The sequence below is a fragment of the Bufo bufo genome, chromosome 3 (genome assembly GCF_905171765.1).
Source record: "Bufo bufo chromosome 3, aBufBuf1.1, whole genome shotgun sequence".
Classification (NCBI taxonomy): domain Eukaryota; kingdom Metazoa; phylum Chordata; class Amphibia; order Anura; family Bufonidae; genus Bufo; species Bufo bufo.
In genome coordinates, this window is record NC_053391.1 from 604,737,837 (window position 1) to 604,809,925 (window position 72,089).

Consider the following 72,089-nt stretch of genomic DNA (forward strand, 5'->3'; position numbering starts at 1 on the left):
GGGTCTGAAGGTCTAATGGGGGGTCTGGAGGTCTGACTGGGGGTCTAGAGGTCTAATGGGGGTCTGGAGGTCTGACTGGGGGGTCTAGAGGTCTAATGGGGGTCTGATTGTGGGTCTGGAGGTCTGACTGGGGGGTCTGGAGGTCTAATGGGGGTTTGGAGGTCTGATATGGGTGTTTGGTATAAAGGTCTGATATGTGGGTCTGGAGGTCTTATATGGGGGTCTTTTCTGAGCTCTGATATTGGGTAGGTGTCTTACATGGAGGTCTAATGGGGGTCTGATCTGAGGTTTAAACCTGGGGTCTTATATGGGGTATGACATAGAGGTCTAAAGGGGGTTTAGTTTGAGATCGGGGGATCTCATTTAGGTTTTTATATGGGGGTCTGATCTGAAAGGAAGGTGTTTTTTTTATTACTTGCACACAATATAAAGGGGTGTTGTATCTGTGTGGTATCAGTATTTTCAGGGGGACTGTTTCTGCAGGAAAGTATTGGGGAGCACAGTGGACACAGTATTGGGGGTGGCAGGATGGGGTGTTGAGAAGGTGGGAGGATGATGGAAAAGTAGGAAAGTAAGATGTCTATTTGTTAAAATCTGCAGAGACGAGGCGCAGCTGAAAGAAGTCACCATGGTGGTCTCGTCTAACAGGAGAAGAAGATGAAAGAGAATATCTACATCAGAGAAGAGACATCACTGGATGTAAGAGGTACATATGTGGCGCTGTATGACCCTGTATGTTCTATAGCACTGTATGTGATATTTTCCAAGTATGTCTTTAAAGGGGTTGTCAGTTTCTTTTTGTATGAGCACTGCCTTCTCTGCTCTGTTTACCTGTTCATCACTGCAAATGCTACGGCGAGCAAGTGAACAGAACAGAAAAAGCAGCTCTCATATGAATGTTGCCCTCTCTTCAAACAGCTGGGGGCACAGAGGGCATTACTACTATGGAGGGGGCACAGAGGGCATTACTAATGTGAAGTGGGCACAATGGGCATTTGTACTATGGAGGGGCTCAGAACCAGAGGGCATTGCTACAATGAAGGGGGCACAGTGGGCATTATTACTGTGAAGGGGCCACAATGGGCATTATTACTGTGAAGGGTACACAATGGGGATTTCTACTATGGAGGGGGCACAAAGGGCATTACTAGCACAGTGGACATTACTATCATTAAGGGGGCACAATGGGCATTATTACTGTGAAGGGAGTAAAATGGGCATTTTTACTATGAAGGGGGCACAGTGGGCATTATTACTATAAAGGGGGCACAATGGGGATTATTACTATGAATGGGAAACAATGGGGATTATTACTGTGAAGGGGGCACAATGGGGATTATTACTGTGAAGGGGACACAAAGAGGGCATTACATCTGTGAAAGGGGCACAGAGAGGGCATAACTACTGTGAGAGGGCACAATGTGGGCATAACTACTGTGAGGGGGCACACATCTATACAAAACTACTGTGAAGGTTGTACAATGAGAGCAATACTACTGTGAGGGGGTACAATTTTTTTAAAGTATTGGGAGGGGGGGCAGAGAAAAGACCCTCCCCGGGTGCCAAGCACCCTAGGCTCGCCACTGGGTTAGACCAGGCAGAATTATCATTTAACAGTTGTCCTAGAAAACCTATGGTCCCCAGGACCCAGAGAAGAAGAAAGAGCAGAAGGGGTAACGTAACTCCATAACCCTACCCTTGTATATACCTCTGCTTGTGTAATGACCCGGAGTGCCATTACCACTTCTTTTGGCACCTTGCTACCATGTCCATGTGCTAATTTATATCACCTAATGTATTTTCTATAATGTGCATATTTATTCCTAAAACTGTTACGTTCAAGTGTAATAGCCTGGTTCACCAGCAGATGGCGGCAGCAACATTGGCAGTATTAGTTTCTCTGGAGAAGAAACCTTCTACTTCCTTCCAGCCCTCTGTAGCTAGAGGGAGGAGTTCTATGTTAGGGTACTTTCACACTAGCGTTTTTTCTTTTCCAGTATTGAGTTCCATCCTAGGGGTTCAATACCGGAAAAAACAAATCAGTTTTATCCTAATGCATTCTGAATGGAGATCATTCCGTTCAGTATGCATCAGGATGCATCAGTTCAGTCCCTCTTACATTTTTTGGCCAGAGAAAATACCGCAACATGCTGCATTTTTCTCTAAGCCCAAAAATCCTGAACACTTGACAGATTGCCGGATCCGGCATTAATTTCCATTGAAATGTATTAGTGCCAGATCCGGCATTAAAATTGCCGTATTGATGGATCCGTTCTTCCGGTCCACGCATGCTCAGACCTTTAAATCTGTGAAAAAAATATCAATGCATTTGTCAGACGGATCCACATCCGTCTGACAAATGCCATCCATTTGCGTCTGGATTTACAGATCCGGCAGTGCCGGAATCCTCTGCCGCAAGTGTGAAAGTACCCTTAGGGAGAAGTTAGTGGCAGTTCAGCCTTCTTCTCCTTGGGGACAGGTCAAGTCTAGTGCACCCTCCTTAGGGAGAGGTTGTGTGCTGGCTAGCAGAGCACTGCCTTCTCTGCTAGGCCCAGAGGCACTGCCTCTGAAGTCTACATGGTTGCTTGTCCCCGCCTGGGCTTGCATTGCCTCCTTCCAAGCTGAGCCGAGGCTTGAGGTACTCTAAAGCCAGGACAAGAAGTTCCTAGGATTATAAGTAAGAGACATACTACAGACTACAGCTAACTTAAGTTCCAGCAGAAGAGGAAGAGTTTCCTATTTATCTAGCCAAGCATAGCAGAGCTGAGAGAGCTACCGCATAGCAATGCTGATATTGTTGCAGAAAAGTATTTGCCTGCCAAAGTTAAGCCAATACCTGCTGATGACAAAGATACTGTTTGGAAGCTGTTTGGATTACCAATTTATGCCAAGTAAAAGCAACTGTTTAATGTTACTACAAAGTCTGGACTCCAAGTTCAACTACCCCCTTTGCGCTGCTTCGTACCACACCACGTCTGGGATCCACGGATATCCAGGTAGGAACACCCTGACACATGTACATAACATCTTAAGATACTGTAGGCCACCCTGCACCACTCTGGCAATCCTACCTCCGGGTACCAACATTCCAATCTACAAAGGGAGCCTTGAGCTTCCGCTGTTTAATCGCAGCTGGCATCACGTTTACTTGCTCTATAAGAGGGACATCTTTCGTAGAAACCTCCTAAGGGGTAAGGGATACCCCAGACGCGGCCCTGTGGGTGCGTTGCACTTGGTGCATATATGACAACATAATACAAGTAAAATATTCTTCTTACATTCCTGCATATTATATTGTACCATCATTTCCCAGGTAATGATTTCTGTATTTTCTCTATATCAGTATAGAGAATGGAGAGTCTTTCTTTATGAAATGCCTATCTTAGAGGCTTACTCACGCTGTGTTTTGATTAAATTTCAGATCAGCGCATTGACAATTCTAGATAATGCCAGACATGATAAACTACTGTATAACAGATGGGCCCAGGCACCTCAGTACAAATGATATCATAATCTTATGTTATTAACTTCTAACTCCATGGAGGCAATACAGTTATACACAGCCTTTGTTCTAGCAGATCTGTGTACTTATACAGCAAAGAATAGACTACCACCTGATAAAAATATACCGCAATGAACCACTGGGCCACTAGATGTCAGTCTACTATATGCAGTGTGAACATCCATTATATTAACAATGTAAGCCATTAAAAATCAGCCATTTAACAACAGGATAAACTCTTAGAACACTGCAGGGGGTGAAATATCACACAACATTCTGTATTTTATTTATCCTGCAATTTTTTCATATTACAGTAAGAATAGATGTATTTTACACAGTGAAAGCATTTTTGAATAGCATAAAATCTTGTTTTTGTGTTGCCATGTTCTGAGAGACATTTATTTTTTATTTTTCTGGCGATTGTCTTAGGTAGGATCTTATTTTCTGCAGGATGAGATGACTGGTAACATTTTGGAGTTCATACAACTATATATATATATACAGTATATATATAAAGACGAAAAGCGGACAACACTCCAGATAAAAAGCAATTGATGTTTATTCACCCATGTGGAAGGCAACGTTTCAGCTCATACAAGAGCCTTTCTCAAGCTTGAGAAAGGCTCTTGTATGAGCTGAAACGTTGCCTTCCACATGGGTGAATAAACATCAATTGCTTTTTATCTGGAGTGCTGTCCGCTTTTCGTCTTTATCTTCACGGGGTAAGCAGCTATATCCCTGGACCTAGCACCCGCTAGCATCTGTTTTTTCCAGTGCCACCAGCATTTCCCCTTTTCAGTATATATATATATATATATATATATATATATATATATATATATATATAAAATGGAAAAGATGGGCAGCACTCCAAAAAGTAAAAAATACAAAATCTTTATTTACCCCAGTGGGAAATGCGACGTTTCGGCTCTAGACAGGAGCCTTCCTCAAGCCTGGCTTGAGGAAGGCTCCTGTCTAGAGCCTAAACGTCGCATTTCCCACTGGGGTAAATAAAGATTTTGTATTTTTTACTTTTTGGAGTGATGCCCATCTTTTCCATTTTGTATTTGTGGATTGGCTTTACAGGGAGTGCAGAATTATTAGGCAAGTTGTATTTTTGAGGATTAATTTTATTATTGAACAACAACCATGTTCTCAATGAACCCAAAAAACTCATTAATATCAAAGCTGAATATTTTTGGAAGTAGTTTTTAGTTTGTTTTTAGTTTTAGCTATTTTAGGGGGATATCTGTGTGTGCAGGTGACTATTACTGTGCATAATTATTAGGCAACTTAACAAAAAACAAATATATACCCATTTCAATTATTTATTTTTACCAGTGAAACCATTATAACATCTCAACATTCACAAATATACATTTCTGACATTCAAAAACAAAACAAAAACAAATCAGTTCCCAATATAGCCACCTTTCTTTGCAAGGACACTCAAAAGCCTGCCATCCATGGATTCTGTCAGTGTTTTGATCTGTTCACCATCAACATTGCGTGCAGCAGCAACCACAGCCTCCCAGACACTGTTCAGAGAGGTGTACTGTTTTCCCTCCTTGTAAATCTCACATTTGATGATGGACCACAGGTTCTCAATGGGGTTCAGATCAGGTGAACAAGGAGGCCATGTCATTAGATTTTCTTCTTTTATACCCTTTCTTGCCAGCCACGATGTGGAGTACTTGGACGCGTGTGATGGAGCATTGTCCTGCATGAAAATCATGTTTTTCTTGAAGGATGCAGACTTCTTCCTGTACCACTGCTTGAAGAAGGTGTCTTCCAGAAACTGGCAGTAGGACTGGGAGTTGAGCTTGACTCCATCCTCAACCCGAAAAGGCCCCACAAGCTCATCTTTGATGATACCAGCCCAAACCAGTACTCCACCTCCACTTTGCTGGCGTCTGAGTCGGACTGGAGCTCTCTGCCCTTTACCAATCCAACCACGGGCCCATCCATCTGACCCATCAAGACTCACTCTCATTTTATCAGTCCATAAAACCTTAGAAAAATCAGTCTTGAGATATTTCTTGGCCCAGTCTTGACGTTTCAGCTTGTGTGTCTTGTTCAGTGGTGGTCGTCTTTCAGCCTTTCTTACCTTGGCCATGTCTCTGAGTATTTGTGCTTTTGGGCACTCCAGTGATGTTGCAGCTCTGAAATATGGCCAAACTGGTGGCAAGTGGCATCTTGGCAGCTGCACGCTTGACTTTTCTCAGTTCATGGGCAGTTATTTTGCGCCTTGGTTTTTCCACACGCTTCTTGCGACCCTGTTGACTATTTTGAATGAAACGCTTGATTGTTCGATGATCACGCTTCAGAAGCTTTGCAATTTTAAGAGTGCTGCATCCCTCTGCAAGATATCTCACTATTTTTGACTTTTCTGAGCCTGTCAAGTCCTTCTTTTGACCCATTTTGCCAAAGGAAAGGAAGTTGCCTAATAATTATGCACACCTAATATAGGGTGTTGATGTCATTAGACCACACCCCTTCTCATTACAGAGATGCACATCACCTAATATGCTTAATTGGTAGTAGGCTTTCGAGCCTATACAGCTTGGAGTAAGACAACATGCATAAAGAGGATGATGTGGTCAAAATACTCATTTGCCTAATAATTCTGCACTCCCTGTAATCCGTATTGGGCTGTTGCACCCACCAGCTTGCATCAGGGACGGTGCTGCCACTGTTTTTTCTTTTTATATATATATATATATATATATATATATATATATATATACACACATTTATGAAGAAATTCTCAATTGGCTTAGTAGAATACAAGGTACATAAAGGGTTGGGCACATGACTCTGATACATGGATTTTTTGGGAAAAAAATGAAATCTTTTTTTTTTAGAAAAAAAATTGTACTTGGACTGAGTCCAATGCAATAATCGCACCATAATACTACATTCTGGATACAAATGACCACATGGGACCACTCCCACCACATGAGCTTGCAGTAGGTCTGACACGGCTTTTCAGCTTGCACCAACAAAGTCCACTATTACAATATACGGCAACTGTTACACAGACAAATACATCAAGTTAGGTACCCTAGTCTGTGCTAATTCGAATTTTTTAAATAACATTTTTGGTATAATAATGCACAATTAGACACAGTCAGTGACCAAAATGCAGCTTTTTTCTGCTTTACAAGATGCCCTATTTATTTCCCAAAAAGTGGTGGAAAAATGGCTGTGTGTCAATAAAGTGAATACTAATGAGTGCTTTCATTATGGAAGCACTCATTAGTATGCATTAGTTGCAGGTAGCAGTGAGTGTAGTGCTGCTAGTTCTGGTTGTACTCACCACTCCCTGGTCTTTTTCTGGACACCATACTGCACTGCATCCTGTGTATAGTGTCAGGTCGCAGTGCAGTGCAGTGCAGTGCAGTGCAGGGGCGGCAGAAGACCAGGAAGTGTTGAGTGCCGGAAGAGCCCACTAGATCTGCAGAGTAGCTTCCCCGTTTAGAACAGAAGATGTAAATTAATTTACATTATGTGTGGTTTGAGATCTGATGAGGATTGGGGCTCTGATTGTGGGGTTCTGATCTGAGGTCTAATACAGATTGGAGGTCTGATTGGGGATTGTGATTTGAAGTCAAATAAATTGGGTCTGATAAAGTTTGGGAGTCTGATACAGATTGGGGGGACAGATTGGGCATCTAATCGGAAGTCTGGTAATGTTTGAGGGTCTGATTGGGGAGTCTGATGAAGATTTGGGGTCTGTTCTGAGGTCTGAAGAAGATTGGGGTCTGATCTGAGTTCTGATGAAAAATATATTTTTCTGATTTTCCTCTTCTAAAACCTAGATGGTCTCATAAATGGAAAAATATGTTATATGCCAGTAATACTGAAACTATGCTTATTTGTACATTTTTAAACTGTAGAAGTTTTGCAACAGGTTTTTAGAGAAAAAATCATAGGCTCAGTAGGACGTCCCCTGGTTGCAACAAAAATATACAATGCTATTGATGCACAAAAAGGGTCCTTAAAGTGGTTGTTCAGGATTTTGATATCTATGGCTTATCCTTAGGGTATAAATATCTGATTAGTGGGGGTCTGAAACCCTGCTGATCACATATTTAGTTATAGCTTCGGGCACTGGGACTACACAGCTCTGCCTATTGTGTAGTTGACTACAATGCGAGAAGCACTGCAGTTACCAAATCCATTCCCTACACAATAGAGAGTTATGTAGTTCTGGCTCCAACTTCCTGAACAAGAGTTACCCCGAGTAGATTGGCAGAATGGCAGGATGTTAGACCCCCACCAATCAGCTATTGATGGCCTATCCTGATAAAGGGTCTGTGAAAGAATGAAAGGGGGTGGTTGGCAAACCTACCCTTCAAATTGGCCAGAACCAGTAAAGGGAAGCTTGTTTAAAACTCAATGGAATAACAATTATATCAAAACTGGGTAGGTATATGGAGGAGTGTCACTGAACAAACTATTTACCCTTAAAACGTCACTTTTATTAATGATGACTAAAAATATTCCCACATCTAAAACAATAAATATATATGTAATAGAAATGTTGCAAAGGAGAAAATTATCACAATATAGGAGTATACTATTGTAGGCATCAGTTATTACCACAGGTGTAGTTACTCACAGTACTTTGGACCTCAATAGTTGCAGGATTTTGTTCACGAGATCACTCTGTGGAGGTATTTGAATGCCAGATGCTGCAGCGCTATTCAATGGATCTTTGAACCATCCAGGGGGATATGGGAAACGACTGGAGCAAATCCGCTTGTAGGCAAGGGGATGCTATCCCTGTTGATCTATACTGTCCCTGCCTAAAAGTGGAGTAATCGCCCCAAAAGGGGCGGTCCCACTTATCGTTGGCTGTTCCCTCTACTGAAAATCCCTACCCAAAACTCCCATATATGATGCTACCTATGTATAATAAGACAATTTCCCCATATAGCGTGATGTCTCCAAATTACAGTGCGTCTCAACGCATTTCCCCTATATACAATAAATCGGTTCATCAGGGGACCATTTCTGTAGGGTGCATGGTGAAAACCAGTGGATGTACTGACCTGCAGCAAGGAAATGATTATCTTCTGCAGGTTTAAATATCCTTCACTGTCCAATGCTGTGATCGGCGTGTATCCTAGTCAGTTGCGCATGCGCCTGCAATGTGCACGCATCTGTGCCTATTACGCATAGGGGCTAGGAATACGTACTCCTGGCAGGTGGCGTCAAATCACAGTACTGTGCATGCGCTGACCTAAGGAGTCTCCTTCTCTTCGGTAAAGCTCAGCGCCCCTTCGGGCTGCAAAGGCACTGGAAAAATTAAACACATATGAAGTGCGCACACATCAGCCAAAACAGCAGAAGGCACCTAAGAAGCATCGTGTCCACCTCAATGGGCCTCAGGATAGCTCCGATAATTACCTATATAGTGTCAATCACCCTCAGTGTCACACTAAATTGCAAAGTTAATTAGATATACTTCTTTTATATTAATATGACCTAATGTATAATGACATTAGTGCTCAATTTAGAGCCAAAAAAAAGATACCCCAATAGAATAGAGAGAAAAGAAGGGTGTGAAAGGGATAATACATATGAATAAAAGCCAGGATGACATTTACATATTGTCCATATGCCTAGCCAACTAAAAACACTGGCTCAGATATGGATCAAAAATTAGAGATGGGTTACAGGAGATTACTGCTACAAAAGTCAGGGGTCTCCAAACAGATAAAGCCCATGCTCATTATTTTAAAATTGTGGTGTTAGACCAATCTTGATCAAATACACCGCTTTCTACTGGCCTATTTTTTATTCTGGTGGCTATATAGTGAAATCTGCTCAAGGTATGAGACTTAGAATTACTTATCAAAGAAAACTAATAAATTACAGTCTTTCATTTAAGCCCTGTGGATTAACAGATGTCAATCTGAAAATCCACTCGGTCTCTTTCTGAAGGACCATTTTCTCTAGATCTCCACCCCTTAGAGATGGACAGACCATTTCTATTGCACAGAACTTCAGAGATCTCCGGTTACCAGCATGTATTTCATGTACGTGTCCAGAGATGGGGGTATCTCTTTTATGTTTGATATCACCTAGGTGACATCCTATTCATCTCCGCAGTTCTTTCACGGTTTAACCCACGTACTGGAGAGGGCATGAGCATGTGCACAGATACACCTCCCATACTTTTGCATGGATCTCATATACCTTTTAGGTAATGACTAGAGTTGAGCGGACACCTGGATGTTCTGGTTCGGCAGGTTCGGCCGAACTTGAAAAAAAAGTTCGGGTTCGGGACCCGAACTTGACCTGAACTTGAACCCGAACCCCATTGAAGTCAATGGGGACCCGAACTTTTGGCCACTAAAATGGCTCTAAAATAGCCCTGGAAAGAGCTAGAGGGCTGCAAAAGGCAGCAAAATGTGCTTGAGAGCATGGCAAATGCTCTGCAAACAAATGTGGATAGGGAAATGAATTAAAAAAACATAAAAGACCTTAAAAAAATAAAAATTAGGAATGATGTAGGAGGAAGAGGTTGAGGAGGCGGTGAATGGGTGGATGTGGCCGTGTAGGCACACGTGGTGGTCTAGGTGGAAGCGGCGGCGAAGGAGGAATAGGTAGCCAACACAGATGTGTGTTATTTTGCATTTTTACATAGGGGTATCCCCCAAAATATTGGGACATATAAAAAAAAAAATAAGGAATAAGTGCACTTGAGTACAAGGATGGATGGTTGAGGCTGTTAGAACTGTCTATTCTGCCCAAGGTACAGACAAGTGTTTTTAATGAACGCGAGCTTGTCCAAGTTAGCTGTCTGTAATGACGCCTCCTGCCATGCTAAATACACGTTCAGAGAGTACACTGGCTGCAGGGCAGGCCAGCACCTCCAAGGCATACAGGGCAAGCTCTGGCCATGTGGACAATTTGGAGACCCAGAAGTTGAATAGGGCAGAACCATCAGTCAGTACGTGTAGGCGTGTGCACAGGTTCTGTTCCACCATGTTGTACAAATACTGCCTCCTGCTAACACGCTCCATATCAGCAGTTGGGGCGGGTTGTTGCGGCGAGGTGACAAAGCTTTTCCACATGTCGGCCATGCTAACCCTGCCTTCTGAGGTGCTGGCGCTGACACAGCTGCATTGGCGACCTCTTCCTCCTCCCCTGCCTTCGCCTTGTGCTTCCACTTGTCCCCCGGCGTCAGTCGGGAATGCTCTCAGGAGCGCTTCTACCAGCGTGCGCCTGTAGTCGCGCATCTTCCGATCACGCTCCAGTGAGGGAATTAGGGACGTCACATTGTCTTTGTAACGGGGATCCATCAAGGTGGCCACCCAGTAGTCAGCACACGTTAAAATGTGGGCAATTCTGCTGTCGTTGCGCAGGCACTGCAGCATGTAGTCGCTCATGTGTGCCAGGCTACCCAGAGGTAAGGACAAGCTGTCCTCTGTGGGAGGCGTATCGTCTGCGTCCTCCGTATCCCCCCAGCCACGCACCAGTGATGGGCCGGAGCTGCGTTGGGTGCCACCCCACTTTGAACATGCTTCATCCTCATCCTCCTCCTCCTCATCATCATCCTCCTCCTCATCATCCTCCAGTAGTGGGCCCTGGATGGCCAAATTTGTACCTGGCCTCTGCTGTTGCAAAAAAACTCCCTCTGAGCCACTTCTAAAAGACTGGCCTGAAAGTGCTAAAAATGACCCCTCTTCCTCCTCGTCCTGGGCCACATCCTCCTCCATCATCGCCCTAAGTGTTTTCTCAAGGAGACATAGAGGTGGTATTGTAACGCTGATAACGGCGTCATCGCCACTGGCCATATTGGTGGAGTACTCGAAACAGCACAAAGGGGCACACAGGTCTCGCATGGAGGCCCAGTCATTGGTGGTGAAGTGGTGCTGTGCCGCAATGCGACTCACCGATGCGTGCTGCAGCTGAAACTCCACTATGGCCTGCTGCTGCTCGCACAGTCTCTCCAGCATGTGCAAGGTGGAGTTCCACCTGGTGAGCATGTCGCATATGAGGCGGTGAGCGGGAAGGCCGAAGTTATGCTGTAGAGCAGACAGCTGAGCGGCAAGGGACAAGGGATGTGCGTCAAACCGGCTAGTCCCAGAGCTGCAACGAGATTTCGCCCATTATCGCACACCACCAGGCCGGGCTTGAGGCTCACTGGCAGCAACCACTCGTCGGTCTGTTGTTCTTTACCCCGCCACAACTCCTGCGCGGTGTGGGCCTTTCCCCCAAACACATCAGTTTCAGAACGGCCTGCTGACGTTTACCCTTGGCTGTGCTGAAGTTGGTGGTGAAGGTCTGTGACTGACTGGATGAGGAGGTGGTAGAAGAGGAGGAGGAAGCCGAGTAGGAAGAGGAGGCAACAGGAGGCAAACAGCTCTCTGCCTGGGGCCCAGCCGCCACTACACTTACCCAGTGTGCAGTTTGGGAGATATAGCGTCCCTGGCCGTGCTTACTGGTCCACGTATCTGTGGTTAGGTGGTCCTTGCCACAGATGGCGTTGCGCAGTGCACACTTGATTTTATCCGATACTTGGTTGTGCAGGGAGGGCACGGCTCTCCTGGAGAAGTAGTGGCGGCTGGGAACGACGTACTGTGGGACAGCAAGTGACATGAGCTGTTTGAATCTGTCAGTCTCCACCAGCCTGAATGAAAACATTTCAAAGGCCAGCAGTTTAGAAATGCTGGCATTCAGGGCCAGGGATCAAGGGTGGCTAGGTGGGAATTTACGCTTTCTCTCCAAGGTTTGTGAGATGGAGAGCTGAACGCTTCCGTGTGACATGGTGGAAATGCTTGGTGACGGACGTGGTGGTGTTGGTGGCATATCCTCTGTTTGCTGGGCAGCAGGTACCAATGTTCCTCCAGAGGCGGAGAAAGAGGCCAAGGCAGCATCAGAAGAGGGAGCAGGAGGGTCCTGAGCCCTTTCTTGGTTTTGAAGGTGCTTACTCCACTGCAGCCCGTGTCTCGCATGTAGATGCCTGGTCATGCAGGTTGTGCTAAGGTTCAGAACGTTAATGTTTTGCTTCAGGCTCTGATGGCACAGCGTGCAAACCACTCGGGTGTGAAGAAGTGCCATGCCAGGGTACTCCTTGAAGCTGCCTTTGGTGTGCTCGGTCTCTTGTGGCGGCGGCCAGTAGCAGGCGAACTGTTTTGGCGACGGCTGCTCTGCTTTTGCACCCAGCTCCCTCTTTTGCTACGCTGTTGGCTCGATCTCACCACTGCCTCTTCCTCCGAACTCTGAAAGTCAGTGGCACAACCTTCATTCCATGTGGAGTCTAGGACCTCATCGTCCCCTGCATCATCTTTCACCCAGTCTTCCTCCCTGACCTCCTTTTCGGTCTGCACACTGCAGAAAGACGCAGCAGTTGGCACCTGTGTTTCGTCATCATCAGAGATATGCTGAGGTGGTATTCCCATGTCCTGATCAGGAAACATAAGTGGTTGTGCATCAGTGCATTCTATGTCTTCCACCCCTGGGGAAGGGCTAGGTGGATGCCCTTGGGAAACCCTGCCAGCAGAGTCTTCAAACAGCATAAGAGACTTCTGCATGACTTGAGGCTCAGACAGGTTCCCCGATATGCACGGGGGTGATGTGACAGACTGATGGGCATGGGTTTCAGGCGCCACTTGTGCGCTTTCTGCAGACTGGGTGGGAGATAATGTGAACATGCTGGATCCACTGTCGGCCACCCAATCGACTAGCGCCTGTACTTGCTCAGGCCTTACCATCCTTAGAACGGCATTAGGCCCGACCAAATATTGCTGTAGATTCTGGCGGCTACTGGGACCTGAGGTAGTAGGTTCAGTAGGACGTGTAGCTGTGGCAGAACGACCACGTCCTCTCCCTGCACCAGAGGCTCCACCAACAAAACCACCACGATGTGCACTATATGAAACAGAGTTTTTTTTTCACCCAGTATGCCAAAACTGTATTTCTGGCCTAAATGTGACACTCACTTATGCACCTATAATCACAGATGTGCACTATATGAAACAGAGTTTTTTTTTTCACCCAGTATGCCCCAGTATGCCAAAGCTGTATTTCTGGCCTAAATGTGACACTCACTTAGGCACCTATAATCACAGATGTGCACTATAAGAAACAGAGTTTTTTATTCCCCCAGTATGCCCCAGTATGAGAAAGCTGTATTTCTGGCCTAAATTGAACAGTCACTTACGCAGCGATAATCCTAGATGTGCACTATATGAAACAGAGTTATTTTTTTCATCCAGTATGCCCCAGTATGCCAAAGCCGTATTTCCGGCCTAAATGTAACACTTACTTATGCACCTATAATCACAGATGTGCACTATATGAAACAGAGTTGTTTTTTTCACCCAGTATGCCCCAGTATGCCAAAGCTGTATTTCTGGCCTAAATGTGACACTCACTTATGCAACTATAATCACAGATGTGCACTATATGAAACAGTGTTTTTTTTTTCACCCAGTATGCCCGTGACCACCACGACCATGACCGCTTTCCTTATTAGATGTTTGCCTCATGGTTAGCGTTCACCAAGCAAAGTAAAAAGTGGTTGAGTCTGTTAAAAATAACTATCCGCCAATAAAAACCCTGAAGTAGGGTATTTCACTCAATGTTCTTTTTTTAAAACTCTATATGACAGCGGTATTTGTAGCCTAAATTTCACAGTAACTTATGCACCTCTAATCCCAGATGTGCAGTATATAAGTTTTTTTTTTACCCCAGTAAGCAAAAGACGTATTTGTGGCCTAAATTTCACAGTAACTTATGCACCTATAATCCCAGATGTGCAGTATATAAAACACATGTATAGCAAAGAAAAGCAGGCGACACCACCTTCTGGAATAAGCGTGGAACAATGGAAATACTCTTTAGAATATTTATTCTGAGATATCACACATAAAAAATGGCCAATATTATAAAATAAAATACAATAAAACATTCAATTACAATAATACACTGGATAAAAATACAATTAAATCAATAAGGATGTGGTCTCCTGAAATAATGTCTCATGAGATAAGTTGCGGCAGAGAGCTGTAAAAATCCACCTGTAGGTGTTTGCCAAATGGGACTGTCTCTGTGAGACTCTTACCGCTCAGTAGTCCCGATGTTATTAGTATATGGTTAACTTCCACGGAGCGGTGGAGAAGTGTCGTCACCAGAACCCTGGATTCTCAACGCTGAATGATGAACAAGCGCGCAGCTTGCAGTAAGTAGTCACACAACGGTGCAGGATACAAACACCGGAGCGCAGGACGCTGAATGCTGAATGTTCAGCTCGGAGGGCGTGCTCTCGATCAGATGATCCCCACTAAGATGACGGATATCTGGAATGTTCAGTTGAAATGCTTTATTCCGCTGCTGTGCCGGTACTTTGAGTTCAGGGATATCACATATGAGTTTCGTTCCCCTCTCTGTCTCGTAGGCGCCGCTCTATCAGTAGAAGAGCCGGCGCTCGATGGTTAATGCAGGCTCCTTTTTTTTTTTTTTTTTTTTTTTTTCTGCGCTGGACTTGATTTGTAGATGAGGGTGTGATACTCCTCAGAGAAATCCTTTTGGAGTGCGCCTAAGGTCTGCAGTGAGACACAGTAGATCCGGGTATCTATGATACTTTAGCACGGAAAGTCAATGTCCATCAGGGGGGATCCTAGCACCAAACGCGTTTCGGGGTCTGTTATCACCCCTTCCTCAGGAGCCTGCATTAACCATCGAGCGCCGGCTCTTCTACTGATAGAGCGGCGCCTACGAGACAGAGAGGGGAACGAAACTCATATGTGATATCCCTGAACTCAAAGTACCGGCAGTTTGCCAAATGGGACTGTCTCTGTGAGACTCTTACCGCTCAGTAGTCCCGATGTTATTAGTATATGGTTAACTTCCACGGAGCGGTGGAGAAGTGTCGTCACCAGAACCCTGGATTCTCAACGCTGAATGATGAACAAGCGCGCAGCTTGCAGTAAGTAGTCACACAACGGTGCAGGATACAAACACCGGAGCGCAGGACGCTGAATGTTGAATGTTCAGCTCGGAGGGCGTGCTCTCGATCAGATGATCCCCACTAAGATGACGGATATCTGGAATGTTCAGTTGAAATGCTTTATTCCGCTGCTGTGCCGGTACTTTGAGTTCAGGGATATCACATATGAGTTTCGTTCCCCTCTCTGTCTCGTCGGCGCCGCTCTATCAGTAGAAGAGCCGGCGCTCGATGGTTAATGCAGGCTCCTGAGGAAGGGGTGATAACAGACCCCGAAACGCGTTTGGTGCTAGGATCCCCCCTGATGGACATTGACTTTCCGTGCTAAAGTATCATAGACACCCCGATCTACTGTGTCTCACTGCAGACCTTAGGCGCACTCCAAAAGGATTTCTCTGAGGAGTATCACACCCTCATCTACAAATCAAGTCCAGCGCAGAAAAAAAAAAAAAAAAAAAAAAAAAAAAGGAGCCTGCATTAACCATCGAGCGCCGGCTCTTCTACTGATAGAGCGGCGCCTACGAGACAGAGAGGGGAACGAAACTCATATGTGATATCCCTGAACTCAAAGTACCGGCACAGCAGCGGAATAAAGCATTTCAACTGAACATTCCAGATATCCGTCATCTTAGTGGGGATCATCTGATCGAGAGCACGCCCTCCGAGCTGAACATTCAGCATTCAGCGTCCTGCGCTCCGGTGTTTGTATCCTGCACCGTTGTGTGACTACTTACTGCAAGCTGCGCGCTTGTTCATCATTCAGCGTTGAGAATCCAGGGTTCTGGTGACGACACTTCTCCACCGCTCCGTGGAAGTTAACCATATACTAATAACATCGGGACTACTGAGCGGTAAGAGTCTCACAGAGACAGTCCCATTTGGCAAACACCTACAGGTCGATTTTTACAGCTCTCTGCCGCAACTTATCTCATGAGACATTATTTCAGGAGACCACATCCTTATTGATTTAATTGTATTTTTATCCAGTGTATTATTGTAATTGAATGTTTTATTGTATTTTATTTTATAATATTGGCCATTTTTTATGTGTGATATCTCAGAATAAATATTCTAAAGAGTATTTCCATTGTTCCACGCTTATTCCAGAAGGTGGTGTCGCCTGCTTTTCTTTGCTATACATTTCACTTTCTTAATTGGGTGAGTGACCCAATCAGCAGTGAACCCACCGCTATCCGTTCATCTTTAGTGTTGAGCCTCCCTACTTTGCCTTTTTTCTCCTATATAAAACACAGTCGGCCAGATTTATCATTAGCTCAGGTCAGAATAATGGAGTGAAAAAGTCCCAAAAAAGTCTCAAACGCTAAAACTGCGCACAAATTTGCGACTTTTTTCTGCTCTGCACTATGCTCGCCAGTTTTCTGAAAGTGGGCGTGTTTTCTTATGTAAATGAATCTCTAGACAGATTTACTATTGGGACTATTTAAAAAGTCGCAAAAAAGTCGCAAAAAAGTCGCAATTTCACTCCAGTGAGGACCATGCTTATCTTATGAGACTTTTTAATAGAACATGCGACTTTTTCATAAAAACGTGCGACTTTTTCGTAAAGACGTGCGACTTTTGTAAAGCTGCTTACTGACGGATAAACTGCTACCGTCAAACCACATTTATTACAGTCTTAAAGGGCCGATCATAAATCTGACTTGGCTAAAACTGACTTTAGCCATATGTTAAAGTGGAGTGAGCTGTCAGAGTAATGATAAATCTGGCCCAGTGTTTTTTCCACCCCGGTATGAGAAAGCCGTATTTCTGGCCTAAAATGAACAGTCCCTTATGCACCTATAATCCTAGATGTGCACTATATGAAACAGAGTTGTTGGTTTTTTTTTTTTCACCCAGTATGCCCCAGTATGCCAAAGCCGTATTTCTGGCCTAAATGTAACACTCACTTATGCACCTATAATCACAGATGTGCACTATATGAAACAGAGTTGTTGTTTTTTCACCCCAGTATGCCCCAGTATGAGAATGCCGTATTATTGGCCTAAATGTAACACTCACTTATGCATCTATAATCCTAGATGTGCACTATATGAAACAGTTAATTTTTCACCCCAGTATGGCCCAGTATGAGAAAGCCGTATTTCTGACCTAAATTGAACAGTCACTTATGCAGCGATAATCCTAGATGTGCACTATATGAAACAGAGTTTTTTTTTTCACCCAGTATGCCCCAGTATGCCAAAGCTGTATTTCTGCCCTAAATGTAACACTCACTTATGCACCTATAATCACAGATGTGCACTATATGAAACCGAGTTTTTTTTTTTCACCCCAGTATGCCCCAGTATGAGAATGCCGTATTTCTGGCCTAAATGTGACACTCACTTATGCACCTATAATTACAGATGTGCACTATATGAAACAGAGGTTTTTTTCCACCCCAGTATGCCCCAGTATATTAAAGCCGTATTTCTGGCCTAAATGTAACAATCACTTATGCAGCGATAATCCTAGATGTGCACTATATGAAACAGTTTATTTTTTCACCCCAGTATGCCCTAGTATGAGAAAGCCGTATTTCTGGCCTAAATTGAACAGTCACTTATGCAGCGATAATCCTAGATGTGCACTATATGAAACAGAGGTTTTTTTTTAACCCCAGTGTCTCAAAGCAGTATTTCTGGACTTGCAGACATGCAGATATCCTGTGCTGGTCCACTATCATTGCATAAAATGGCTGCCGATTATGTATTGACTATCTGAAGGAAAAAAAGTTCGTTTTCAGTAGTAGTTGGCTCAGGGCAGGCTTAAAACAATTGTGCACTGCACCAACAAAGCACATTTGCTGTAGATCGCTGAGTAAAGAAGCAGTTCTTCATAAGATTCCTCCCTGATCTCCCCCTCACAGCAGCTGCAGCCTATCCCTACACTAATCCGAGCAGAGTGACGGGCGGCGCTACGTGACTCCAGCTTATATAGAGGCTGGGTCACATGCTGCAGTTGGCCAATCACATCCATGCCAATAGTAGGCATGGCTGTGATGGCTCTTTGGGCAAGTAGCATGACGCTTGTTGATTGGCTGCTTTGCAGCCTTTCAAAAAGTGCCATAGAAATCGCCGAACACCGAACCCGAACTTTTACATAAATGTTCGGGTTCGGGTCCGGGTGCCGAAAAACCTAAAGTTCGGTATGAACCGCTCAACTCTAGTAATGACACTTGAGAAACTCTTTGTGGCATGCACAAATGGGCATGCTATACCTCCTTTGCACCTATACATACCACAAGGTCTTCTTTCAAGCCAAGTACCCTGCCCTACCCCCTAAGAAACAGGGCACTTGGACCGAGGGGATTTTCAGATTGAAATCTGTTAATCCACAGGGCTTAAAGGGAAGCTGTCATCAACATTATGCTGCCCATACTAATGGCAGCATAAAGTAGAGACAGGTGAGTTTATTTCAGCGGCCTGTCATTTATAAGTTAAAAGTAAGAGGTTTCCGAGAACCAACATCACAATCCTTGCAGACTAGGCCTGGAAAAGAGTCACGGCCACCTGAGAAGAGTCATGGTTATGTCACGGCTGTGTCATGGTCTGGTGGTAGTGGACCATGACACTTTAGCCGTGCTTGCTTGTTGCCGGTGGCAACGTGTAGTTTTTAGCATGTTTAAGGTCTGGGATGGCAGCATAACTCCATCTCCATAAGAATCTGAAGTCCCACTAACCTCAGGCTCCAAGCCCAAATACTATAAGAGCCCACACCCAGCTCCACCTTGCTCACACTTTAACCCCATACCCACCAGAATGGGAAGGGATAACAACCTTAAAGGGGAAGTGTGTAAACATGCTAAAAACTACACGTTGCCAACAGCAACAAGCTTGCACGGCTAAAGTGTCACGGTCCACTACCACCAGACCATGACACAGCCGTGACAGGTTATTAATGAATTCCTGATATCCCTGCCCACCTGCTGATGAGTGAAAGTCTTTTACCTAGATTTCTCCCTTTCTCTCTAGGAGAGAACTGCCAATCAGCAAATCGGTTAGAGAGCAGGAGATTATGAATAACCAGGACTCTTCTCAGGTAGATTTGACTCTTCTCAAGGCCTGTGCTGTAATGATTATGATGCTGGTTCTCGACAACCACTTACATTTAGCTCATGAGTGACACACCGCTGACATCAGCATTTCTGTCACCATTTTATGCTGCCCTCAGTGAGGTCAGCATAAAGTGGATGACAGGTTCCCTTTAAATGAAACACTGTCATTTATTAGTTTTCTTTGATAAGTAATTCTAAATCTCCTCAATCATACCTTGAGCAGGTTTCACTATATAGCCACCAGAACAAAAAATTGGCCAGTAGAAAGCGGTGTATTTGATCAAGATTGGTATAACACCACAGTTTTGAAATAATGAGCATGGGCTTTATCTGTTTGGAGACCCCTGACTTTTGTAGCAGTAATCTCCTGTAACCCATCTCTAATTTTTGATCCACATCTGAGACAGTGTTTTTAGTTGGCTAGGCATATGAACAATATGTAAATGTCATCCTGCCCTTTATTCATATGTATTATCCCTTTCACACCCTTCTTTTCTCTCTATTCTATCGGGGTATAATTTATTTATGTTTGCTCTAAATTGAACACTAATGTCATTATACATTAGATATGAGAAAAATAAAATAAAGAAAGAGTGTTAGTCAGAAGAATCTTTTGGAGATATATCCAAAATTAATCTTGGAATAACAGGCAGAGCGCCAGAGGGGGGTATAGGGGGGGAGGAGGAAAAGGTGATATGGGTAGTGGGTAGAGTGGAAGGCTGCCGGTGATTGCTCAATGAGTAGACCAACTACTCAATAAAATGTATAGACTAAAAACAAAGAGAAACAAGCCACCATGGGAGTGCCAATAAACTCAAATAATCACTGAAGGCACACAAAAAATACCAATAGGAATACTGTAGTTGCTATAAACACTATTTCAACGTTAAAAGTAATTTCAATGATAAAAAATAAAATATTTGAGTTTGTTGGCGCCCCCATCGTTTCTCTTTGTTTTTGGTCTATACATTAAACATTAGGTCACATTTATATAAAATAAGTATTTCTGATTAACTTTGCAATTTAGTGTGACACTGAGGGTGATTGGCACTATATAGGTAATTATCTGAGCTATCCTGAGGCTCATTTGAAGTGGGCACAATGCTTCTTAGGTGCCTTCTGCTGTTTTGGCTGATGCGTGCGCACTCCATATGTGTTTAATTGCTCCAGTGCCGTTGCAGCCCGAAGGGGACCTGAGCTTTACCCAAGAGAAGGAGACTCCTTAGGTCACCGCATGCACAGTACTGTGATTTGACGCCACCTGCCAGGAGTACGTATCCCTAACCCCTGTGCGGCCGCATACGTAATAGGCACAGATGCGCGCACATTGCGGGCACATGTGCAACTGCCCAGGATACACGCCGATCGCGGCTTTGAACAGTGAAGGATATTTAAACCTGCAGCAGATAATCATTTCCTTGCTGCAGGTCAGTACATCCACTGGCTTCTTCCATCTAAGTGGCACCCTACAGAAATGGTCCCCTGATGAACCGATTTATTGTATATAGGGGAAACACGTCGGGACACACTGTAATTTGGAGCTAAGCAAGAGAAATGTGTCTTTGGTGTACAGGAGATTCTGTTTCTAGGGCATGTTCTGACTGTTCTGACTCCTCACGCCTTCAAGATGGATTCTGGTAAGGTACTAGCAATTAAGGAATGGGTAAGACCTTCATCCTTAAATGCCTTACAACGGTTCTTAGGATTCGCCAATTACTATCGTAAATTTATTATGAATTTTTCCGTATTGCTAAACCTTTGACCGACCTTACTAAGAAAGGGGTGGATTTGGAGAATTGGTCTACTGAGGCCATTTCTTCATTTGAAAAATTAAAAAAGGCATTCAGTAGCGCTCCCATTCTGATCCAGCCTGATCAAGAGAGACCTTTTATTGTGGAGGTGGATGCGTCTGAGGACGGCGCAGGAGCAGTCCTTTCACAAGGTCCTGCTAGCCTCACTAACCTGAGACCATGTGCCTTCTTCTCCAGGAAATTCTCTCCCACGGAGAGAAACTACGACATAGGGAATAGGGAGCTGCTGGCCATTAAATGGGCATTTGAGGAGTGGAGGCATTTTCTGGAGGGGGCAAGACATTGTGTAACTGTTGTCACTGACCATGAAAACCTTATGTTTCTCGAGTCAGCTAAGAGGTTGAATCCCCGTCAAGCCAGATGGGCTCTGTTTTTTACTCGTTATGATTTTTCCATTACGTTCAGGCCGGGAAGTAAAAATGTGAAGGCGGACGCATTATCTCGGAGCTTCCATGCTTTTCAACCTACTGAGGTACCACCTGAATCCATCCTACCAGCAAAAATCTTTATAGCAGCTCTAACCCAGGATATCTTGGCTCGCATTAGGTCTGAACAACATCTGGCACCGGTATCCACCCCAACAGATAAGTTGTTTTTTCCCGTACAATTTCGTCTCCAGCTGTAGGGTGAGTGTTGAGGGCACTAAGGATCTGGTTTCTAGATCTTATTGGTGGCCCACTCTAACTAGGGATGTCAAGTCCTACGTGTCAGCCTGTGAGGTTTGTGCCGGGTCCAAGACACCTAGGACTCGCCCTGCTGGTAACCTACGACCCCTACACATTCCCAGTAGAGCCTGGTCCCATATCTCGATGGACTTTATAACTGACCTACCGCCGGCGGAGGGTAAGAATGTAGTTTGGGTAGTGGTCGATAGGTTTAGCAAGATGGTTCATTTCATTCCCCTGTCTAAACTCCCGAATGCCAAAACCCTGGCGTCTATTTTTGTGAAAGAAATTGTTCGATTGCATGGTATCCCGGAAAATATTGTTTCTGACAGGGGTGTGCAGTTTTTGTCCAAATTCTGGAGGGCCTTCTGTCAAAAATGTCAAATTTCATTGTCTTTTTCCTCTGCCTACCACCCTGAGAGTAATGGGCAGACTGAACGCCTTAATCAGTCTGTGGAACAATTCTTGAGGTTGTATGTTGCTGATCAAAAAGCAATTATGGGTGAAATTTCTTCCATTGGCTGAATTTGCTTTGAATAACCGTGTCAATTCTTCTGCTGGGGTTTCACCTTTCTTTTGTAACCATGGTTTTCATCCCCATTTTCATTCTGGGTCATCCGTCTCCTCCTCTAACCCTGAGGCGGATAGGCTCTCCTCTGAAGAGGACCATATAAGATCACGGAGGTGATTAACCCGGTATCATTTAGGTTGGAGCTGCCCGAGTCATTCCACATTCATAAAGTGTTCCATAAATCTCTACTTAAAAAATATTTTGAACCGGTAGTACCATCGAAAGCCTCGCCTCTGCCGGTTCTTGTTAATGATGCTGTCGAGTATGTGGTGTCTAAAATAGTGGATGTCAGGAAGGTGCGTAATTCCTTGCAGTACCTGATTCACTGGAAGGGGTATGGACCTGAAGAGAGATCTTGGGTACCTGCCAGGGAGGTTCATGCTCCTAGACTTGTTCGAAAATTTCATTTAGAACACCCTGAAGGTCCATCGCCTGAAGTCTTGGGTCCGGTGGCCCCTCGTAAAAGGGGGGGTACCGAAGCCACACTCGGTCTCCCATCAGCCGCAGACCTGCTGCTTAGCTTCGGGGGCGAGGATCTGTGTTTGACCTCAGTCCCAGGGCGGCTTTGCTAGCTGGGAGGCTCCCTGCTCCTAGGTCTGCCTTGAGCGCTGAGCTGATCACTCGGTGCTCGACTGGTCGGTTTGTCGGTCATGTGACGCTGGCCACGTCACATGACCCTCACTCCCCACTATAAATGCAGGCAGCCTGCTGGCCACAGGTTGCCTGTTAATTTAGGTTCCTGGCAGTTGTTGGATACCTGTGTACTTACCTGATCCTGTTCCCTGTTTCCTTTGCCTGCTCCTCCTGTACTGCGCATCCTTCCTGGTATATTGACCTTTGCTTCCACCTGACTATTCTTAGCGGACTCCTTTGGTACTTCTCGACTCTCCTGGTATTTATGACCCCAGCTTCTCCTGACCTTTCTTTGCTTATCCCTCTGTACTGCGTTGTCCTCTTGGTTTTGACCCTGTCCGTTCACTATCCGTTATTTGTCTTGTCTGTCCTTCCCGCACGTATACTAAGTTAGGGACTGCTGTCCAGTTGTCCCCTGTCATCAGGACTCGTGAGGCAAGTAGGCAGGGCCAGGGGTTAGGGTGGAGCGCAGTGGTCACTATCCTCCCCCCTGTGTGTGTACGTGACCGTTACACACTCCTGCCCGAAATCCCATGCTGGCGGGTACACACTCCCTTCCTCAGTGGCACTGCCAACAGTCAGTATTGTATAATGCATGCTGGCCCAGCCATAATGTATGCAGGACAGTCTGGGGGCCCTGGCACTTGCATCAATAGACATTGCTCCTGGGCACTTGCAAGCTCATTTGCATTTGGCTTCAACGTTTGTTGTTGGACCATCAATGCATCTAGGTGACCTGTTCAGGTTTCCCATGGGCCTGAGATCTGAGCCTTAAAAGTAGCACTAGCCATACTAAATTGTGGTCGCAAGTCAGGGCCAGATCCATTGGAAATAGTATTGACTAACAAAAAATGTCTAAAAAACAAATGGTTTGTATTGTAGATTATTTTGATAAAGTACAGAGGGAGGGCTTCCACTGTGTCTTACCTTGCTGTACACCTCTTTCATGTTTGTTTAGTTATCCACATCTAGCCCTTCCATATTCACAATTAGAGATGAGCGAATCGAATCCCACAAAGTAGAATTTGATCCGAATTTCAGGAATTATTCAATTCGCCTAGAAACCGAATTTCCTCGTGCTTCGTGTCAGCGAATCGATTAATCCTGAAATTCAAACTTATCACCTCCATTTGCTCGCGTCCGGCCGATATCCTGTGCGGCACGAGATTACATCATAACGCCAGCCAGCGTGACGACGTTATCTCACGCCGCACGTGATTTCGGCTGAGATCTTCAAGCAAGATGGCGGCGGCCGGCCCGTTGCGAGCAAATGGACCCGGTAAGTTTGATGTAATGTTTTTTTTTATGTTAATTGTACACTGTACACTCAGATGCCGCGATCATGTATAAATGCAGAATCTGAGGGGTACAATGACGGGAGCGGTGCTATCGCAGCTCCCTGTCATTGCACCCGCTACTTTAAAAAAAATGCACTTCGTGGCGAAGTAATTCGTCTCGAAGCAAATTTTTTGTGAAATTCTGCGAATCAGCCGAATCGAATCTTCAATAAAGTCGCTCATCTCTATTCACAATTACTGTACAATGTGAGACTGTGACTTAGATTTAAGCTGGTCATATACAAGATATTTTAGAATGACAGATTTAGAACATTTTCTGATTTCTCTTGGTGCCTTTTAATGACAAGAACGAGCACAACAGATGCTATATTTTTTTTTTTGACCAGTCATGTTGGATTTTTTTCAGTCATTGTAAAAATCCTTGGAAAGTCATTTATGCCAAATGGCAGGTCTACTTTATCCTATCAATAGAATCCCAGATCAGGATATGGATCAATCTGTCATTTTAACCTAAGTTTCTGGTCTTCATTGATCTTTACAGGGGTGAGTAGTTTTTCATATACATCTCCAAGTAAGAGCATCCTTTTTTTAGTAACTTGTTAAGTGTTTAAAACCAGTTCTTTAAATTGTCCTTTTTAGTGTATTCAGAATTGGCTCTTTAGAAAGGAAGCTCAAAGAGATTTTATAATGAGGTCTTCTTTTCATCTTCATTAATATTTTAGGTGTGTTGATGTCTTCTATTAAACTAGGAGGACTACAGAGAAACAATCTCAGAACCCCAAGCTCATAAGAGAAAATTATCTGGTCTTAGTTAAACATTAAAGTGACCAAACCCAGTTCTACGAGTGTATAAAAAGATCATGCCTTTACTTTGTAGATAGAAAAAACTTTTCTGTACGCACAATTCAGCCAGCAACCAAACTCTAAGCACCATGTCTCATCAATCTCATCATTCTGTCCAAAGCAGATCAGGGTCTGGACACAAGAATTTTAGTTCATCGTCTGCTTGCTTACCATCTAAGCACAGCCTTAGTTCTTTTACTACAAAAAACATATCCATTGGCCATAAAGCCACTACAAATTTTGGCAGCAAAAGTGTGTATGGTATAGTATCAGGTGGAAATAAGATGTCAGTTGGAAGATTTGGACATGGGTATGGGTTCAGCTTTGGTGGATCAGGCCATGGTTTTGGAGGATCTGTCTGCAATACAGGAATTACTGCTGTTACTGTAAACCAAAGTCTTCTGACTCCAATGAACCTAGAGATTGATCCAAATATCCAGAGAGTGAGGACTGATGAAAAGGATCAAATCAAAGGACTTAATAACAAGTTTGCCTCTTTCATTGACAAGGTAAGTTAAAATTGAAATTTTTTATATATATTTTTTTGAGATATTTATGACCTATCTTCAGCTGTTTGCAAGAGCTGCTGTGTGCCAGAACAAGGAACCACAACAGCACAGCACAGCACAGCTCCATATGATGCGTAGTGATCCTACCTGTTACTGTAGTGCTGCTCCCTTTTACTTGATTGGGTGCGGCACTGCAGTAACCAGGCATACTATACAGTGTACGGTGCTGTGTAAACCTTCAAAGAACAGATTTTTTTTATTTTTATTAGTAACATTCTAAGGACAGGTCATCAATAAACTGGGAAAAACATGTACAAATTAATAAAATATAGATTTTAAACACATATGGAACAAATCATTGTTATAATATACAGTGTGATCACAGGCATGTATTGTAGTAAATATAAGAAGACAAGTACACCGTAGAAAATTATAGTATTTTGTACAGAAAAAAGGATATATTAATTTGTTAATAAAATGTATGAATTTGTTATCTCCTCACTGTATATGGGTGTCCACCTAAGGCAAGGGGGGGGGAAAGCGAAAACCTGTAAGAAGACATCAGGGGGTCTGGTGACAGATTTTGCATTGGGTCTTCAAGTTATCTCTCTGACAATAAGTTCTATTGATACTTGTGCCAATATGGAGCCATGAAAGTATGCCAGATCAATTTTGAAACAGATACTGATGAATACTTTTGAGTTTTATGATATCTGTCAGGTTTGGGGTTGAAGTCAATGGGATCTGTCACAATTATTATTATCATAATTATAGCTCTAAAATAAATGGAAGCCTGACTCTAGCGTGACCAAAGCCAGAATCTGGCCAGACTTAGACAAGTCTTATAATTAATCCATAATCTTTAAACTAATCAGAACAGAAATACACATATAATTTGAGGTCAGTCCAAATTATTAATGGGTTAAATTTAAAATTTATGTGGGTGAAACGTATTTGAAACAATAATATATACATTATTAATTTCACGTTATATTTATAACTGGTACATACCAATTATAGTAAAATCTTACTGTATCAATATTTTGGGGCAAAAATTCATCTGCACCCCAAAGGGAGCTCACTCTCAAGGATAATGTCAATTTTAGTTTTGCATCAGTTTTGTGTAGAGACCCTTCTAATCTCTTCCTAAATTCTACTTATTTTAAGTAAAAATTTTAATGGGTGTTGAGAACCTGGAAAGGGTTGTGATCTTCACAGTTTCTGTAATGTTATCAATCTAGACATGAGAAATTATACTAAAATCATGACATGACGGAAGCAATACGTCTTATCCTAGGTGATAAGGAGAGGCGTGGCCTCAAGAAGAACCAGAATAGAACCTAATTAGTATCTTTGCTATGGGGAAAGTCATTTGTCATTCATGTAGATACCAGTAAAAAAAAAAAAAACAGCATACACATACATTCAAGACAAGTGCTAATAAAGTACTCATATTAGGATTAACGGCAAGAGCTTTGACAGGGTGAGGAACATCAGTACATAATCTGGGAGAATTGAGAGGGATGTTTAAAAAAATCACTGAAGATCAGACAATGTTAACAAGCACTCTCCTTTTATCTTAGGTGAGGTTTCTTGAACAACAAAATAAGATGTTAGAAACGAAATGGTCTTTATTACAAGACAAAAAAACAGCCAGGTGCCAGATTGAACCATTGTTTGAAGCTTTTATCAGCAATCTCAGAAGACAACTTGAGAGTCTGACATGTGAGAGAGCTCAGCTAGAGTCAGAAAGAAGAAATATGGAAGAAGCAGTGGAGGAGTTAAAGTCAAAGTGAGTATAACAATAATATTAGAAACATAGCAAACAAGCTGAACATTTTTTTTTAATTAGTATTGTATTTTAGTTCTGTATTTTAGCATAGGTAGATACTTCTGTTTTTTATTCTTAATTGGAACATTACAGACATTTAATCTCTCTAATAACCACTCTATCTGCAAAAATATTGGTTACTATGGCATCCTGTGCTCAAGGCTCCTAGGCCTGCCAATATGAAGTTTCTATTAAGCCCTGCCTCAGGCAGGGCTTCAGAGGAACATAGCGGTATTGCCATAAACTGTAATACTATATTGCAATCTATGATATAATTGATCTAATCATCACATCTTTCTAATCTGCTAGGGATGCTAAAGATAAAAACGATACAAAAAATAGGTAAAAATAAAAATGTTCCTTATTTTACAAAAAAAAATAAATGAAACATACACATCATTAGTATAGTGACAACCTAAGATGTCCAAACTATTAAAATATAAAAGTATCCTGTGTATGGTGAATGCTACAATAAATTACAAAATTGATTGAATCACCATTTTTTGGTTGATTAGTCTTTCCAAAATAAAAAGTGATCAAAAAGTGATCAAAAAGTTATATGTACCCCAGAATGGTACCAATAAACATTACAGCTCGCCCAGGAAAAATTAACCCTCATATAGCTGCATTTATGTAAATATAAAAAAAGTTATGATGTCAGAATATGGCAATACCAAGGGTTTTTTTGCCATATTTTTTTAAATATTAAAATTAAAAGATGAGAAAAACTATATGAAGGTGGTATTGTTGTAACCATAATGACATGCAGAATATAAAGTTAATGTCATTATTGCCACACAGTAAATGTCGTAAAAACTATACCTGTAAGACTATGGCACAATTGCAATTTTTCCCAATTTTGCCAAATTAATAATTTTTACATATATCAAGGCGAGAAAAACAGAACTGTATCGCACATCCACAATGCTATGCTTAGATCTAATTAAACTCGCTTCTCAGCTCAATATTAAAGTGTACAGCCCCCTCTACTGCATGCTGTACAAGAGGCATTAGTGCACATTTTGATCAAAAGGCATAAGCCCACTCACCAAGCCAAGGTTGCCTCTTTGAGTGGGACCTACTCTGACAAAAAGGCACAGCACAATGCAGTGTCAAACCAGCACTGCCCTAGTAGGCGACAGGACCCAGGAGTAAAACAGAAACCCTGCTGTCTGAATATGCCACCCATGGCATTGTGTCCCACCAACCAATGAGCACAGCGCCACAAAAACAAAAGCCACCACGCAGTACTGCACCATGTGAATAGTTGTCTGACAAGACAGTTCCATTGCTATCAGGAGCTGCAAGTCAATTACCACTTATATGCAGACGTCTGCGAAATTAAAACCACCTGTGCTGAATGGGAGGAGTGCTGATACCAGTAATAAAGAAGAAAGATTCAACATGCATATATCAAGGGGAGAAAAACAGAACTGGATCGCACATACACCATGCTATGCTTAGATCTAATTAAACTCGCTTCTCAGCGCAATATTAAAGTGTACAATATAAAATTTTTACAGCTTCCCAATATATGTTAGGAATATTAAATATTGCCATTAGAAAGTACAATATTATTTGTACCTTATGTGAACGGCAAAATGATAAAAAGTCATGGCTTTTGGAATGTAGTGAGTAGTGTTGATCGAGCACCAAAGTGCTCGTTTGCTCGGGTAGAACACTACGCAATGCTTGTGTGTTCTACCGAGCACCCGAGCACAATGGAAGTCAATGGGAGAACCCGCGCATTAAACCAGGCACCCCCCTGCTCTGAAGAGGGGAAGGTGTTGGGACTCTAGTTCAGCGTAGGAGTCCCTGCTCTGACTCCACTGCATATGTCCAGATATGGAGTCAGTGCTTGGAGGCACCCCAGTGTATTTAATACTATCTTAGCCTGTATTTCAGTGTATCATTGGGTTGTATAGCCCAGTGGTTTAGATTCTTGCTTCTAATGCAAAAAGTTGAGTTCAAATCCCGGCAGATACATTTCAGAAATAGAGATTAAATATATAGGTTTTTTAGTAATTATAAAAAATGTATGGCAGGAAATAAATGTGTAATTACAAAAAAAAAAAATTATATTTTAGTAATTACACATTTATTTTGTGCCATACATTTTTTACAATTACTAAAAAACATATACATTTAACCTCTATTTCTGAAATGTATCTGCCGGGATTTTAACTCTCAACATTATGCATTAGAGGCACGAATCTTAAGCACTGGGCTATACAACCCAATGATAAACTGTACTGGAAAAACCTTATAGTAGTTTCTGTATCAGTAAATAATAGTGTTGGGCGCGAATATTCGAATCGCAAATATTAATCTCAAATATCGGCACTTTGAGAATTCGCTAATATTTTGAATATACTGATATATATTCTAGATTTCTTTTCATCAGTAACCTCCCTTCTTGCTTGTGGGCCAATGAGAAGGCTGCAATGTCTTAGTCTGAGCTTAGCAACATCCCTAGCAACCAATAGGAAAGTTGCCTACCCCTTTAGTATATAAGAACCTCCCCAGCAGCCATTGTATGCAGTATTTTGCAGATCTGAGAGAGACAGCGGTGTTATTGCTGTGCTCTCTGCTTCCCTGTGTCATTACATTGGATAGTTAGTTAGTTAATTAGCTTATATATATAATACAGATAGATATTGGGAGATAGTCAGTGTAGGTTAGATAGTGATATAGTGTAGCTGTCCATACATACATGCTACATACAGTGCTGCCCATAATTATTCATACCCCTGGCAAATTTTGACTTAAAGTTACTTTTATTCAACCAGCAAGTAATTTTTTGATGGGAAATGACATAGGTGTCTCCCAAAACATAATAAGACGATGTACAAGAGGCATTATTGTGGAAAAAAAAAACATTTCTCAGCTTTTATTTATATTTGAGCAAAAAGTCCAAAATTATTCATACCCTTCTCAATAATCAATAAAAAAGCCTTTATTGGCAGACTAGCTTTTTGCATGTCTCCACGGGTATTTATGCCCATTTATTTTTAGCAATGAGCTCCAAATCTTTCAGGTTGGAGGGTCTTCTTACCATCACCCTGATTTTTAGCTCCCTCCACAGATTCTCAATTGGATTCAAGTCTGGACTCTGGCTGGGCCACTCCAAAATGTTAATGTTGTTGTCTTCACCGCTTTTGCTGTGTGCTTTGGGTCATTGTCATGCTGAAATGTCCACTGGTGCCCAAGGCCAAGTTTCTCTGCAGACTGCCTGATGTTGTCGTTGAGAATCCTCATGTATTGCTCTTTTTTCATGGTGCCGTTTGCTGTGATTAGTTTCCCTGGTCCATTGGCTGAAAAACACCCCCAAAGCATTAGGTTCCCACCACCATGTTTGACAGTGGGGATGGTGTTCTTTGGGTTGAAGGCTTCTCCTTTTTTAAGCCAAATGAAGGAAATATCATTGTTACCAAACAATTAAATTTTTGTTTCATCTGACCATAACATGACCAGAAGTCTTCTTCTTTGTCCAGATAAGCTTTTGCAAAGGCCAAGTGAGCTTTTGTGTGCCTTATCTGGAGAAGTGGCGTCCTCCTTGGTCTGCATTGTGCAGTGTCCGTTGGATTGTCTGCCTTGAGACATTGCCACCAGCAGAGCCCAGATTCACCAGGATGGCCTTGGTGGTGATCCTTGGATTCTTTTTCACCTCTCTAACTATCCTTCTAGCCAACACAGGTGTCACTTTTGGCTTCCGACCACGTCCTCTGAAATTTTCCACAGTGTGGAACATCTTGTATTTTTTTTCTCAAATGTAAATAAAAGCTGAGAAATGCTTTTTTTACACATTAATGCCTCTTGTACATCGTTTTATTATCTTTTGGGAGACACATATGTAATTTACCGTCAAAAAATTACTTGCTGGTTAAATAAAAGTAACTAAGTCAAAATTTGCCAGGGGTATGAATAATTATGGGCAGCACTGTACATAGTGCTGTATGTATGCTACATACATACATACATAGTGCTGTGATGTCTCAAGTTTCAACATTACTTAGTGCACCAATCACTAATAAGTAGTCAGAGCTGTTAAAATGTGAAGTTGCATGTATTGCGCCAAAATATTCACATCATTAGTGCCGATTTCGCAATCACAAATATAAAGGAGCACTCTATCTGCATATAAAGCTATTGTAATGTTCTGCCGTGCCAACCATTTTCTCCAGTCTCAGGAAACTTCTAGCAGCTTGAAAAATGTATCTATACTGACCCACGCCTGTATTTTGCACGCATTACGCGAATATTACATTGCCGATTTTTCGCAATCAAGAACATAATCTCAAATTCGTGAATTTGCAAATATATGACGAATATTCTACCAAATATTCGCAAAATATCGCGAATTCAAATATTGCCCCTGCAACTCATCACTAGTCAGTATTGTAATACTTACTGATACAGAAACTACTATAAGGTTTTTCCAGTGCAGGTTGTCTTTGAGTTGTATAGCCCAGTGGTTAAGATGCTTTCCTCTGATGCTAAAGGTCGTGAGTTCAAATCCTGGCAGAAACTTTTCTGAAATACAGACTAAATTGGTTTTAAATACACTGGGTGTCCCCAAGCACTGACTCCATATATGGAGATAGCTATATATGGAGTCAGAGCAGGGACTCTTAAGCCGCTGACTCACACCGAGGGAGTCCCCCACTGTACAGCAATCTTCTGCATAGAAATAGAGGCTAAATTAGATTTAAATACACTGACTCGAGCTGAGCTGGTGTTTGGCTGAGCATGCTCGCTCAACAGTACACTAGTAGTGAGAAAAAAAGAAAATATAAATAAAATTGGCTGTGGTGTTCAATATCCCCCTAGACTTCCACATGTGTACAACATATGATGAGGGGTATTGAGATATGAGTCATTTAGGAGACTTGTTTTAAAAAGCAGTTCAAACCTATAAAACTTTAGGCTGGCCTGTAAGTTTAATGAATTTATATTGTGCTTTAACAGATATGAAGAGGAGCTAAACAGACGCACTGCTGCAGAAAATGAATTTGTGAACATTAAGAGAGTGAGTGATATCAAAAAGTTATAGCTTTCAAATCCATAGAAAAAAAAACTTAATCATTAGCTGTAATTTTGTATACTTTGGGTGTATTTCTTATACCATTTTTGATGCTATCTTCTGTTCTGGGCTGTGGTCACATGTCCATCTTTCGTATTTCCTGTGATGTTATGTCCGTGGGCGTGTCAACAGGGGCAGTGTAATGGGAGTGTCTATGTGTCTATGTGGGAGGAGCTATAAAGTAGCTGGGCACTGTTAGGGGCAGTGTTGGAGCTGTGGTAGAGAGAGGTGAAGTGCATAATAGGTTTGGTTGGATACAGAAACAGGAAGTGAGAAGAGAGGAAGAGAGTAATTTGTTTACAAGGTATTTTTTATTTTTACAAGTCTAAATTGAAAAATAAAAATAAAAAATATGTACATTATGTGACCAATCACAGGAGCATATGTGTTAAAACAAAAGTAATCCAGGACAAAGAACATTTAAAGGGGTTGTCTGGAATTTTTATATTAATGACCTACTCTTAGCTATTTGATGAGGATGTAGCACATTCTCTATTTATGTGAACGGGACATCCACCTGTAGTATAACACAGCCAGAACAGAAGGTACAGCACTATGCCTGGTAATGAAGAGACCGCAGTGCTTGCCCAAGTGCTTCAGCGGAACATAGTGGTACTGCCAATGCTATTTGTTTGCAGTCTATGGGATATTTAAGGATAACATGTCCAAACATCCTAGGCGAGCTAAAAATAAAAGGAAAAAGGAAAAGAAAATCCCTATCTGTCTATTATCTTTCTATCTATCTATCTATCTATCTATCTATCTATCTATCTATCTATCTATCTATCTATCTTACTCTTAAAAGCAGCATTGTGAGTGACTATATGGCGGGGGGATTTATCTGGCATTAAAAACACACTGGTGGAGATTAATCAAAACTGGTATAAAGAAAAACGGGCTTAGTTGCCCATAGCAACCAATCAGATTCCACCTTTCACTTTTCAGAGCTCCTGAATGAAAGGTGGAATCTGATTGGTTGCTATGAGCAGCTAAGCCAGTTCTACCTTACACCAGTTTTGATAAATTCGCCCCCTCCCCCTGCATTTATGACTTTTCAAACACTGCTGCAACAAAATAATGCTACAAGTGACTATTGTAGACTACTCTCGCCACCTTCCGAAAAGGTGAGTGCAGTGAGGGGATGAGACCAGTGGGCCCAGCACAATAATCTTCATTTATGCCGGTTTTCTGCTGTAAATGGAGACAGAAACCTACGGGTACTCGGACTGCTGGAGGATACGCCTAACATTAGTTCTACTTTTTCATTGAAGGCATCAGTTAATACTTGAGGATCATATGACTTCTCGGTCTTCAGCATTTTACCAATAGTCCATACCTGCTAGTTATTAGGACATGGTACATTGCATAATTACCAGTCTATGATCACATTTACTATTACTTCTCTCTTAGGATGTTGATGCAGCCTTTATGAATAAAGCAGAACTACAAGGCAAGACTGATTCACTAACAGATGAGGTCAACTTCCTGAGAACCCTGTTTGATGCGGTATGTCATTTACAGCTCCTATGCTCTAGGTACAGAAATACTTGAAGGCTGCATATAGTCCCTGTGGTGTAGTCATTGTAGCTATTATTCACCATAAACCTACAATTGTTAAAAATGATGGCAACGTTCAGCATTGTTATGTCTTTTTCAAGGATACAGTAAGTGATGTATAAGTGTGAAACTAGTGAAACTAGCGCTAAACTGTTCAGGAATTGATGCTGGAACACCACTAGGCTCCATTGACTGTTTCTGGCACTAGTGCCTGACAAATAACATTGTAAGCAGCGTGGAGCAGCAAATGGGCATTGACCGCTACACTTCTGGATAGAGATGCATGAATATTCGTTGCTCTGGAAGCGGAGTCAAAGCCTCTGCACATGCTCTGCTACAGTACTTGCAGGCATGAAGTTCTCAAGAACATTTGAGATGTCTGTCCCTGTCAATCAAGCAACAGAGTGGAGCTTCTTCAGGAGCAGGTACAGTCCCTTGCAGGTGAAGAACTCTCACTGCAGGTGATAATTTGTTCATCTCTACTCAGTATGTTTATCAGAAGCTCTACTCATCTTTTATGATAAGTCGGGTCAGGCAGGCAGTGTCTTGCCTCTCACTCACTGTGCCATTCAGTCGGTCTTGGCCACGTCTCCTCACATGAGCCAGGGAAGAGAGTTCAGGGGTCTTGAGAGAGACTTGCAAAAGGAGGGGCCGGGTCCCAGGAAAATAATGCGATCATTGCCTCCTCCTTCGGCAATCCTCACCACTGGCACTCCAGATGGCTCGTAACAACATGCCCCAAGTTCATGCCTGTATGAAGATTCCTGAGCATAGACAGATATGCAATGCACTGTATGATAGTATATAACATGATTAAAGTCTAAGGACTGTATTGTCTTCTGTGTTCTTAAGGAAATTGCTCAGCTTCAGTCTCAGATCACAGACACATCAGTCATTGTCTCCATGGACAACAGCCGAGACCTGGATCTGAACAGCATCATTGCCGAGGTAAAGGCTCAGTATGAGGAGATTGCCAACAAGAGCAGAGCAGAAGCTGAGTCACTGTATCAAACCAGGGTGAGTCTACAACATTTTTGAAGTCTTCAAATAAAATAGCTTCAAACATGATATTGGTATTGGTTACTGGTTCATACCCTAACCTCAATACTTTACTAACCCCTTTCCCCAAATAAGGCACAGACACTAGGTTGGATTCCATTGGCCACAAAATTAATATTATTAACAAAATAGATACATCTAAAATATATATCAAAAACCCAACCAACTACCATACCAATTAACCCATAAGACATGAAAATAATATTACCTACTGTATATGCAAACATATAACGATGAGGGAGGTTCTCGAAGGCCCAACGTTCCTGTTAACACTATTGCTAGCACTCCACCTTACCTCCAGCTGATGAGCGCCAGCTAAGAGGGTACATTATTTTGTGCTCCACTTATTGTCCAAATAGATTGTAACCCTTGTAAAGATCCACTGAGCCTGAACACAGGCCCAGCTAAAAATTTCATCAACCATTGGATTCCAGCCTCAACCATGGGGCCCTCCCATCAATCTCAACCTGCCACTCCATTAACTTTAAAGAACCCCAGCCGCTACAACTGCTGCAACAAAAAAAACATCCCAAACACAGTACCGTCACCGACCCGACCAACCATCCCAAAAATTAAAGCACTAGGGAGGGTGAGCGGCGGGTGGGGGGCCGGGCTTCAGATTGCTTCTCTTAAAATTTCGCCTGATGTTTCCTTCTATGCCTCTTTCAAGCCCCTATTTTCCACCTCCTCCAAATCCCCACATCTTAAAATTTACTCCTTCAATGCCCCCCCCCCCACATTCTCACAACAAATCCATGTAATGCTGGCTTCCCCTAAGGCTTCACCCCCATTTTCGTCTCACAAAATGACGATTTAGGAAGAAAATCCCACCATCAATGTGCTTAGACTCTCCATTGTAATACAGAAAATTTATAGCTATAAGCTCCTAGGCCCCCAAGCAAAATCGGTAACAGGGCCCCCACCTGTATCAAATAGTCTTCATATAGACAGATACATTTATTGAGCCTTCTTTACACTTTATTGCCTAGGTGTGACTGCAACCTCTGCACTCCATCAGATATTTTAACACCCAGTAGCGCCACATACATTTTCCTTTTTTTTCCTCTCTACCTTAAATTATCATAACTTTTTTTTTTACTTTTCTCCGATATATAGCCATATGAGGGCTTACATTTTTTAATAGCATCATTTAAGTTACCCAATTTACCATGCATTGGTAAAGTCACACATTGGAAAATAAGAAAAAATTGTTTGTGGGTGGGAATTGAACACAAAATGCAATTGCTCCATTATTTTTGGGGTTTTGTTTTTATGAATTTCACTGCATGTTAGAATTGACATGCTACAGTATCTTTAATCTGCGAGTTAGTGTGATTACAGCAACACCAAACATACACTTTTTTTGTGCTTTAAAAAAAATTGTGTGGTCATATTCTGGCAGCCATAACATTTTTTAATAGCTCTTCCTACAGAGTTGTGTGAAGGCTTGTTTTTTGTGGGTGAGTTGTAGTTTTTAACGGGGTAGTCCGAGTTTTTGATATTCATGGCCTATTATCAGGATAGGTAATCAGTATCAGATTAGCAAAGGTCTAATTCCCCCGCCAATGGCTTCATGCACTTCCTAGGCCATTGATATTATGTTCATTGGTCACCTGGCTTAGGTGCAGCTCAGTCCCATTCAAGTGTAACAAGCTACAAAACTGTGATTGTCACACGCACAGGATAGATTTTCACCCACTGGGGACAAACATTGATGGATCCCATGAGGAACGTAACGAGCGGAGGCAAGGATTGGAAGCCCACAGAAGCACTACGAAGAATTTTAATGGGATTTAGGTCCGTGCCTCCACACTGCAAAAAAAACAGAATATGTTCTATTTTTTGCGGTGCGGAACGTATCTTGCGGATCACGGACCCTTTCAATTGAATGGGTCCGCATCCGCAAACGGTGTGCAACTCATTTATACATCAATAGAGCAGGATATATCATAACAGGTGTTCACAGACATACTAACAGGATATATTTCTCCTTTGTAGTACGAGGAACTGCGTATAACTGCCGGCAGACATGGCGACGATCTGCGCAACACTAAGCATGAAATTGCTGAACTCAATCGCTTTATTCAAAGACTTAAAGCAGAGATTGAGAGTGTGAAAGAGCAGGTAATATGAGCACTTATTCATAAATGTCCTTTTATGTAGTTGTAAAAAGTAGCATATCATCCATGGAGGCAGGCTATGCAACTGCTCCAGCGCTCATCTCCTTCTATAATACTGCATTTTCATGAAGCCACCACTTGGGGGAGCTCAGTGCAAATAGCCTTCTTTGCAGACAATGGAAACTGTATAAATTCCTATCCACTGAACAGCTCCCCATAGTGGTGGCTTCAGGCACACAGTTTTATAATACAGCTGTATGGGTATATTTATCAATGCCAGTTGAGTGATATAAATGCATTGACAAATATGATGTTCTTCAGCAACATATTTATGAAATATGTATTTTTCTGGCATAGAAGTCAGGTAACGTGGGTGAGGTGATGACTTTTTTTATTACAAATTTTATTTTCATTAAAACTTCTTCCGTGTAATAAAATAATTAAATTCATCAGAAATCGGGGGAGTTGTGATTTGCTTCTGTGTTACCGGGGAGTGTTTAACTCACTGGGAAAACTTGATTGGGCAGGGAAACAGGGGCTGATAATAAGTTTTGCTATAGAGCCCTATGAGATCTGTATATACCCCAGGTTAAAAATCTATTATTCGGTTACTGTTATTTATCCTAGAGAGTAAAACTGGAAGCCGCCATTACAGAGGCTGAAGAGCGTGGAGAAATGGCTGTCAGAGATGCCAAGAACAAACTGACTGAGCTAGAAGAAGCTCTACAGAAGGCCAAGCAAGACATGGCTCGCCAACTGCGAGAATACCAGGAGCTGATGAATGTCAAACTAGCTCTGGATATCGAGATAGCCACCTACAGGAAATTGCTAGAAGGAGAGGAATGCAGGTAGGAATAACATCAGGGTTGTTAAATCTTTTGTGTTAGATTCGAAGCAGAATCGAGAAACCAAATACTGTAGGATACTAACCAAAAAAATACACGTTTCCCTTTAAATTCAATTTTGTAGGGACTTATAACCTACACATTTCCCTCCTGTTGCAATACATTAAATCCCAATAACCCAATATATCAAAAGATATAGAAATTTTCATATGGGTAGCTGTAAAAAAAAAATATATATATATATATATATTTATTTTGAGACAGCAGTGGAGTCCTGAGGTTGCATGTGACCAAAGTTTGCACATTCTCTACATGATTCCAAATCCTCCTGTTCTCAAAAAAATGCCACTAGATTAGTTGCCTTTAGATAATGAGGCTGTCTGGCTACATTGACTACTGAGTGGCATGTAGAGCGCAGCAGAATATGATGGTTCTATATAAGCAACAAGAAATAAATAATAGAAATAATAGTTCAAGGGTGTGTGTTTGTAGATATTCTTTTTAATATGACACATTCCATATCTTACAGGTTAACCGGAGAAGGAAGTGGCTCTGTTAGCATTTGTAAGTATAAAGTGTCTTGTATACTTTTTGTACAATATTCATGTGTTTCAGATTGACCTTTGTATTATAATTTGTGATCGTAACTCAGTGGACGACTACTTCCTCATCCTGAATCCCCCAATATAACAACTCAATATAAGAAAAAAAATTAGTAGGTAACTGATACTAACCACATGCTGATTTACAGGGTCTCCTAGCCAACTGTATTTGCTAAATATCGGCATTACATAAAGTGTGTGAATTGAAAGCATCAGAAAGTTATGGTTGTGGCCTATGACTTCTACCCTACTCGAGAATGGCACAGTGACTCATACTCCAAAGGCAGATGCCACAGATAGCTGGTAGGCTGGCCCCTTGCTTAAACTAAAAATGGAGGACACGAGACCAAGCCCCTAACTCCACTAAGACATGTCCCCAAATCTGCTAAGCCACTCCCTCTATCACAGTATTGGTGGCGGGAAATTAAAAAAAATTTAAAAGGGGGAGAACGTAAATTGAGCTGCCGACTGGCCTTGAGTGCTTCTCTCACCTTCAGTCAGTCAAAGAGTGACATGTCGGCTGGCTCTAGTAAGTGACTTGGGGTGAGAGAAGCCCCAGTGAGTCAATTTGTAGTTGTAGCACAGGCTCAGACAGTGCAATGTTTATGTCTGAGCATGGAGCCACAGAAAAGGAGGACACCCAAGCTTCCATCCAGGCCTTGCACCAAATGGAGGAGAGGGAGCCAGGAAACTGGACTGTCCAGCCTAAAGCTAAATGTCTGGCCATCCTCATAGCAGGACGGTCTGTAGACTCCATGTGAGGTTGCCACTGAGCAGGGCAGTCCCTATACTCCATTCATCACTAGCTACAGGACAGTGGCTCAGGCTACAGTCCATCCCACGATACACTTGTCAAGACTACTTCTCACAGTACTCAGTGGATGGTTGCAGGGAATAGTGGTCTCACAGGGTTTCAATCTCTGTGCACTAATTCCTCCAGAGTATCAGGTTTGAGCCTACTGTATTACAGTATCCAGGCTGGAAGTTGTCTGCAACCACGTGGGTCTTCTCAGCAAGGGAAAGTGCTCACTGAAGTGGCCCATCAGGCAGCAGCAGTCTAGAGCAGGTCCATGGGATAGCTGGCAGTCTTTAACCAGCCTTTAGATCTTACTGTCTCTACCTCTCTTAGCAGGAGCAGCTCAAACCATGGATCATCCTCACTGCTAACTCTCTAGTGTCTGGTGTGCCTTGACTGCCACAGACACATTAAATGACAGACCAGAAGGAACTTCAGCTCCTCCAGTTTATGACCTAGTCCCACCCAGGGAGGCTCAATCTTATCAGAGTTAAAGCTTCAGATGATCTCTGGGAGATAGATAGATAGATTTGTGCTAATTTTCTGTTTCCTTTTCTTAAGCCGTTCTGCATTCCACCAGTGGAGGCCATGGCAGCAATGTACATCATCACAAGAGTGGATTCAGCACAGGAAGTTTGTCAGCCGGGAAATACAATTCAGGACACGGCCATAACTGTTAATAGAAATAGGAGTATGCTTTTCATTCTGTAGTTAGCTTTTCATAGCTTTGAAGAACATTGACCAGAAATATCTGAGCAGATATAAGATTGAACTAAATGGACAACTCCTGTGACTCTGAATGTTTTATACCAGTAAAATAATATCCACGAGAGCTGTGCTACAATTCTTTTTGTAATGTCTAACTGATAAGTTATAACCCAATAAGACCAGGTCGCCTTTAAGGAGTATTAGGCTACTTTCACAGTCGCGTTTGGTGCGGATCCGTCATGGATCTGCACAGATGGATCTGTTCAGATAATACAACCGTCTGCATCCGTTCAGAACGGATCCGTTTGTATTATCTTTAACATAGCCAAAATAGATCCGTCTTGAACACCATTGAAAGTCAATGGAGGACAGATCCGTTTTCTATTGTGCCAGATTGTGTTATAGAAAACGGATCCGTCCCCGTTGACTTACATTGTGTGCCAGGACGGATCCGTTTGGCTCAGTTTCGTCAGACGGACACCAAAGCGATGCAAGCAGCTTTTTGGTGTCCGTTTTGGTGTCCGCCTTCAGAGCGGAATGGAGACTGATCGGAGGCAAACTGATGCATTCTGAGCGGATCCTTTTCCATTCAGAATGCATTAGGGCAAAACTGATCTGTTTTGGACCGCTTGTGAGAGCCCTGAACAGATCTCACAAACGGAAACCAAAACGCCAGTGAGAAAGTAGCCTTAACTAGATTTATTGAAATGAGTGTAACCATAGGGTATAATATAATGGATGCTCCTTTGCTGATAATATGCAAACTTGAACTGTTGTCATAGAAGCTGCTAATATTTGATCTGCTCAGTAATGGCGATGGTAATTCTAGGTTTCTCCTTATAAAGTAATTTAATTATATAACATTTTACATTGAGGCTTGAAATTTCAGTCAAGCAAAAGCTCTACATTGGCAAAAATGATAAAAGTACAAATGGCTGAAAGATCTTTCCTCAGTATTCCTGCTACAGGATTCAAGAGTTTTGATCTTTTTTACTTTTAGCATCATGTCTACCTTGAGGCATCATGTTACTTTATGTTTAGGTTCAAATTCCTATGCTCATTCATTCCCTATCTTCAGTGCAGTTTCTAGGTAAAATTTCTCTCAGGGCGAGTGTCAAAAAAACCCCCCCCCCCTGTCAAAAAACTCCCCCCCCCCCCTCAAAACTGCTCGATGAAATAAGTGTCTCCCCATTGTAAAAAATGTGTAACCACATTGCACGGACGGTCACAGTGACCCACTGTCCCACAGACTCAGGCTCTCACTCACAGCAGGCTTCTTTCTCAGCACTGCTCCGGGCGGGCGGTAACAGGTTGGCAGTGCGGGCGGCGGTGCTCACCTCACTACTGTACGTCATGCCCCCCGCAAAGCCTGCCTGTGGGGGGACATTATTTTTAATAAGGATCACTATGGACATTATTTAGTATGGAGGCTGCTGTGGGTGTCATTATAACTGTATAATGTCTGATAGGCCTAGTCCTGAGCTGAGTTATATTACCCTGCCCTGTATAATAATGTACCCTGATACCCCTTAGTTATATTACCCCAGCGGGGTAATATAACTAAGGGGTATCAGGGATGGGTACATTATTATACAGGGCATGGGCAGGGTGATATAACTCAGCTCAGGACTAGGCCTATCAGACATTATAGTTATAATGAGTTATGACACCCACAGCAGCCTCCATTCTAAATAATGTCCATAGTGATCCTTATTAAACTTAATGTCCCCCCCCCCCCCGAGACCATCCACAGTGTGTCCCCATTGTAAAAAAATTATCAGGCTCGCCTCACAGTAGGCTTCTTTTCAGCATCAGCACTGCTCAAGGGCTTAGGGCGGGCGGTAACAGGCAGGCAGTGCGGCGCTCACTCACTCACTGTACGTCACGCGCCTGCGCCGCCTAGTGGGAGGAGCAGGCGCATGATGTCAATAAGTGCCGCCCGCACGTACCGGAGCTGTGGACACTGTCTGTAGATAAGAGTGAGAGGACTCGGCACTCGGGCGCAGGTCACAGGGCAGGCGATATCTCAGAAGGAGGGAGCCAGGGCGCACGGCACGACAGTAATAACAGGCAGAGAAACGACAAGGGGGCGCCCCTGCCGGCGCCCCCCTTCTGACAGCGCCCCGGGCGGCCGCCCGGCCCGCCCGCCCCTAGAAACGGCCCTGCCTAGCTTAATATAGATTTTGTGATATAGGGTTCCAAATGCTCTGCAAGTTGGCTCAATAGGGGTTGCCTGATGGCTCAGTGATTAGCACTGAGGTCCTGAGTTTGAAACCGATCAGGGACAACATCTGCATGGAGATTGTATCCTCTCCCTGTGTCATAGTACATACATAAGGCCGAAAAAAGACATTTGTCCATCCAGTTCGGCCTGTTATCCTGCAAGTTGATCCAGAGGAAGGCCAAAAACCCTGTGAGGTAGAAGCCAATTTTCTCCACTTTAGGGGAATAAAAAATTCCTTCCCGACTCCAATCATGCAATCAGAATAACTCCCTGGATCAACGACCCCTCTCTAGTAGCTATAGCCTGTAATATTATTACGCTCCAGAAATACATCCAGGCCCCTCTTGAATTCCTTTATTGTACTCACCATCACCACCTCCTCAGGCAGAGAGTTCCATAGTCTCACTGCTCTTACCGTAAAGAATCCTTTTCTATGTTTGTGTACAAACCTTCTTTCCTCCAGACGCAGAGGATGTCCCCTCGTCACAGTCACAGTCCTGGGGATAAATAGCTGATGGGATAGATCTCTGTACTGACCCCTGATATATTTATACATATTAATTAGATCTCCCCTCAGTGTCTGCATGAGTTTCCTCCACACTCCAAAAATAGGCAAATTGGTTTCCTACGAAATTGACCCTAGTGTGTGTTGAGGTTGAGCCACTATATGGCAGCCACTGAGTTCCAAGAGAGGTGCCCAAGCCACACGACTATCCCTGCGCTTTAAGTCCTTGGTAAATGAGACGGGCATCTAATATAGGCGCATTTCAGCATAATAAATGACCCCAATATTTTCTAAAACAGACATATCAGCATTGGTAAGAGGTCTTCTTTAAAACATAATTGTCTGGTTGCCTGCAGTCTCCACTAGAGGGAGCTTAGAAGCATACTGAATACTTTCTAAGGCTCCATTCAGATGTCCGTATGAATGGTCCGAATCCGTTCTGCAATTATGCGGAACGTGGGCGGACCCATTCATTTTCAATGGGGCCAGAAAAGATGCGGCCAGAACACAGTGCTCCGCAAAAAAATAGAACATGTCCTATTCTTGTCCGCATTTTCTATTATAGTGCCGGCCATGTGCACATGGCCAGTGTCAGTGTTTTGCGGATCCGCAATTTGCCGACATGTGAATCTTATTATGTAGTTCAATGTATAAAGGTATGTAATAAGCTACGCTCCATCTAGTGGTGTTTTTAATATATGTAGGGGATTTGTCACTTTGTATCAGACAAACAAAGCTCTGGCCACTAACTATAAAGATATATTAGGAAATGAATCAACACTGAATGTTGACACTATTTAGATTTTTAAAAATCCAATTCTAATCAAAGGCGGGTTTGCATCATTGTAAAGTCTGATAAATCTAGAATGACTTACTCATGTGTCTGAATGTTGTGTAACTGAAGTCTTGTCTTTCTGATCTGTGTGTTCTGCTTGTAATAAACTAGTCATGCTTGTGTAAAACGAATGCTCTTGGAATGATTTTTTTTCTCCAGAAATATACTAGGTAAACTGCGAAAAAAGCTTTTTTTATGGGTAAAACTCAAAAATGCATGACCACATGCTACAAAAACAAAGCATATCATATGGAAATAAGACACAGAGTGATATTGTGAACACAAAGAATTTCGAGGTTATAATACAAAATACACAAAAAGATGCACAAAGTACTAAACTGATACTCAAAAATGTCCACATGCTGTACAGTTTTATTAAAGGGGTTATCCTGGAAAATATATGTATGATGCATCCTCAGGATAGGTCTTCAGTATCAAATCTACAGGATTGTGACACCCAGGACCCCCCCCCCCGATCAGCTGATCAGCTGAAGAGGCCTTGAAGTCCGCAGCCTCTTCCTAGGCCTGTGACATCACTGTATATTGGCCATATGGCCTAGTTGCAGCTCATCCCCATTCAAGTCAATGAAGCTGAGCTGCAATACCAAGAACTGCCACTATACGATGTAAAGCACTGTCCAGAGCTCACCAGAGCTTTGAGTGCAGCGGATCCCCGAGTTGTTCTTCCATAATGTGAGAATAAAATGGTGTTATTTTAAAGTAAAATGTAATTCCGTTATTGAATAGTATCAGTATTGATGACTGATTCCTGTAAAGGCTTTGTGCTCCCTACAGTATGATCACTGTTATGACATGGTTTTCACTATGTAGCAGCCTGTGACTGTTAATGTGTCATAGATACATTTTTTCCCACAGCAGTAATAGCTCCATCAGTCATATCATGTTACTATTTGTCAGCGAGTAGCTGGTGACAGTCAAATCACAACTAAGTTCCTCCCAGTTGAGGAACTATTTAGGAAATAGCATTTGGAAAAAATATGTTAACTAAAAAAAAACTTTTTAGCTAATGAAACATCCCGGACCATAGGTTTCACACTCATTACTAGGGTTGAGCGAATCAAAGTATCCAAAGTGGACCTTGATCCGAATTTCAGGGAAAATTCAATTCACGTGAAGCAGAATTTCCTTATGCTTCCTTTAAATGGTGTTTAAAAAGAAAAAAACATACTTGTGTCATCCATTTGAGCGCAAAGAGGCCGCCCCGGCCATCTTGATTGAAGATCCTGCGCATAATCTCATGTGCGGTAATGCATGATGTCACCACGCTGGCCAGCGTGATGACGTCATCATGCATCGCTTGAGATTTTGCGCAGGATTTTTAATCAAGATGGCCACGGCTGCCTCTTTTTTTTTAACTGAGTTTTTTTTTAATTGATTAACCACTGAAAGCCCACATTTTTAATCTCAGATGACGCGATCAGAGATGAACACGGCATCTGAGGGATTCAATGCCAGGGGAGTGCAATCACTGTTCCCCGTCATTGCGCCCGAAACACAAAAAGAAATGCGCTTCGTAACAAAGTTAATTGAATTTCTGTAAACTTCACTCAACACTACTCATTATACAGTAGGTGATGCAATCTGGACCACAGAACTAAACATGGGGGGGGGGACATCATAGGGTACAGCCAGTTTCCACAGGATAATAATCAGGCAGGAATGTTTCTTTACACTGAGTGCTCTGTCCAAACATATTTTCTATTATTTCATTTCTCAGAAGATGTATTATGTGTATTTTTATGGATAGATTATTACATACATGTGGTCTGTGTTTCATTCCTTTATTAATTTGTTCTTCTTTGTTCTTTTGCTAGGTTCAAACCTGTTTTAGCTATAGCAAAAAGGTTTTTATTTGGGAAATTAAAAAAACAGCCAAAATTTGTAAAGAAAAAAAAACTTCAGTCCGAACTTTTCTATTTTTTAGCCAGCAGACGAACTCGAATCTTTCCGGGTTTGTTTTAGATGAATCTACTAAAAGCCATTTTAGTACACATGTTGGCGCGCAAAAAGCACTAGGGAGAAAGAAAAAGCATTCTCGCATGACCCTGAGAGTAATTGGGGGGGATGTCTTGCCCTGATTGTCTCTCAGGCTGACAGAGAGATTGGATGAGCCAATCAATGCTGCAGCAGGCAGGGAAGTGCCCTAGCAGAACGAGCAGAGCGTCATTCTATGCAGGGCTGTGAATGAGGGTGGTTGTGTGTTAGTTAGTGTTGAGTGAGTATGCTCGGCCGAACACCAGTTCGGCTTGAGCATCGCTATGCTCGACACATCGCGGAGTTCGGCTGAACACCATGTCCCCACCGAGTCCCTGCTCTGACTCCATATATAGCTATGTCCATATATGGAGTCAGAGCTTGGGGACACCCCAGTGTAATTAAATCTAATTTAGCCTGTATTTCAGAAAAGTTTCTGCCGGAATTCGAACTTACGACCTTTTGCATTAGAGGCAAACTTTTTCAGAAATAGAGGTTAAATTTGATTTAAATATTTTATATTTTTATGGCTAAAAGCTTATATATATATATATATATACAGTACAGACCAAAAGTTTGGACACACCTTCTCATTCAAAGAGTTTTCTTTATTTTCATGACTATGAAGGCATCAAAACTATGAATTAACACATGTGGAATTATATACATAACAAACAAGTGTGAAACAACTGAAAATATGTCATATTCTAGGTTCTTCAAAGTAGCCACCTTTTGCTTTGATCACTGCTTTGCACACTCTTGGCATTCTCTTGATGAGCTTCAAGAGGTAGTCCCCTGAAATGGTCTTCCAACAGTCTTGAAGGAGTTCCCAGAGATGCTTAGCACTTGTTGGCCCTTTTGCCTTCACTCTGCGGTCCAGCTCACCCCAAACCATCTCGATTGGGTTCAGGTCCGGTGACTGTGGAGGCCAGGTCATCTGGCGCAGCACCCCATCACTCTACTTCATGGTCAAATAGCCCTTACTTTCAAAGTGTTCCCAATTTTTCAGCTGACTGACTGACCTTCATTTCTTAAAGTAATGATGGCCACTTGTTTTTCTTTACTTAGCTGCTATTTTCTTGCCATAATACAAATTCTAACAGTCTATTCAGTAGGACTATCAGCTGTGTATCCACCTGACTTCTCCTCAACGCCACTGATGGTCCCAACCCCATTTATAAGGCAAGAAATCCCACTTATTAAACCTGACAGGGCACACCTGTGAAGTGAAAACCATTTCAGGGGACTACCTCTTGAAGCTCATCAAGAGAATGCCAAGAGTGTGCAAAGCAGTAATCAAAGCAAAAGGTGGCTACTTTGAAGAACCTAGAATATGACATGTTTTCAGTTGTTTCACACTTGTTTGTTATGTATATAATTCCACATGTGTTAATTCATAGTTTTGATGCCTTCAGTGTGAATCTACAATTTTCATAGTCACGAAAATAAAGAAAACTCTTTGAATGAGAAGGTGTGTCCAAACTTTTGGTCTGTACTGTATATATATACAAACCGGTTTCCAAAAAAGTTGGGACACTATACAAATCGTGAATAAAAACTGAATGCAATGATGTGGAGGTGCCAACTTCTAATATTTTATTCAGAATAGAACATAAATAACAGAACAAAAGTTTAAACTGAGAAAATGTACCATTTTAAGGGAAAAATATTTTGAATCAGAATTTTATGGTGTCAACAAATCCCAAAAAAGTTGGGACAAGGCCATTTTCACCACTGTGTGGCATCTCCCCTTCTTCTTACAACACTCAACAGACATCTGGGGACCGAGGAGACCAGTTTCTCAAGTTTAGAAATAGGAATGCTCTCCCATTCTTGTCTAATACAGACCTCTAACTGTTCAATCGTCTTGGGCCTTCTTTGTTGCACCTTCCTCTTTATGATGTGCCAAATGTTCTCTATAGGTGAAAGATCTGGACTGCAGACTGGCCATTTCAGTACCCGGATCCTTCTCCTACGCAGCCATGATGTTGTGATTGTATGCAGAATGTGGTCTGGCATTATCTTGTTGAAAAATGCAGGGTCTTCCCTGAAAGAGATGACGTCTGGATGGGAGCATATGTTGTTCTAGAACCTGAATATATTTTTCTGCATTGATGGTGCCTTTCCAGACATGCAAGCTGCCCATGCCACACGCACTCATGCAACCCCATACCATCAGAGATGCAGGCTTCTGAACTGAGCGTTGATAACAACTTGGGTTGTCCTTGTCCTCTTTGGTCCGGATGACATGGCGTCCCAGATTTCCAAAAAGAACTTCGAATCGTGACTCGTCTGACCACAGAACAGTCTTCTATTTTGCCACACTCCATTTTAAATGATCCCTGGCCCAGTGAAAACGCCTGAGCTTGTGGATCTTGCTTAGAAATGGCTTCTTCTTTGCACTGTAGAGTTGGCAACGGCGGATGGCACGGTGTATTGTGTTCACTGACAATGGTTTCTGGAAGTATTCCTGAGCCCATTCTGTGATTTCCTTTACAGTAGCATTCCTGTTTGTGGTGCAGTGTCGTTTAAGGGCCCGGAGATCACGGGCATCCAGTATGGTTTTACGGCCTTGACCCTTACGCACAGAGATTGTTCCAGATTCTCTGAATCTTCGGATGATGTTATGCACAGTTGATGATGATAGATGCAAAGTCTTTGCAATTTTTCGCTGGGTAACACCTTTCTGATATTGCTCCACTATCTTTCTGCGCAACATTGTGGGAATTGGTGATCCTCTACCTATCTTGGCTTCTGAGAGACACTGCCACTCTGAGAAGCTCTTTTTATACCCAATCATGTTGCCAATTGACCTAATTAGTGTTAATTGGTCTTCCAGCTCTTCGTTATGCTCAAATTTACTTTTTCCAGCCTCTTATTGCTACTTGTCCCAACTTTTTTGGGATTTGCTGACACCGTGAAATTTTGAATCAATGTTTTTTCCTTTAAAATGATACATTTACTCGGATTAAACGTTTGATCTGTCATCTACGTTCTATTACAAATAAAATATTGACATTTGCCATCTCCACATCATTGCATTCAGTTTATATTCACAATTTGTTTAGTGTCCCAAATTTTTTGGAATCCGGTTTGTATATATATATAAATATATATATATATATATATATATAAATGTTTAAATTAAGTTTAGCCTCTATTTCTGAAAAAGTTTGTGACCGGATTTGAACTCACAGCTCCTGCATCATAGCCCAGAACTTTAGCTGCATAGCCAGTCACAAAATTTTTTTTTAGATGAGACTTCTACTGTATAGGTCTCAGTAGAATTTTTTTTTTTTTTTTTAAGTAACTGGCTATGCAGCTATTATAGCTAAGTGGTTAAGTGCCTTGCTTCTGATACAGAAGGTCGTGAGTTTGAATCCCAGCAGAAACTTTTCTGAAATACAGGCTAAATTAGATTTAAATACACTGGGGTGTCCCCAAGCACTGACTCCATATATGGACATAGCTATATATGGAGTCAGAGCAGAGACTCCTAAGCCGAACTAGAGTGCCGACACCCTCCCCTCTTCAGAGAAGGGGGTGCCTTGGGTTCGTCCATTGACTTCCATTGTGCTCAGGTGCTCGGCAGAACACCCGAGCATCGCAAAGTGTTCTACTCGAGCACACGAGCACTTTGGTGCTCGATCAACACTAGTGTTAGTGTCCGCCAGGAAAACGATCTTAGGGAGTCAGGGACAGTGAAAAATCCATCAGGGACAGTCAGAAATCAATCTATCAAGCGTATTGACAAGGGAGAATGAAGGGAAAGGCTAAGATTCCAAAGAAGAATTGTGCGTGTTGTGTACAACAGGGACAAGCAGGCCAGCTGACAGACAGGGAAAGAGGAGACAAGACCTGTGGCTGTGCCTGCTATCAGAGGCACCTCAAAAACAGCTACCTGCAAGGAAATGCTCAAATACTTTGCTTTTGTTTCCCCATTTTTACAGACATTCTTTTTTTGTGGGGCTTATATATATATATATATATATATATAAATATATATAAATATACTTCAGCAATACCAATGGTGTGGCAGCAATACACCTGTCTGTATTAAGTTTAAATTGAGCATCAAGCCTCAATCACCTCTTGCATATGTTCTAAATATTTGCGGGGAATGTTAAATGTAATTAAGGCTACTTTCACACTAGCGTTCGGAGCGGGTCCGTCTGATGTTTCATCAGACGGATCCGCTCCTATAATGCAGACGTTTGTATCCGTTCAGAACGGATCCGTCTGCATTATAACTTAGAAAAAATTCTAAGTGTGAAAGTAGCCTGAACGGATCCGTCCAGACTTTACATTGAAAGTCAATGGGGGCGGATCCGTTTGAAGATTGAGCCATATTGTGTCATCTTCAAACGGATCCGTCCCCATTGACTTACATTGTAAGTCTGGATGGATCCGCTTGCCTCCGCACGTCCAGGCGGACACCCGAACGCTGCAAGCAGCGTTCAGGTGTCCGCTCGCTGAGCAGAGCGGAGGCTGAACGCTGGCAGACTGATGCATTCTCAGCGGATCCGCGTCCACTGAGAATGCATTAAGGCTGGACGATTGCGTTCGGGGCCGCTTGTGAGCCCCTTCAAACGGAGCGCACGAGCGGACACCTGAACGCAGGTGTGAAAGTAGCCTAACCCAGCATACACTGCGTGCAGAATTATTAGGCAAATGAGTATTTTGACCACATCATCCTCTTTATGCATGTTGTCTTACTCCAAGCTGTATAGGCTCGAAAGCCTACTACCAATTAAGCATATTAGGTGATGTGCATCTCTGTAATGAGAAGGGGTGTGGTCTAATGACATCAACACCCTATATTAGGTGTGCATAATTATTAGGCAACTTCCTTTCCTTTGGCAAAATGGGTCAAAAGAAGGACTTGACAGGCTCAGAAAAGTCAAAAATAGAGAGATATCTTGCAGAGGGATGCAGCACTCTTAAAATTGCAAAGCTTCTGAAGCGTGATCATCCAACAATCAAGCGTTTCATTCAAAATAGTCAACAGGGTCGCAAGAAGTGTGTGGAAAAACCAAGGCGCAAAATAACTGCCCATGAACTGAGAAAAGTCAAGCGTGCAGCTGCCAAGATGCCACTTGCCACAAGTTTGGCCATATTTCAGAGCTGCAACATCACTGGAGTGCCCAAAAGCACAAGGTGTGCAATACTCAGAGACATGGCCAAGGTAAGAAAGGCTGAAAGATGACCACCACTGAACAAGACACACAAGCTGAAACGTCAAGACTGGGCCAAGAAATATCTCAAGACTGATTTTTCTAAGGTTTTATGGACTGATGAAATGAGAGTGAGTCTTGATGGGCCAGATGGATGGGCCCGTGGCTGGATTGGTAAAGGGCAGAGAGCTCCAGTCCGACTCAGACGCCAGCAAGGTGGAGGTGGAGTACTGGTTTGGGCTGGTATCATCAAAGATGAGCTTGTGGGGCCTTTTCGGGTTGAGGATGGAGTCAAGCTCAACTCCCAGTCCTACTGCCAGTTTCTGGAAGACACCTTCTTCAAGCAGTGGTACAGGAAGAAGTCTGCATCCTTCAAGAAAAACATGATTTTCATGCAGGACAATGCTCCATCACACGCGTCCAAGTACTCCACAGCGTGGCTGGCAAGGAAGGGTATAAAAGAAGAAAATCTAATGACATGGCCTCCTTTTTCACCTGATCTGAACCCCATTGAGAACCTGTGGTCCATCATCAAATGTGAGATTTACAAGGAGGGAAAACAGTACACCTCTCTGAACAGTGTCTGGGAGGCTGTGGTTGCTGCTGCACGCAATGTTGATGGTGAACAGATCAAAACACTGACAGAATCCATGGATGGCAGGCTTTTGAGTGTCCTTGCAAAGAAAGGTGGCTATATTGGTCACTGATTTGTTTTTGTTTTGTTTTTGAATGTCAGAAATGTATATTTGTGAATGTTGAGATGTTATATTGGTTTCACTGGTAAAAATAAATAATTGAAATGGGTATATATTTGTTTTTTGTTAAGTTGCCTAATAATTATGCACAGTAATAGTCACCTGCACACACAGATATTCCCCTAAAATAGCTAAAAATAAAAACAAACTAAAAACTACTTCCAAAAATATTCAGCTTAGATATTAATGAGTTTTTTGGGTTCATTGAGAACATGGTTGTTGTTCAATAATAAAATTAATCCTCAAAAATACAACTTGCCTAATAATTCTGCACTCCCTGTATATATGTGATTACTACACCAATACACAGGGTAGCACACAAAAGTATCTGGGAATGATAATGAAGTTAGGCCCAAATCTGTTTCCCTATATTACACGTTTTTAATATTTATTTTTTTTTGCCTTGATTTACTTGATTATATTCAGACTAGCAGCATATACAGTGTATGTGGTTACTACACCAATAGACACGGTAGCACACAAAACTATCTATTTAATAAAAAAAAATTGGGGGGGTTGTTGATTAATTATATTCAGACTAGCAGCATATACAGTATATGTGATTACACATGGTAGCACACAAAAGTATCTGGGAGTGATAAAGAATTTAGGCCCAAATCTGTTCCCCTATTTCACACATTTTTAATCAAATTATTATTTTTGGGGGGATTGTTGATTATATTCAAACTAGAAGCATATATATGTGATTACTACACCAATACACAGGGTAGAACACAAAAGTGTCTGGGAGTGATAACAAATTTAGGCTTAAATCCGTTTCCCTATTTCACGTTTTTAGCCAATTTTTTTAGGGGGGGGGTTATTGATTTTATTCAAACTAGCCGCATATACACATGTTTACTACATCAAAACACAGGGTGGTGCACATTATCTGAGAGGCCCAAAAATGTCCGGGCTATGGAAGGGTTTCAAACGAAAGACTCAAAGCCAGAATGTGGGTAGTACCAGCATCATCTATCCAGCCAGAAGTAGTGGTAGTAGTGGTTGTAGGCCTCAGTTGTCCCTGCTGGCTTAGGAAAGGTGTAACATTATAGTTTAGGAAAAAGAGAATGAGATTATGGATTGGATGGCTCACTCTTCCTCTTAGTCACAGCAGTATGACGTGAATGTGACTTCAGAGTCCGACACTGTGCTGTGGAGCTAGGGGTCACAGCGTTCCTCCTGCTCCTCCACCTTGCAGGCCCAAAGAAGGCTTTCAGTGGAGTCCTCCCAGTCTTCATTGCCCCATCCTAAAAGGGCACCTTCTTTTTTCCTAAGAAGTGGCAAGAATACCCCACCACATCCTATGCCAGATAGCCAAGAGGGTCTCCCTGTTGACGACTTGTATGAGAGCAGTAAGCATTTGTACTGCCCTGAGGAGGAGGTGAAAGAGGGGCCTGCAGACCCCAGGAATAGCCGGTTAGGTTGTGGTAGTAGTAGTGGCCTCCGTAGACACGCTATTGGCGTTGGGGGCAGCGACAATGGGAGTCGGAGAAGAAATGGGGAGAGAGGCCTAAGATCCTACCATGATCCTACCACAGTCTGATAGAAGGAATGTGAGATATAAAAGGGATGGTGAGGACTTCTATGACGATTGTGTGCTGGACAGGACCTGGGAGCATGATAAGGGTGCTGAGAAGGAGACAACTTCGGAGGAGGAAGGTGATGGCGGCAACAATAAAAGGAGAGGCTATATACCTCCCAAATAACAGCCAGGGCCACATCTGCTTCGGGATCTGGTGCTGCAGCTGATGCAGTAGTTGTGTTAGGCCCAAAACGTCCCAGAGCTAAGCCCAGCTCGGCTGCTTCTAGCCCTGTGCGGGTATCTCCCGCCTGGCAGTTTTTCTCCATGCCGCTGGAAGACAAAAGCATTGCCTTGTGCAAGCTGTGCAAAAGCAAAATAAAACGTGGGCAGGCAAACACAAACATAGGCACCACAGCTCTATTAAACCACATGAAGCTGCATCACCCCATCCCATGGGCAAACACAGGTGTTAGCCAGCCACTGTAGCAGGAGTTTCCTCCTTCTCCTGGTCCAGCTTGCAACAGCCATGCTGCATCCACGAACTGTACAGTGTCTTTCACATCATCATCCTTTTCCACTTCTCTCACTCAGACTCCTCCTCCTCCTCCATTCCATCATCAGCCATCGATAACGGAATGCATAGCAAAGAAACAAGTCTACGCTCCCAGCAATCCGATGGTGCGCATGCTTAATTCCCACCTGGCCAAGTTGTTGTCGGTGCAGTTGCTTTAGTAACATTAGTCAAGTCGGCTGCCTTTAGGGAACTAATGGAGTGCGCTCAGCCTCGCTGGAAGATTTCTAGCCGGCATTAATTCTCCCAAAAAGCCACCCCTGTCTTGTACTCTGAGGTGGCAGAAAATATGGGCCCCTCCCTGCAATTCTCGCTGTGCTGCAATGTTCATGCCACCGTGGGTCATTTGACCCCTCCACGATTCTGTTGGCCTGGCTGCCACACCAGGCATTTATCCACCTCCTCCTCCATGGACATGCTCCTGTCCCCAAAAGCAGCTGGGCAAAGGGTCACTCACATTACCCCTTCTATCACATGTGTCAGGTCAAGTGTTGCCATACCATGTTGGAGCTGATCAGCCTGGGAGAGAGTAGCCACACTAGTGAGCAGTTCGTCAAGTACATGAAGCAGTAAACATCCCACTGGCTTTCACCCTGCCAACTACAACTGGGCAAGGTGGTCGGTGACAATGAGCGCAACATTGTGGTCGCCCTGAACCTGTGCAAAATAACACATGCTCCCTGCATGACGCACGTCATCAATCTAGTGGTGCAGTGCTTTCTAAATAAGTACAGGGGCTTGCACAAGGAGATGGTAAAGTCAAAAAGACTGTCCAAGCACTTCAGACACTCTTACGTTGTGAGGAACGCTCTCCTGGACCTTGAGCGACAGAATGACCTGTCGCTAAACTACTCAATCTGTGATGTGCAAACTCGCTGGAATTCGACATTACACATGCTCAAGCTTCTTTTTGAGCAGCGGAAAGCAGTGAATGATTTTGTCATACACCAGGTAGCCACAGCAGCATGTGTTGCCTTGAGGTTAGGCAGTAGCTCATCCGAGATGCCTGTCGGGTGCTGAAGCCTTTCGTAGAGGCAACAAAGTTTGTCAGCAGGGACAAGTTTGGCATGAACGACGTCATCCCTTTCATATTTATCTTAGAAAAGATGCTGATGCTCATGCAGCAGGGGACCACAGCAGAACAAGCGCAGCTGATGTATCTTGCTGTCCGCCCTATTGCTGTTGGGGACATACAAAGGGAATCTTCTGCCATGGAGGAGATGAAGATGAGGATGAGGAAGATGAGGAGCTGCCACTGCACGAAGAGGACGAGGAGTCGGAGGTGGAGGAGCAAGATGACAATGATGAGGATGGCACCGGCCAAGACACTTAAGACACCAGTGGGGGCGGAGACACAAATAAATGGCTTCTTGGGCACGCTGGCCAGAATGGCCACCTGTATGCTGGCTTGCTTACACAGTGATAGGCGTATCATTGACATCAAGCAGTCTGATGACTACTGGATAGCCATACTTTTAGAGCTTCGCTACCAAGGCAAAATGGGGGAATGTGTTCTTGCAGAAAGAGAGGACAAATTTTGTTACTACCAGAAAACACTGTGTACACAGCTTGCCACAGCTTATGGTAAACAGACGCCTGAGTCTCCCCACTCCCGCTGCCACAAGCAGCAGTATCTGCAGCAACAGCCATTTCAGTCTCCACAACATAATGGAGAAGTTTTTTAATGTGCCACGCCCAGCTGAGGTCAATCAGCAAGCTGACAACTCCCACCTCAATGCCCCAGGTTCAGGCTTACCTAAACTCTCGCCAGTCTCTGCTGCATACCCAGTTCCCTGACCCCATGGATTTCTGGGCAGGCAGACTGGAACGATGGCCTGAATTGGCACAGCATGCTCTATGTCTTCTTTTTTGCCCTGTCTCCAGTGTCATCTCGGAAAAGGTTTTCAGCGCCACAGGGGTGACACCCAAATGGACCAAGTTGATCTCTGCCAGTGTCTAAAACAAAATGAACCAAGCCTGGATTCAGGAGGATTTTCACACTGCTTCAGCTGATTCTGATGTATAGATCTCATCTACCTTGCCTTAAAGTGGCCCATTTTGCTTTCTGTCTGCCTATTATTATGTTCTGTACGACTGCTGCTGCAGCCTGCATCATGCTACTAATGCCTCTTAATTGTCAGTTTACGTGTATTCAGTTTCCACACGGTTAAAGGTTTGAAATTTTAAAATTCTTTTCTTACAGATTAAAAAAAAAAAATACATTTTGGGGGTGGGAAGTGGTTAAATTTCTTTAAGGCGCAGCATATATAAATGTGATTACTGCATCAGTACTGACATTTTCTCACAGTCATGGCAATGCTGGTACCCAGAGGAGGCACTATAATACTTACCCCGAGCTACTGTCTCTAATGGCTAGCAAATAATGGCATGTATGTTTTTATTTCCAGGTCGTCTGATAATGTACTTTAATAACATTGCTATGCATTGTATTTCATGCACTGTGTCTGGTTGTCCAACAGATAGTAGTGTATCTGGCAGAGAGTACTTTTAGACAAATGGAAATTACAATGCCATTGTCCCCCTTTTTGGGCAGGAGTGGACTAGGGTTTGCAGGAAGATATAGAGGAAGTTAAGTTTTGGAGTCCAAAGGGACCAGACATGGCACAGTGAGGAGAGCGTTCCCCCCTCCTGTTGCAGGAAGCAGCTTGTAGATCACTAAAGCTCTAGGCAGTTCATAGACTAAGTATTATGAGGGGGTCAATGGCCAAAGGCACTCCACTCAAAGGTACAAGAACTGCTAGAAAGTCCAGTAACCAGAATGAAGCCAGAGATTAGCACAGCAGAGAGATAAAGCAAAGTATTTAAGTTTACCTACCAGTTTATTCTTAGCCTGCTGTAGCCAAGAGAAAGATCAAGTATTGTTTGGATGACACAAGTTTATTGCAACTTTATTCAACTTCACCAAGTCTAGACTCTACTTACTCCACCAACTGCAACTCCCTTGTCGCTACGGAGCGTAACCCCAGGTAGTGACAGTATCCAGGTAGGAGCACCGTGACACAAACTATCAGGGCCACAACATATGACTCGCCATTCCTCAAAACTGGGACCCAATTGTCCCTGGGGGGCTGCCCGCTGCACTCGGGCCTGCATCATGCCACAGCTATTAATGCCTGAGGGTCAGTTTCCGTGTACTCATTTTCCACACAGTTGAAATTTTAACTTTTTTTTTAATTTACATTTCATGAGCTGGCATATGTACGTGATTACTGTATTAATACATACATTTTCTCACAGTCCAAGTGAGCTGAATGCAACACTCCTTGCTGCAGGGGCCCCATCTTGCCTTTCTTGCTGTCGGTCTGTCTGCCTACCTACCATCACATTGTGTACGGCTGCTGCATGCTGCAGCTTGCATCATGCCACTTATGACACTTTCCAACCATCACATTCTGCACGGCTGCTGCTGCGGTCTGCATCATGCCACTAATGCCACTTGCTAACCATCCAGTACCCCAAAGATACTTACAGAAAGCCAGAATTTGGGAGTCATTTAACACCGTGCGCTGGTGGTGGATCCGCTGAAGTTATGAAGAGGTGCTGGTCTAGCTTCCTTGCTGGCTTAAATTTTAAAACAGATGTAGAAAAGTCGCAGATTGTGCCGGTCATTTTTAATGGCCGATTAAGCAGGTTTACACCTGTCTAATGGCCATCAAAAATGGATACTCTAATGCAATAAGGTATTTTAGGGGTTAAAAAAAAATACTCACATCATCCATTTACACACGCAGAGGCAGTTGCTCCTTTCTTGGTTCTGAAGGACCTGCCAACCTGTAGAGCTCATAGACAGAATTGCATGAAGGGACAGATGTGGAGAACAGTACAAAAAAAATCTGATGCTCTGAAAGTTCCCAAGAGCACAGTGACCTCCACAATTCTTAAATGGAAGAAGTTTGGAACAACCAGGACACTTCCTAGAGCTGGCTACCCCTTTAAAACTAAATAATTAAGGCAAATGGCCTTGGTAAGAGAGGTGACTAAGAGCCCAATGGTCACTGTGTCTAAGCTCTAAAGATCCTGTGTGCAGATGGACGAAACTTCCAGAAGGTCAACCATCACCGCAGCATTCCTACAATCTGGCCTTTATAGCAGAGTGGCCTTGCCTCAGTGACAGACACATGAAAGTTTTCAAAAAAGCACCTAAAGGACTCTAAGGCTTAGAGAAACAAATTTTCTGGCCTGATGAAACCAAGGTTGAACTTTTTGACATTGATTCTAATTAGTGTTCAGCGAATCCAAGCTGTAAAGTACCCCGACCCGAACCCAAACTTTTCAGGAAAAGTTCGGGTTCGAGTTTGGTGTTTGGGCATTTAATAAAGCTTGTTGAAAGGCTGCAGGGCAGCCAATCAATAAGCTTTTAAGCTGTGGGCACTTAGAAGCCATCACAGCCATGCCTACTAATGGCTGTGATTGGCCCGTGCATCATGTGACCCAGCCTCTATAAAAGCTGGATCACGTGTAGCATCGCCCATCAGCTCTGAGTATTGCAGGGACAGGAAGCAGGTAGCTGAAGTAAGGGAAAGTGTTAGGCCCCTTTCACACGGGCGAGTATTCCGCGCGGATGCGATGCGTGAGTTGAACGCATTGCACCCGCACTGAATACCGACCCATTCATTTCTATGAGGCTGTTCACATGAGCGGTGATTTTCACGCATCACTTGTGCGTTGCGTGAAAATCGCAGCATGCTCTATATTCAGCGTTTTTCACGCAACGCAGGCCCCATAGAAGTGAATGGGGTTGCGTGAAAATCGCAAGCATCCGCAAGCAAGTGCGGATGCGGTGCGATTTTCACGCACGGTTGCTAGGAGACGATCGGGATGGAGACCCGATCATTATTATTTTCCCTTATAACATGGTTATAAGGGAAAATAATAGCAATCTGAATACAGAATGCATAGTAAACTAGCGCTGGAGGGGTTAAAAAATAATAATAATAATTTAACTCACCTTAATCCACTTGATCGCATAGCCCGGCATCTCCTTCTGTCTCCTTTGCTGAACAGGACCTGTGGTGAGCATTAATTACAGGTGAAGGACCTGTGGTGACGTCACTCCGGTCATCACATGATCCATCAGATGATCTTTTACCATGGTGATGGATCATGTGATGACCGGAGTGACGTCACCACAGGTCCTTTACCTGTAATTAATGCTCACCACAGGTCCTGTTCAGCAAAGGAGACAGAAGGAGATGCCGGGCTACGCGATCAAGTGGATTAAGGTGAGTTACATTTTTTTTTTTTTTTTTTTACCCCTCCAGAGCTATTTTACTCTGCATTCTGTATTCAGAATGCTATTATTTTCCCTTATAACTATGTTATAAGGGGAAATAATACAATCTACAGAACACCGATCCCAAGCCCGAACTTCTGTGAAGTTGAAATTGAACTCGCGCATCTTACAATCACGCTCCAGTGACAGAATTAAGGACGGTACGTTGTCCTTGTAACGGGGATCCAGCAGCGTGGCCACCCAGTAATCAGCACAAGTTAGAATGTGGGCAACTCTGTGGTCGTTGCGGAGACACTGCAGCATGTAATCGCTCATGTGTACCAGGCTGCCCAGAGGCAACGGAAAGCTGTCCTCTGTGGGAGGTGTATCGTCTGTGTCCTCTGTATCCCTCCATCCAAGCACCAGTGATGGCCATGAGCTGGTATGGGTGCCACCCTGCTGTGAACATGGTTCCTCCTCCTGCATCTCCTCCTCCTCATCCCCCACCTCCTCATCCTCCAGAACTGTGCCCTGGATGGACAATTGTGTACCTTGGGTTTGTGGGTGCAGGAACCCACCCTCGTAGCCACTTGTGAATGACTGTCCGGAAACCCTACGAAATGATCCCACTTCCTCCTCCTCCTTCTGTGCCACATCCTCTTCCATCATCACCAGGAGCGTTTTTTCAAGAAGGCATAGAAGTGGGATAGTAACGCTGAGAACGGCGTTATCGGCACTGGCCATGTTGGTGGAGTACTCGAAACAACACAACAAGGAACACAGGTCTCGCATGGAGGCCCAGTCATTGGTGGTGAAGTGGTGCTGTTCTGCCGAACGACTCACTCGTGCGTGCTGCAGCTGAAACTCCACTATCGCCTGCTGCTGCTCGCACAGTCTGGCCAGCATGTGCAAGGTGGAGTTCCACCTTGTTGGCACGTCGCATATGAGGCGGTGAGCGGGAAGGCCGAAGTTACGCTGCAGCGCTGACAGGCGAGCAGCAGCAGGGTGAGAACGCCGAAAGCGCGCACAGACGGCCCGCACTTTATGCAGCAGCTCTGACATGTCGGGGTAATTTTTAAGGAATCTCTGCACCATCAAATTCAGCACATGCGCCAGGCAAGGGATCTGCGTCAAACCGGCTAGTCCCAGAGCTGCTACGAGATTTCGCCCAGGCCGGGCTTGAGGTTGACTGCCACAAACCACTTATCGGTCTGTTGTTCAAGGCCCGTCCACAGCGCGGTGTGGGGTTTGTACCCCAAACAGATACGTTTTAAAACTGCCTGCTGTCGTTTACCCCTGGCTGTGCTGAAGTTGGTGGTGAAAGTGTTACGATGACCGGATGAGGAGCTGGTAGAGGATGAGGAAGCAGAGTAGGAGGAGGAAGCAACAGGAGGCAAACTGAAGCGTCCTGCAATCCTCGGTGGTGGAAGGACATGCGCCAGTTAGAACAACCTATACTCAAATTGGGTGTATAAATAACACTGGGGTCTAGTATATTATACTAAGCCAACAAAAGAAACAAACCAATAACCCCAAAAAGATGAGAAAACGCACATATAAAATATATGTAATTTATTGAAACATAATTAAATGACAAGAAATGTTTAACATAAGGCACAATGGTATAGGAGGGTGGGAGGCCCCATGTAGCGGGGTCATAAACAACCTCCCTCACAAAAACCCAACCGACAGAGAAAAGGGGTCACAGCCCTGGGTTGTTCACCCAAAGTGACATATAATAATATGTGTGTTGCATGCATGTAAAAGGTAAGTATGATCACACATAGCAGACTTGCCCACCCTGGATGACTAGGATGGCCGCATATAAAATGCTGGTAGCCAAATAACTGTAAGTAAAGCCTGGGCAAGAGTGCTAAGTGCAAGCAGTGACATTAAAGTAACAAACTAACCAAGCATAACAACAGAACATAGATTACCCATGGTATGCTGGAACCCAGAGTCTGTGACCAGAGCTGCACCTCGACGCACGTTTTGCCTGGAGAAGCTTCGTCAGGCTTCGTCAGGAAGGACATGTGTAACATCCCAGAGTATGTCACGAAACTCTGTCACCCTGCTTCATTATGTTAAGATGTGAATGTGTTAATATCTGATGTAATCTCACTGTGAATTGCCATGTATTTATCTGTATTTTATATATTTGCTGTAATTTCCATGTACACCACAGGTGGCAGCAGTATGTAGCAGATAGTCTGTAGGAAAGTTAGTATACCTAGACTGGAATAAACCATTCCAGGCTGGCTCCCCCCATCTGAGGAGGAGTGGAACATGCCCACTCTTACTTCAGAGGGAGGACAGAAGGTTCTAGGGAGTGTACCAGCCACCCCCTGTTGGGGCTGGCTGTGTGAATAGGAGCTCCCAGAGAAACAGGGATCCCAACAAAGGATTCAGGCCTAACCTGAGGCCCAAAGCAACCTTCCCAGCCTGAGTTCCTCACCTCAGCTGGAGGACAAAGAGAGCAGCAATTGCAGAACTTCTAGATCTCCAGGACGAAACCACCATTCCCTGCGAGCAGTCCTGTAAGTACAGATTCCAGAAACAAGTAGAAGATAAGTACCTCCATAGCTAGTCAGGCCCAAACCAAGCAGAACCCTAGACAGAGCAGAAGACAGATACCTGCCAGATCTATAGGCGTATGTTCAGATGCAGAATAGATATACACTCACCTAAAGAATTATTAGGAACACCTGTTCTATTTCTCATTAATGCAATTATCTAGTCAACCAATCACATGGCAGTTGCTTCAATGCATTTAGGGGGGTGGTCCTGGTCAAGACGATCTCCTGAACTCCAAACTGAATGTCAGAATGGGAAAGAAAGGTGATTTAAGCCATTTTGAGCGTGGCATGGTTGTTGGTGCCAGACGGGCCGGTCTGAGTATTTCACAATCTGCTCAGTTACTGGGATTTTCATGCACAACCATTTCTAGGGTTTACAAAGAATGGTGTGAAAAGGGAAAAACATCCAGTGTGCGGCAGTCCTGTGGGCAAAAATGCCTTGTGGATGCTAGAGGTCAGAGGAGAATGGGCCGACTGATTCAAGCTGATAGAAGAGCAACGTTGACTGAAATAACCACTCGTTACAACCGAGGTATGCAGCAAAGCATTTGTGAAGCCACAACACGCACAACCTTGAGGCGGATGGGCTACAACAGCAGAAGACCCCACCGGGTACCACTCATCTCCACTACAAATAGGAAAAAGAGGCTACAATTTGCACGAGCTCACCAAAATTGGACTGTTGAAGACTGGAAAAATGTTGCCTGGTCTGATGAGTCTCGATTTCTGTTGAGACATTCAAATGGTAGAGTCCGAATTTGGCGTAAACAGAATGAGAACATGTATCCATCCTCTGATGGCTACTTCCAGCAGGATAATGCACCATGTCACAAAGCTTGAATCATTTCAAATTGGTTTCTTGAACATGACAATGAGTTCACTGTACTAAAATGGCCCCCACAGTCACCAGATCTCAACCCAATAGAGCATCTTTGGGATGTGGTGGAACGGGAGCTTCGTGCCCTGGATGTGCATCCCTCAAATCTCCATCAACTGCAAGATGCTATCCTATCAATATGGGCCAACATTTCTAAAGAATGCTATCAGCACCTTGTTGAATTAATGCCACGTAGAATTAAGGCAGTTCTGAAGGCAAAAGGGGGTTCAACATTGTATTAGTATGGTGTTCCTAATAATTCTTTAGGTGAGTGTATATTATTCCTGCCACATATTGCCAATACCTGCTGGGACCCCAAGACTATTGCTGTATAATTGTATGGATCTAAAGCTGCCACTTATAACATCAAGTAAAGACAAGTTGGACCCTATTATCTGTGTGGAATTCCATCATTCCTCCATTACTCCTATTTACAGCACTCATTTTATTGCATGTGAGCCAGGATACAGGAGTCCAGCCGTACCAAGGTAGGAGACACCGTTGACACAATACAGAGAGAATATCCCCCTCTGGCATTCCTAACCTAGTACGTATGTTCATACCATCTTAACGGGCCCTGCTATAGTACCTGCGCAAGCTGCAACTGGCGTCACGAACTTAGTTACAACCAAATCTGACCCACTGCATAGCATGCCCAAAATGACCCAGTGCCCCGGCTCGTTGCACATGCGCCAAACTGCTATCCGCCTCAGGCCCAGCCGCCACTGCATTTACCCAGTGTGCTGTTATGGAGATATAACGGCTCTGACCGTGCTTACTGGTTTACGTATCCATAACCAGGTGCACCTTGCCACAGTTGGGGTTGCGCAGTGCACACCTGATTTTGTCCCCTACTTGGTTGTGAAGGGAAGGGATGGCTCGCCTTGAAAAGTAGTGGCGGCTGGGCACAACATACTGTGGGACAGCCACCGCCATAAGGCTTTTAAAACTATCCGTCTCCACCAGACGGAATGACAGCATTTCAAAGGCCAGTAATTTAGAAATGCTGGCATTCAGGGCTAGGGATCGCGAGTGGGTAGGGGGGTACTTCCTCTTCCTATCCAGCATTTGGGATATGGAGAGCTGAACGCTTCCGTGGGACATTGTGGAGATGCTTGGTGACCCAGGTGGTGGTGTTGCTGGAAGATCCTCTGTTTGCGGGTGCGGCAGGTGGCACTGTCACTCCAGAGGTGGATGAAGAGGCCGCGACTGCAGCAGAAGAGGAAGCAGGAGGAGCCAGAGACCTTTCTTGGTTTTTGAGGTGTCTACTCCACTGCAGCTCGTGCTTTGCACTTAAATGCCTGGTCATGCAGGTTGTGCTCAGGTTGAGAACGTTTATGCCTCGCTTCAGGCTCTGATTGCACAGCGTGCAAACCACTCGTGTCTTGTCGTCAGCACATTGTCTGAAGAACTGCCACGCCAGGGAACTCCTTGGAGCTGGCTTTGGTGTGCTCGGTCCCTTGCTGCGGTGGGCAGTAGGAGGCGTACTGTTTAGAGGACGGCCGCTCCGCTTTTGCACCCTGCTCCCTCTTCTGCTGTGCTGGTGGCTCTGTGCGACCACCGCCTCTTCCTCCGAACTACATTAGTCACTCGCATGACCTTGATTCCATGTGGTGTCGAGGACCTCATCGTTCTCCACATCATCTTCCACCCAGTCTTCACCCCTGACTTTCTTGTCGGTCTGCACACTTTCGAAAGCCCCAGCAACTTGGCAACTGTGTTTCGTCATCATCCGAGACGTGCTGCGATGGTCCTCCAATGTACTCATCTTGAAAAATAAGTGGAGCTCATAATACCAAAAAATATATAAATTTTATTAAAGCATGATAAAATGACAAAAATAGAGAAAAATAATGATAGGAGCGGAGAACAAAAAAGAGCGCCACCCCGAGAAGGAAATGCACACGGATGGATAGATGCAATAATATAATGAACATGGGAAGAGAAAATGTATCAGGTACAGTGCAGAACCCATGCAATAAACAGAATAAATAAGTGCCAGGTGAAAAAATGGTCAACGCATGCGCCCCCAATGGCATAAGGAATATGCAAGAGAAGGTAAAGGTGAAGGTATATTGCATATATAGACCTAGTGTAGATAAACAGCAAGATCATGTAGCCAAGAGGGGGGGGGGGAGGCAGCAGAAGACCAAAGCTCACCTGAACAAACCGTGTGCACAGAAAACCCAGGGTGGCGCTACCCCAACGCGCGTTTCGGCGTGCCTTCGTCAGGGGGTCAACGCCCCAACGCGCGTTGGGGTAGCGCCACCCTGGGTTTTCTGTGCACACGGTTTGTTAAGGTGAGCTTTGGTCTTCTGCTGCCTCCCCCCCCCTGCTGTTTATCTACACTAGGTCTATATATGCAATATACCTTCACCTTTACCTTCTCTTGCATATTCCTGGCACTTATTTATTCTATTTATTGCATGGGTTCTGTACTGTACCTGATACATTTTCTCTTCCCATGTTCATTATATTATTGCATCTATCCATCCGTGTGCATTTCCTTCTCGGGGTGGCGCTCTTTTTTGTTCTCCGCTCCTATCATTATGATTAACGGCATCATATGTATTATTTTTCTCTATTTTTGTCATTTTATCATGCTTTAATAAAATTTATATATTTTTTGGTATTATGAGCTCCATTCCTTCTTTGTTTCTGATATTTCACTCGGGAGCTTCTGCCGAGTTACGTTTTCTGGTGTGTTCCCTGTGGCTGTATTGGGTGGGCAGTGCTCCTTACCCGCCCCAGGGACACCCTAGGTCATTTTTTGTTCTTTTGAAAAATAAGTGGTTGGGCATCGGTGCACTCAATCTCCTCCACTTCTGGGGCAGGGCTAGGTGGATGGCCCTGGGAAACCCTGCTAACAGAGTCATCAAAAAGCAGAAGAGACTGCTGCATGACTTGTGGCTCAGACTGCTTGGCTGATTTGCAAGGGGGTGAGGTGAAAGACTGATGGACATCGGCTGCAGGTGCCAACTGTGGTCTTTCAGCAGGCGACTGGGTGGGATACAATGTGAAGGAACTGGATCCACTGTCAGCAACCCAATCTACTATATCCTGTACTTCAGGCCTCACCATTCGTAGAGCAGCATTAGGCCCGACCAAATACCGCTGCAGGTTTTGTCACCTACTCGCACCTGAGGAAGGGGTTTCACTTGTGCGTGTAGCTGGCACAGATCGACCACGTCCTCTTCCTGCAACAGGAGCTCCACCAGCAGCACCACGACCTGCGCCATGTCCCTTATTTGACGCTCTCCTCATATTTTTTTAATTTAGGATCTTGCCCTTAATGGGTGTTTAATTTATAGTACAATAGAACGACAGTATGTAAAGGGTGTATCTCACACGGCCTGAACCAGACTAGGCCTCAATAAATAAAAAAAATTGCCCAAAATGGCTGTATTTCAAATGCCTAATTCAAACCCCTGTATGTAGAGGTAGTATCTCAGAGGGCCTGAACCTCTGTAGGCCTGCAGTAAATATATCTTTGCACAAAATGGCTGTATTTCAAATGCTTAATTCAAACCCCTGTATGTATAGGGGGGATCACACACTCCCTGAATCAGTGTAGGCCTGAAGTAAAGATTTCTTTGCACAAAATGGCTGTATTTCAAATGGCTGAATCAAACCAGTGTATGTATAGGGGGGATCACACACGCCCTGAATCAGTTTAGGCCTGAAGTAAATATATCTTTGCACAAAATGGCTGTATTTCAAATGGCTGTATTTCAAATGGCTGTATTTCAAATGCCTAATTCAAACCCCTGTATGTATAGGGGGGATCACACATGCCTTGAACCAGTTTAGGCCTGAAAGAAATATATCTTTGCACAAAATGGCTGTATTTCAAATGCCTAATTCAAACCCCTGTATGTATAGGGGGATCACACACGCCCTGAATCAGTGTAGGCCTGCAGTAAAAATATCTTTGCACAAAATGGCTGTATTTCAAATGGCTGTATTTCAAATTCCTAATTCAAACCCCTGTATGTATAGGGGGGATCACACACGCCCTGAACCAGTGTAGGCCTGAAGTAAATATATCTTTGCACAAAATGGCTGTATTTCAAATGGCTGTATTTCAAATGTCTAATTCAAACCCCTGTATGTAGAGGAGGTATCTCACAGGGCCTGAACCAGTGTAGGCCTGAATTCAATATTGGTGCACCAAATGGCTGTATTTAAAATCTTTTAATGTAACCCAAATGTATTAAGGGTGTATCTCACAATGACATCTGCATCAAAGGCTGCCAAGTAAATTTTTTGTGCCCAAATGAGTGTTTGTTTAAAAACTGAATTTGACAGCAGTATATAAGCCTGTAATTTCACACGTGCTGATGTTGAAAGGCCTGAAAATAGTGTTTTTTGTCAAAAGAGTGTGTTTTTCAAACCCCAGAAAATGATGGGTGTATTTCTACCTTAGGAATTTCAATAGTTGTATCTGCGCTGTCACAGTATGTCCTTTCTCTGTGAACAGCTGTACACAGAGCCGCTGCTGAATACCTGAAGGATAACGGTTGCCGCGATCCGAAGGATGAATGTATTTCAAATATAAAAGTGTAGTATCAGCGCTGGAAAGAAAAAGGACATGGGGCACAGAGAAGAAAAGAATACCTGTATCACTGGATGGAGGTCCGGGAATACTTCTAATCAAGATTCGGTATCTGTGGGCACTAATCAGTGTAGGAGGGGCAGTGGTTCTTCAGTGACGAAGAAGCCGGCTGGCTTCAAAACGCGTAGGTTTATTTTTGGTCCTTGGAAGTATCCGTACCACGGGTGTGACGTCACACGCTGCGCTCTCGGATTCCCTTACCAGCACACTCCTTTGTGCGCGCGCCAGCTGCCGGCCGGAGCGGCGCGCGCTTTTTTGAAGTTTTGAGCAAGAAGAACCACTGCCCCTCCTGCACTGATTAGTGCCCACAGATACCGAATCTTGATTAGAAGTATTCCCGGACCTACATCCAGTGATACAGGTATTCTTTTCTTCTCTGTGCCCCATGTCCTTTTTCTTTCCAGCGCTGATACTACACTTTTATATTTGAAAAGTATTTCTACCTTAAATTGCACACTGACTAATACAGATGTTGTAGATTGCCAAAAAAGTATTTTTTTGCTAACAGAATATGAAAGCTGTAGTTATTAAACTTGAATTTAACACTTGCAGATCTGGAAAATACAGTTTTTTTTTTAAAAGGTGTGTTTTTCAAACCCCGGAAAATGATGGGTGTATTTCTACCTTAAATTGCACACTGACTAATACAGATGTTGCAGATTGCCAAAAAAAGTCTTAGCATTGCAAAGTATAGTACAACCATCAGCCCCACTGGATCTTCAAGATCCAAGAGGGAACTGATAAAAAAAAAAAATTAAAATAATAAAAGTAAAAATAAATAAATAAAAATGTAAAAAATAAATTTCCTTTTCCTATAAAAAAAACAAAAAAAGCCTAACAAAAACCACACATATTAGGTGTCACCGCGTCCGTAGCGACCATCTCTATAAATATATCACATCATCAACCCCGTCCAATAAACACCATAAAAAATAAAAAATAAAAACGGTGTAAAAAAATAAGCCATTTTTGTCATCTTACATCACAAAAAGTGCAACACCAAGCGATCAAAAAGGCGTATATACCCCAAAATAGTACCAATCAAACCGTTACCTCATCCCGCAAAAAAAAAACCATATTTAAGACAATCGCCCAAAAAATAAAAAAGCTATGGCTCTCAGACTGTGGAGACACTAAAACATCATTTTTTTTGTTTCAGAAATGCTATTATTGTGTAAAACTTAAATAAATAAGAAAAAGTATACATATTGGGTATTGCCACGTCCGTAACGATCTGCTCTATAAAACTGTTACATGACCTAACCCCTCAGATGAAAGCTATAAAAAAAAAAAAAACAGTTCCAAAACAGTCAATTTTTTGGCCACCTTGTCCCATAAAGTGTAATAATGAATGATCAAAAAATCCTATGTACCCAAAAATGATACCAATAAAAACCTCAACTCTTTCTGCAAAAAATGAGCCCCTGCACAAGACAATCGGTAGAAAAATAAAAAACATATGCCGTTCAGAAAACCAATCCAGCAAAATCTGCCTTCCAAAAACCATACGGTGTTCCTTTCCTTCTGCGCCCTGCCGTGCGCCCTTACATCAGTTTACGACCACATGTGGGGTGTTTCTGTAAACCGCAGAATCAGAGTAATAAATATTGAGTTTTGTTTGGCTGTTAACCCTTAATGTGTTAAAGAAAAAAATGTTAAAAATTAGAAAATCTGCTAAAAAAGTGAAATTTCCTCTCCATTTTCCTTTAATTCTTGTGGAACACCTAAAGGGTTAATAACGTTTGTAAAATTGGTTTTAAGTAACTTGAGGGGTCTAGTTTCTACAATGGGGTCATTTATGGGGGTATCTACTATATAGGCCCCACAAAGTGACTTCAGACCTCAACTAGTCCTTAAAAAGTGGGTTTTGGAAATTTTCTTAAAAATTTTAAGAATTGCTTCTAAACTTCTAAGCCTTGTAACGTCCTAAAAAAATAAAATAACATTTTCAAAATGATGCCAACATAAAGGCATGTTATGTAATAAATATTTTATGAGGTATCACTTTCTGTTTTAGAAGCAGAGAAATTGAAAGTTAGAAAATTGCTAATTTTTATTTATTTTTGGTAAATTTGGGATTTTTTCATAAATAAAGGTGATATATATTGACTCAAATTTATGACTGTCATGAAGTACAATGTGTTACGAGAAAACAATCTCAGAATGGCGTGGATAAGTAAAAGTGTTCCAAAGCTATTATCACTTAAAGTGACGCATGTCAGATTTGTAAATTTTGACCTGGACACTGGGGCATCAATGACCTTTGGTCATGAAAGGGTTAAGCTAGGGGGGCTGAGGTGGTTAAACTGCAGATTTTACAGAAATGGGTTAAGGTGCCTTGGAACACCCCTGAAATACCAGTATAACAGAAAACCCAAGAAATAACCTCATTTTTGGAATTTCACCACCACAAAATTAGGGAGGGTTGCAGTGATGTTATGACCTCACATGTGTTTCATAGAGTTTATTAATATTGGAACAAGAAAATGAAAAAAAACATTTTCTTCCAAAGGCACGTTGCTTTAACATTTACAAAAAGGAAGACACTGTATCTAGATTTTGTAACATGGAATTTGCTGAAATGGTTTTTAGGAGCCATAACTTTTTTTTGTTGACTATGCTGTTTGAGGGCTCATTTTTTTTCCAGAACAAGGTGTAGTTTTTACTGGCCCCATTTTGGGGTATATTTGGCATTTTGATAACTTTTTTTTATTTTTTGGTAGGTGAGGTGGCACAAAAATTTCAATTCTGCCAGTGTTTATTTTTTTTAATCTTTTATGGGGTTCATTGTGAGGTATAAAAGATATAATTATATTCTGCAGGCAAATTAGTTTGATACCAAATTTATATGTCTTTTTAATATGTTACTACTTTTATATCATACAATCCCTTTTTTTAATAAAAATCTGGTATATTTTGCATCACCATATACTAACTGCCATAACATTTCTATTTTTCTGTGGAGAGCTTGTTTTGTATGTGATGGGCTGTAGTTTTTATTGGTACCATTGTGGAGAACATATGACTTTTTGATTTCTTGTGATTGTCATTTTTGGGAGGCGATGTGGGGAAACAATTGAAATTTTGTCAGTTTTCAATTTTTTTTTACAGCGTTCTTCATGTGGTATCCATTTATAGATCAAGTCCTTATATATACCAACTATGTTTTTTTTACCAATTATAAATGAATGGCTAAGGGATAAAGCAATTTTTTACTTGAAAATGTTTTTTTTTTTTTTTTTACTATTTTTTTTAGGTCCCACTCGAGGAATTGAACAATGGTTGCTGGTTCAATACACTGCAATGGTTATCTATTGCCCTTTTTTACATTTTGGTCCTCATAGGCTCGGTTTATTGTATGCCAAGTGGCCTTTGTAAGTCCTTTGGCTGCCATAGAAACCATTGGGGCCCTGCAATCTAAACACCTTAGATGTCGTGGTCGCAACTGATGGCTGCATCTAATGGGGTAAACATCCGGGATCTGTGCTGGCACTGATCTCGGCTGTTGCAGCAAGGTGTCAGCTATGTTACTGAGATCCTGAGCAAGCGCCATCAATATAACGTAAATATACATCATGACGTGGGAAGGTGATAATTGCAATGCCATACATTTACGGGGTGGGGCGGGAAGGGGTTAAAGCAACCCTGTCACCTGTACTATGATGCCCTCATCAGACTCATGTCCCTCGCAGCACTAGTATGCGCTGCAGGGTTTGTCTTGTCAGTACTGACTGCCAGCACAGAAGGACCACTGAAATCAGTGAATCTGTCACTGCACTAAGCTGCCCTCTGTAACGGCATCATAATACAGGTGATAGTTTCCATTTAAAGGTGTTGGCCCATCTTATAAAATGAGGTCATATCTTTAGGATATGCCCCCAATGTCTGAGACCCACATCTATCTCTAGAGTAGAGCCCACAAAATAAAAGAGAGCGGACCGTCCATGTTCTCCCGCCCTCTATTAATTTCTATGAGACTGACGAAAATAGCTGAGTGCTAGCTCACCTATTTCCAACAGCCCCATTGAAGTGAATGGGTGGGGGCCACACTTGTGCAGTGTGCTTCCTATTCATTTCTATGGGACTTCCAAAAATATCTGAGTGTGTTGCTTTGCTACTCTCGGCAGTCCCATAGAAATGAATACGGCCATGTAAATTCGGTTCTTTCACCTTCACGTTGTGGGCTCCATTCTAGAGATAGTGAATATAACATTAGTTCATATAATAAATGGTTGCAGAGTGCTGCGCATTGTGTTTGGTTTTATATTTTCAGCCATGATGATGTGCACCTGTGAGTTCATTTCATTTCATAGGATGTGCTGCTTGCTGACTAATTTGTATGTATTATGCAGAGAGGATTCATTATAGGGTAGGGTCCTATGAGGTCACCTTGCCATGGTAAAAACAAATGATTTTAATCAAAATATATTCACTAAGTACATCATAGTCTTTTATATAGTGAATATAGTATTAGTTCATAGAGTCAATTTTTGCAGAGTGCTGTTGTATTGTCTTTGGTTTGGTAAGATATGTCCCCAATGTCCGATGGGTCAAATCTTCATGTTTTGCATCCAAAATAAGTTATATACCACTTTGACAAAAAAATATAGATTTTCCTATGCATGTGGTTAAGAAACTGCATTCAAATGCCTAAAATGTCTATTGCACCAACATTTCATGTGGATTTCAAGTGTAGTGTACGGGGGCTGTAATGCCCGTCACTACAGAAGGGTCACTTGTGTGCTGTCG

General features: G+C 43.0%; 1 protein-coding gene across 1 annotated transcript; it reads left to right on the forward strand.

Annotated features, from left to right (window-relative positions):
- Positions 1-25,434: 25,434 nt before the first annotated feature.
- LOC120993959 (keratin, type II cytoskeletal cochleal-like) lies at positions 25,435-55,372 on the forward strand. Its single transcript, XM_040422420.1, has 11 exons — positions 25,435-25,854; positions 27,438-27,646; positions 32,654-32,714; positions 34,179-34,274; positions 35,178-35,342; positions 37,383-37,508; positions 38,132-38,352; positions 38,879-38,913; positions 40,309-40,380; positions 40,473-40,536; positions 55,141-55,372. The coding sequence occupies exons 1-11, from the start codon at positions 25,435-25,437 to the stop codon at positions 55,370-55,372; spliced, it is 1,701 nt and encodes a 566-aa protein (XP_040278354.1).
- Positions 55,373-72,089: the final 16,717 nt, after the last annotated feature.

What these genes read in the sequence shown, in the direction of transcription:
- LOC120993959 (XM_040422420.1), top strand. Translation starts at nt 25,435, where the DNA reads ATGTCTCATCAATCTCATCATTCTGTCCAAAGCAGATCAGGGTCTGGA. An exon ending in AGTCACTGTATCAAACCAGG is followed by an intron (nt 35,343 to 37,382) that starts GTGAGTCTACAA and finishes TCTCCTTTGTAG; the next exon opens with TACGAGGAACTGCGTATAAC. An exon ending in TTGAGAGTGTGAAAGAGCAG is followed by an intron (nt 37,509 to 38,131) that starts GTAATATGAGCA and finishes TATTTATCCTAG; the next exon opens with AGAGTAAAACTGGAAGCCGC.